The sequence below is a fragment of the Bombina bombina genome, chromosome 4 (genome assembly GCF_027579735.1).
Source record: "Bombina bombina isolate aBomBom1 chromosome 4, aBomBom1.pri, whole genome shotgun sequence".
NCBI classification, from domain to species: Eukaryota; Metazoa; Chordata; class Amphibia; order Anura; family Bombinatoridae; genus Bombina; species Bombina bombina.
In genome coordinates, this window is record NC_069502.1 from 607637806 (window position 1) to 607709894 (window position 72089).

The window sequence follows — 72089 nt, forward strand, 5'->3', positions numbered from 1 at the left end:
TCTTGAACGTATTTTTAAAGGGTTCAGGATCTTCCGTGGCTGACTTAGACTTCGTATTCAAAGCTTAATGTCCAAAACACATCAGGGACAATCTTTGCCTCAGTGTGGTAGTGGTGTTCTTCTTAGGAATAAAGGTGTATAATATAACAAAGGAGAGCTGTAACTCTATCATCAACGCGTTTCTCCCTCTTGCAGGGCTTTTTCAAGATGAGTCTGCTGTGGTCACAGCCTTCCTTTATACAACAAACCAAATTTCTTATTGGTCAGGCTTGAATCAATTAATAGAGCATATGATTTCTATGCAAATGAAGTAGTATTGGCAACATTGTGGGCAACTTTGTATAGTCCTCATCAATACTGTAAGAAGTGACAGTTTACATATAAAGGTGATTAGCTTAGTTTAGCCCTCATTAGTGCTATAACAAGTGAAAGCATAAATCAAAAAGTACAGAAAATAATAAGTAAGCTAGTTTCCACAGACAGAGTAACATTGTTTCTCAATATTGTATAACAGCTAACGGCATTCAAAGAATTCATGAGTGTTTGCCGGACCTTAAGTAATAATTAAAATATACAGATTTATCTAACGTGTATTACTAGAAGCAGGAAACTGTAAGTGGATACTATTAACGGACTTTATCCGCTGGGGTGTATGTCTTAAACATTAATGTATATACAAATGGCATGATGTTATCAATCATATGGGCAACTTTATATAGCCATCGTTATTACTAAAAATGACGGTTTATACCAAAAAACATATATTTGTAAGTGGGTGTAGTTTTAATGAATAGAATAACATTGCTTCTTAATGTTACATAGCAACTACCAACCTTAAAAGAGTCGTGATGCGTTTACCAAACATGTGAGGGTTAAAGTGGTGCAGATTTACCTAGCATACAATACTAGAAATAGTGATACAAATAAATAGTGGATAGCGGATCTTATCCGCTACAATGTCTTAACTAAATCGAAAAAAAAGAATAAAGAATATATGAAGATAGTTTCAGTGAGTGATTTGTTAATCTAGTTCAAACGGTGAGATGTCTAACTCTGAGTTTAGACCAGCTGGGTATAGTGTATCATACTTGTATATGTATTCAGCTTCTTTAATGCGTAGAACTTTGTCTATATCCCCTCCAGTTACATTTTACATGTTTTATTCCCCAATATTTCAGGTCCTTTGTTCTCCCATTATGGACCTCTTTAAAGTGTTTATAGAGTCTAGTGTCTTCTCTTTTTTTCTCTATACAGAGGAGGTGCTCCCTAATTCTGTCTTTTATCATCCTTTTGGTTTCCCCAAAATATATTAAATTGCAGGTACACTGTAGTATATATATAACCCCTTTGGTTGTACATCTGATAAGGTCTTTTATTGAAAAAATTTCTCCTGTTAGTGGGATTTCTAAGGAGACTTTCTTACAGCTATGTTGGCAGGTCTTACATGTGTTACAGCTATGTTGGCAGGCCTTACATGTGTAAGTAAAATTGGTTTCCCATTAATGGACTAGATTACAAGTGGAGTGCAACCGATAGCGCAGTTGTGTTATCCTTATCATGACGCAGTGCTAGGAATATCACACAATCTGGTTTCACAAGTGAATGGTAAAAAAGGTTTACCAGAAAATCTTAATGTAGCCAGCATTTTTTTTTAGCACAGTCTATACTTTAAATGGATAGCACAAGGTGCACTTGATCTGAATTAAAGTGTTAACGCTTAAATATATTGATAACGAGACTTACGGTGGGCAGCCCTTTAAGATGGCTGCAAGTCTTTACAGCAAAGAGAAAAAAACTATTTACTTTTTACACTGCAGCGAGCATCTGAAGCTATATGTGTCTCCCTTGACAAGCAAAGTGTACAGGAACTTAATGTAGACAGGAGAAAAATAATCTCTTCTACCCCAGAATGCAAGTTAACCTCTAAAGGAGGACTCTGTCTCAGCGAAGTTCAAGATGGAGAGTTAAGGCCCAAGATCCAGAAGCCTTCTATACCTAAGAACCTGAATCATGACAACCAGTGTGATTTACATAGTTAAAGAGCTATCAGAGTTGCTGATTACGGCACTGGATAACTTTATTCAGAAATAGGAATTACTGCAACTGGAAATAAGGTTGGTGGTAAAGTAGAGCAATATGGAAGCTTCTACAATAACAAGGTTGTCAACATCTGGTACTACACAACTCACTTCTGACCATGATTATATTAATGAGAAACTAGACTCCACTACTTTATCTGTTTCCCGCTACTCAATTTCCTGCAGTGTAGGGGATAATGTATGGAGACCATGCTGGATTGTTTTGTACTGGCATCAAATTATCATTGTAACTGTTGCTGTCTCAGTAATGGCGCAGCAAGTATATGAAAAGCATAAAGCTCATTTTGGAAAGTGACATTTTAAGGGAATGCATGAGGGGAAGCAAGGGGAGCATGCTGCAGGATTTACATCAATCTATGTTTCTCGTGCCGACCAACAGTTCATTTGGACTCACAGTGGAATGGCAGAAGAGTTTCCAGGATAGAAAACAGGAATAGAGATGGAATATGATGGTTAGAATATAAACCCTATGAACCACTATTTCCTATAGGAGGCGCTGATGATAACCATAACAAAGCTAATCAGTAATAAACTAAATGGATATAGATATGTACATATGTGGTTATATACAATATTACCAAATAAAAATGAAATGTGGAATAGATACCACAGGAAGAAATAGAACCAGTCCTTAGGTACAAAAAAGTCCAATGGAAGTCCTCAAAGTCTGGAAAACGTGGCAGGCTGCACTCCGACTTCACCCAATCAGATGATTGAACTCTACAGCAAAAAACAAAAAGGACAGAGGCGCCACATGTGCAGATCAATCAACAACCATATGATCCAATCATAGAGATACAGGGTACTCACAAGTAGGGCGGCACTCAGATGTGCCAGTAGAAGCAGGCTGGTATTAAGCAGCGAACCAGCTGGCTGGTACAAGGCCGTCCTCACCACGATCAAATGCCATACGATACAGCTATGTCGCTGAAACTGTGATGGAAGGAAATATGGAGAGAAGGGCAGTCTTGCCCCTGGGTAGCTGGAAGAGAGTCTTAACACCAACTAAACCGAATATATGTGTATAAAAACATATATATATTTATTAAAAGCATACAAACAAATTAAAATATATACCCAAGGTATATAACATCAATATCGGCAAGGTGTAAGATATCTCCCCTGTGATATACAAGGAATATAATAGCAACGCGTTTCTCGGGGGGCTCCCCGTTTCCTCAGGCTTGTTCTAGAGTTTCCAGGATGGAACAGATCTGGTTTACTGCTAGCTAGTTCAAAGTACCATATCATCCCATCTGTCGGCCGGTGGAAGCCTTGTCAGGCCTGTTAAACTACCCCATAACATAAGCGGATAGACGCTTTATTGCCTCATATATCCTTAATAAAATGATCTGATCATTGAGGAATGACTTGTGGTTATCCCTGTTTTTTCTGTTCTATAAGGTGGATTTTGTAAAAGGGTTTTTGTTTGTTTTTCCTATTATTGACAGTGTGCTTTTGTGTTAAAAATGTATGTACACCAGTGACGTGCAGTGAGGTCAGAGGCTGGTGAGGCACTAGATATGATACGCCGAAGAAACACATGTACAGAGTGCCACAAGTACCCCCAACAGGGCAGGTTTAAATGATAGCTGAACCAGTGCATAGGTGACATAATCAGGTGATGGGTGAGAGCAAGTTAGTAACCACTGAGTTACTGATCAGCTGATTACTTCACCTGTGCACTGATTTATCTATAATGAAAACTTGGTCTGTTGGGGGTACTTGAGGACCATTGTTGAGAAACACTGCACTAAAGCACCAGCTCATCGGAAATGTATTGATTACCTGGAGAATAAAGCACACATACTCTGCTCACTGACACCCACACACACTCTGCTCACATTCACACAATTCTGTGGCACAGTGCCAGTTACTAAGCAATTGCAATGATACACAATCTCTTCTCTACTCACTACTGTATTGTAAAAATAGAAATAATTTACCATACAAGTTTTACACAAAGGACAAGTTATAAATACTGCCAACACAGCTGCTGCAATATGGTGTTCAAGAAATGCATGTGCACATCCCACTTAGGTATGCTCTTCAACAAAGGACACCAAAGGATACCAAAAGAATGAAGTACATAATAATAAAAGTAAAATATAAAGTTTATTTTTTTGTGTGCAATTTCTATCTGAATGATGGAAATGTAATCATGACTTTCATGTTCCTTTCAAAAACTAATTTGATTTGCTGACATGGGGCCAGTAACAGCTGATGCTAATTCTCAAAATATAAATAACTAGAAAAGTCTATTAAAATAGCATGCTCTACCTCAATCATGAAAGTTTAATTTTAAATGTCTCCCTTTGACTATGTGTTTAACCAGTTACTTTACAGTGGCATTATTTATAAAAACATTTAACTGCAATAATTACATATATGTTTTAAATGACTAATTATCTCCTTTTTATTAATATAAACTTGTATAAAAGCAGCACATATTAAAAACACAATGCAACAGCTTTCAATTGATTTGTGAATTACAAGTTAACAGCAGTCTTTAAATAAATGGAGACACAGAGAAAAATAAAAATAGATACTGCATCCTCTGACTGAACAGACATAACATATATGGAGTTTGTACCTAATTAAATCAAATAACCATGAAAAAGGGAGGCTTAGCAATATTCAATGTCAAAAACTTTAATTTAAATAATGTGGACACTGCACACTTAACTTCAAACTCTGGGTTTTACATTATGGATTTAAATTTGAATTGACCCTTTGACTTCCTGTCAGTATTGGGTTATGATCACTTACTGTCCCCCCCTGTTAATGAGCTGCATCTGAACACAATTTGTGAATCACAAGAGATGTAGAATACTACTTTACTCTTCTGCTTGGTGTCATCTGTTCTTAGGTTACCTCAGCTTCCAGTTGTGTCACATGACCCTGCTCACTGCATCCTCCTTCTGATTAATCTATATATCCTTCAATTGCTAGGAGGCATCAAGAGGGGTGCCTCCTATTGGTCCCAATTTTTGCTGCTAATATATTGCAGAACACAGGTGGCGCTGACCCATGTTCTGCAATGGAGAGAAGCGTTCCAGTACCTGCCTCTCCAGAGCATTACATGGGGGAAAATATTTTTTTTTAACTTTTTTTTTGTTTTAATTAAAATTTAATTAAGCTTTGGCCACATATGGCAGGGTAGGCACTGCCTCCCCTGCCTCCTATGAGTGCACGTCCCTGATGTACACTACTGTGAAGTGGTAACGATGTTTAATTTCATAAATCAAATCTGCATACCGTTTAGTCTCTGCATATAAATCATCATATCAGATTCCCTAAGTTAAGGTATATTTTAATGTTTAGTAGCAATGCTAATATGTTTTTATATTCTAATCCTAATTGGCACTGCAGGTAATATAATTAGCGACACATAACTGCCTTTTCTCTTAGTGTCACAATTATCACAGGCAGAGTGAGCTGCTTGGTATACATCTAGGTATTACCCTGTTTCATATGAATGGCCACTTTACCTTAATTTCAGTGTTTATGGGTCATTTGGAGATAGTCCTTTACCTATTTAGGGCAAATTTTCCGGTTTGCGGGCATGCTATAAATAACCAGCCATTACAAGTGGCTAGTTATTGCTACCATGAGCTTACTACTGGGTACCTTTAGGAGGCCCCAAAAAATATTTGCACCGGGGCCCTCTGTTGAGTAGGTCCGCTACTGATTATGGAGGCTTAATTTTGATTTAATCTACCTCCTACTTCTTTAAAGGGATACTGAACCCAATTTTTTTCTTTTGTGATTCAGATAGAGCATGCAATTTTAAGCAACTTTCTAATTTACTCCTATTATCAATTTTTCTTCGTTCTCTTGCTATCTTTATTTGAAAAATAAAGTCCAGACCCTGGACAGCACTTGTTTATTGGTGGATTAATTTATCTACCAATCAGCAAAAACAACCCAGGTTGTTCTTAAAAAATGGGCCGGCATCTAAACTTACATTCTTGCTTTTCAAATAAAAATACCAAGAGAATGAAGAACATTTGATAATAGGAGTAAATTAGAAAGTTGCTTAAAATTGCATGCTCTATCTGAATCACAAAAGAAAAAAAATTGGGTTCAGTGTCCCTTTAAGGATTTTGCTAGTGATTCTCAGCTGTTGGTTCAGTTCATAAAATTTTACAATTAGTAGGAAATAAATAGGGTTCCTACTTTTCTTAATTGTATAGCCCTCTGGGCTAAGAAGGGCGCAAAGGTGTATATGTATGTGTGTGTATTTGTGTGTGTGTATATATATATATATATATATATATATATACACATCACACACACACATATATATATATATATATATATATATATATCACATAAATGGACTGCACTCTCAAACTGGACTGGATACATATCCTTTGATGCTGCAAACTCAAAGCCCCGGCTGCTCATCAGCATATGTTAAACTTTTAGGAACATAGCAAGAATAGTTTGTCTGCAGTACTGTTTACATTTTATGGTGGGGTCATTCACATAAGAGTCCAGACTTTAGCAATATGAAGTCAGATGTTTTAAGACATGTCAGTGAACATTTTAGGCAGCATACACATGCCAGGTCTATGGTATTTTCTGAGTACACTGAAGGATAGATTACCTTATCATGCATAAAGCCTGCTTCAATTGCATCAACATTTTCAAAATGGCATAAATAATTACTGGAAGGCAGTTGCCAACAAAGGACTACACAGAGGTACAAGAGGGCTTTTTCACAGCTCTGTACTTTCCATGATAAAAACAGCATACTCCCTAAATCCAGGGCTATCCATGTGAAAGGCACTCAGGCAGCATAATTACTACTGTGATGTTTTACAACTTTCCGGCTACAATACAAACTTTGTTATTTTATTTATTTTTGTTGCACATAATTTGAAGTTGAAAAAGAATATGACATGTCACGTTTGGGCATATTAGGTCTGCTTTACTGTAACAGAAAAAAAATGTTTTCTAAAATCTATACACGTGTCTTGCTCCCACAAGCTAACATTCTATCAGTTCCACTATGTTGATTATATATTTGCTTAAATATACTTCTTCCAAATGACCTAATGACTTTGGCTTGGTTTCCCAGTTTTGTTTTAAACCAGTGGCAAAAAGAAAAAACAAAACATGTAATTACCATAAACTATTATCTAGGTAAATAAAAAATATCTGCTTATAATATATTCCTGATTACTATGTTCCCATAAAAAACAAGCAGCAGTCGTGTGCCTCTTATATCAATGCCCCCTTCTCTCACAGCACAGAACAAAGTCACATTCAGCACCATATTTCAGAAACAGAAAACTGCCAGCACAGAAGACATTGCAAATGCATCACTTCCACTACCAAACAATTGCGTTAGTTGAACTGACGAAGTGGAGTGTGGAGATTGTGCTGTAATAGGAATATAAAGATGGAAAATATTATTAATGATAATAATGTACAGCAGTAATGTGTGTGCCATAGTTTTGTGGCCCTAGGAAAAAGTGTAACCAAAATGTATGTTTTGGAGTGACCAAAAATCAGAAAAACCCCAAGGGATGAACAGCAGACAGAAAGAACCCTGCAACCCTAATTAAATCTACTATATAATTATATTATTTGTTTGTTTAGAAGCTATAAATTTATATGTGGCCCTTAAATGTTTAATTTTACATAGGAAAAAAACTTGTGCAAATGTATTATTTATTTTGTCCCCTTCAGAAAGTTTTGTGCTTTCTAATTAGTGATGTCGCGAACAGTTCGCCGAAGAACAGTTCCCGGCGATCTTAGCTTGTTCGTGTTCGCCGCGGCGGGCGAATATATGCAATGTTCGATCCGCCCCCTATTCGTCATCATTGAATAAACTTTGACCCTGTATCTCACAGTCTGCAGACACATTTCAGCCAATCAGCAGCAGACACTCCCTCCCAGACCCTCCCAGCTCCTGGGCAGCAGCCATTTTAGATTCATTCGGATCCTGCATTCTTAGTGAGAGGAGTGATAGTGCTGCTTCTGGTGATTTTATAGGGAAATAGATAGCTAGGCTAGTGTATTCAGTGTCCACTACAGTCCTGAAGGACTCATCTGATCTCTGCTGTAAGGAAAGCACCCCAAAAAGCCCTTTTTAGGGCTAGAACTTCAGTCGTTTTTGTTTTTTTTTGTAATCTAATTGCATTTGCCTGCCTGTCAGCCTGTGTGTGAGGCTCACAGCATATACTGTGCCTACTTGCTCACTGCCACCACTCATATCTGGTGTAACATTAGTGTAAATTTAAAAAAAAAAATCTTTTGCATCAGTTTGCTAGTGTAATCTAATTTCAGTTGCCAGCAGGCCTGTGTGTCAGGCGCACAGCATATACTGTGCCTAATTGCTCTGTTTTCCACCACTCATATCTGGTGTAAAATTAGTGTAAATTTTTTTAAAAAAAAACTTTTACATCAGTCTGCTAGTGTAATCTAATTTCAGTTGCCAGGCCAGCCTGCCACTGCCAGCCTCAGTGCCACCACTCATATCTGGTGTAACATTAGTGTACATTTTTAAAAAAAAAACTTTTATATCAGTCTGCTAGTGTTATTTAATTTTAGTTGCCAGGCCAGCCTGCCACTAGTCCCAGCCTGTGTGTCAGCCTCCCAGCATATACTGTGCCTACTTCCATCCTCAGTGCCACCACTCATATCTGTTGTAACATCAGTGTAAAAAAAAAAATAATTTTTTTTTTTACATCAGTCTTCTAGTGTTATTTAATTTTACTTGCCAGGCCAGCCTGCCACTAGTGCCAGCCTGTGTGTCAGGCTCCCAGCATATACTGTGCCTACTTCCATCCTCAGTGCCACCACTCATATCTGTTGTAACATTAGTGTAAATTTTTTTTTAAAAAACTTTTACATCAGTCTGCTAGTGTTATTTAATTTTAGTTGCCAGGCCAGCCTGCCACTAGTGCCAGCCTGTGTGTCAGGCTCACAGCATATACTGTGCCTACTTCCTCAGTGCCACCACTCATATCTGTTGTAACATTAGTGTAATTTTTTTTAAAAAAAAAACTTTTACATCAGTCTGCTAGTGTTATTTAATTTTAATTGCCAGGCCAGCCTGCCACTAGTGCCAGCCTGTGTGTCAGGCTCACAGCATATACTGTGCCTACTTCCTCAGTGCCACCACTCATATCTGTTGTAACATAAGTGTAATTTTTTTTTTACATTTTTTTTTTAATCAGTCTGCTAGTGTTATTTAATTTTAGTTGCCAGGCCAGCCTGCCACTAGTGCCTGCCTGTGTGTCAGGCTCACAGCATATACTGTGCCTACTTCCTCAGTTCCACCACTCATGCCTGTTGTAACATTAGTGTAATTTTTAAAAAAAAAAAACTTTTACATCAATCTGCTAGTGTTATTTAATTTTAGTTGCCAGGCCAACCTGCCACTGCCAGCCTGTGTATCAGGCTCACAGCATATACTGTGCCTACTTCCTCAGTGCCACCACTCATATCTGTTGTAACATTAGTGTAAATTTTTTAAAAAAAAACTTTTACATCAGTCTGCTAGTGTTATTTAATTGCAGTTGCCTGCCTGCCAGCATGTGTGCCAGGCCCACTTGCCAACTAGTGTCACCAATCATATTTGTTATAACAGTAGTGTAAATATTTAAAAAAAAAAACTTTTTTGACTGTGAAACATCAGTCTGCTAGTGTAATCTAATTGAAGTTGCCTGCCTGCCAGCGTGTGTGTCAGGCCCACTTGCCAAGTTAGTGGCACCACTCATATTTGTTGTAACAGTAGTGTAAATATTTAAAAAAAAAACTTTTTTGACTGTAAAACATCAGTCAGCTAGTGTAATCTAATTGCAGTTGCCTGCCTGCCAGCGTGTGTGCCAGGCCCACTTGCCAACTAGTGCCACCAATCATATTTGTTATAACAGTAGTGTAAATATTTTTTTAAAAAACTTTTTTGACTGTGAAACATCAGTCTGCTAGTGTAATCTAATTGCAGTTGCCTGCCTGCCAGCGTGTGTGCCAGGCCCACTTGCCAAGTTAGTGGCACCACTTATATTTGTTGTAACAGTAGTTTAAATATTTAAAAAATAAACATTTTTGACTGTGAAACATCAGTCTGCTTTTTTGTGTCAGGCTCACAGCGTATACTGTGCCCACTTGCCCAGTGGCACCACTCATATTTTGTTTAATAGTAGTGTAAGTCTACATTTAAAAAAAAAAATGACAGGCAGAGGCAGGCCACCCCGCAGGTGCCGTCGTGGTCATGGTGCTGTGATTCCCTTTGACCCTACAATAATGCACAGTGTTCAGAGGCCACGTGCCATGAACGCGAAAAGTTCTGAGGAGGACCTAGTTGACTTGCTAACACAGGACACCCAATCTTCTACAGCTTCCGCTCATAACCTTGACCCACCATCCACCTCCAGCTTAGCTTCGGGCACCTCTCAAGTGACCAGTGCCACTCGCCCGCCTGCCGCCACCACCAACACTAGCACCATAGCCGCTTCACTTGATCTGTCAGAGGAGTTATTGACACATCAGTTGGAAGAAATGAGTGATGCGCAACCATCATTGACAGAGGATGTAGATAACAGTGATATGTCTCAGTCAGCAGCATTACAGACATGGACGTACGGTGTGATGATGATGGTGATGTTGTACCCGCTGCTGCTTCCTTTGTTGATTTTTCAGATACAAGTGAAGCAGTTGATGATGATGCGTCCGTGGATGTCACGTGTGTGCCCGCTAGAAGAGAAGAAGAAGAGGGGGAAAGTTCAGATGGGGAGACAGAGAGGAGGAGGAGGAGATGAGTTGGAAGCAGAGGGAGGTCGTCGCAAGGAGATAGTGGCACAGTCAGACAGCATGCATCGGCACCCGGGGTCAGCCAGACAGCACTCCAATCAACGCATGCTGTTGCCACCACCAGAATGCCGTCATCGCAGAGCTCATCAAATGTATATTGCATCTATTGATCGATGTAATTCGTATCTATCAAATGTATATTGCATCTATTCATCTATGTAATTCGTATCTATCAAATGTATATTGCATCTATTGATCTATGTAATTTGTATATATCAAATGTATATTGCATCTATTGATCTATGTAATTCGTATCTATCAAATGTATATTGCATCTTTTGATCTATGTAATTCGTATCTATCAAATGTATATTGCATCTATTGATCTATGTAATTCGTATCTAACAAATGTATATTGCATCTATTGATCTATGTAATTCGTATCTATCAAATGTATATTGCATCTATTGATCTATGTAATCTATGTATCTATCTATCAAATCTATCTATCTCGTGGCCGGACTGTTTTGTGACAGCCACTTGTGTTTCGGCCAAATTTGAAGTAGGAGGACCGACCAAGCATCTTTTTCCATCTCCCGGTTCCTAAAATCCATGCCATATACACCTCCCCCGATAGGGGGAGTAACAGGTATTAAACTGCTAAGAATAGTACTACTTAACACACCACTCATATCTGGTGGCACAATAGATTGCATGCGCAGTGCCCCAAATTTGAAGCAGGAGGACCGACCAAGCATCTTTTTCCATCTCCCGGTTCCGAAAATCCATGCCATATACACGTCCCCTGGTGCTGCAACTGCCTCTGGGAACCTTACCATGGGTCCCAGAGGCACGTCTTGTAATTCTCTGTCTGGGAAATTATCTATCTATCAAATCTATCTATTTATCTATCAAATCTATCTAACTATCAATCGTATCTATCAAATATATATTGCATCTATTGATCTATGTAATTCGTATATATGAAATGTATATTGCATCTATTGATCTATGTAAATCGTATCTATCAAATGTAAATTGCATCTATTGATCTATGTAATTTGTATCTATCAAATGTATATTGCATCTATTGATCTATGTAATTCGTATCTATCAAATGTATATTGCATCTTTTGATCTATGTAATTCGTATCTATCAAATGTATATTGCATCTTTTGATCTATGTAATTCGTATCTATCAAATGTATATTGCATCTATTGATCTATGTAATTCGTATCTATCAAATGTATATTGCATCTATTGATCTATGTAATTCATATCTATCAAATGTATATTGCATCTATTGATCTATGTAATCTATGTATCTATCTATCAAATCTATCTATCTCGTGGCCGGACTGTTTTGTGACAGCCATTTGTGTTTCGGCCAAATTTGAAGTAGGAGGACCGACCAAGCATCTTTTTCCATCTCCCGGTTCCTAAAATCCATGCCATATACAACTCCCCCGATAGGGGGTGTAACAGGTATTAAACTGCTAAGAATAGTACTACTTAACACACCACTCATATCTGGTGGCACAATAGATTGCAGATGCAGTGCCCCAAATTTGAAGCAGGAGGACCAACCAAGCATCTTTTTCCATCTCCCGGTTCCGAAAATCCATGCCATATACACGTCCCCTGGCGCCGCAACTGCCTCTGGGAACCTTACCATGGGTCCCAGACCGCACGTCTTGTAATTCTCTGTCTGGGAAATTATATATCTATCAAATCTATCTATTTATCTATCAAATCTATCTAAGTATCAATCGTATCTATCAAATGTATATTGCATCTAATGATCTATGTAATTCATATATATCAAATGTATATTGCATCTATTGATCTATGTAAATCGTATCCATCAAATGTATATTGCATCTATTGATCTATGTAATTCGTATCTATCAAATGTATATTGCATCTATTGATCTATGTAATTCATATCTATCAAATGTATATTGCATATTTTGATCTATGTAATTCGTATCTATCAAATGTATATTTATCTATCAAATGTATATTGCATCTATTGATCTATGTAATTCGTATCTATCAAATGTATATTGCATCTATTGATCTATGTAATTTGTAGCTATCATATGTATTTTGCATCTATTGATCTATGTAATCTATGTATCTATCTATCAAATCTATCTATCTCGTGGTTGTGCAAATGGACTGTTTGCGGTTGTTTGCGGTGTGTTACACGGAGAGTTTGGTCTGTCACTGTGAAGCGGGCGTAACCCTTACACTACCTGATCGATACAACATCATACCTGATGTTTTAAAGCACGTTATTCCAAACAATTTAGGAATGTTAGGTGATTTAGGCCCTTTATGGCTTAAAACCAGACTCTGCATCAACTATGTAATTTTCCATGGGAGTTTTGCCATGGATCCCCCTCCGGCATGCCACAGTCCAGGTGTTAGTCCCCTTGAAACAACTTTTCCATCACTATTGTGGCCAGAAAGAGTCCCTGTTGGTTTTAAAGTTCGCATGCCTATTGAAATCAATGGCGGTTCGCCCGGTTCGCGAACAGTAGTGGAAGTTTGAGTCCGCCATTCGCGAACCGAAATTTTTAGGTTTGCGACATCACTATTTCTAATTCCTACTAGAACAGGAAGTGTAGAGTCCAGACTTCAGAACATTACTATTCCACACAGCCATTGATTGCCCACTATATTAACTCATTTATATTTGTTGCTAATTGACCTTAGCAGATAAAATAAGGGAGACCTGGGGAACAACATGGCAGAGACCATTGCATTATTTTGATTAAAACGTTACACTAATGCAAGGTAGCCATTTCAAAATGGTGTACCTTGCATTCCTATTGGCTGATTTGATTCTTCAAATTAAAATCAGCCAATAGGATGAGAGCTACTGAAATCCTATTGACCATTTTAAAACGGCTACCTTGCATTCAGCTTCAGTGTACGGCGGTGACCATATGAAGAGGACACTCTGCGCAGGATGGGATCCACTTCCAGGATAGCTGCACTCCGCGGGGATGAAGATAGAAGACGTCCCCGAGATGGATGAAGGTGTCGCCGACTGGATGAAGACTTCTCGCCGCTTGGATGAAGATGGATGTCCGGACTTCAGGAACCGTGAGTAGATATTCTGGTATTCTGGGGTTAGTGTTAGTTTTTTTTTTTTTTTAAATTGGGTGTTTTTTTTTTTTTTAGATTAGGGATGGGCACTTGGAAAAGAGCTGAATACCCTTTTAAAGGGCAGTAAAAAAAGAGCTGAATGCCCTTTTAAAGGCAATTCCCATACAAATGCCCCTTTAGGGGCAATGTGTAGTTTAGGATTTTTTAGAGTTAGGTTTTTTATTTTGGGGGGTTGGTTGGGTGGTGGGTTTTACTGTTGGGTGGACTTTCTATTTTTTTACAGCTAAAAGAGCTGTTTAACTTAGGGCAATGCCGTACAAAATGAACTTTTAAGGGCTATTGGTAGTTTATTGTAGGTAAGGGGGTGTTTTTATTTTGGGGGGCTTTTTTATTTTTATAGGGCTATTAGATTAGGTGTAATTGTTTTTATTTTTGATCATTTCCTTTATTATTTTTTTGTAAGCTTAGTGTTTTTTATTTTTCGGAATTTAGTGTTTATTATTTTTTGTAATTTTAGATTTTTTATTTATTTTCGTAGTGTTAGGTTTTTTATATTTGTAATTTAGGTTTTTAATTGGTAGTATTTTTTATTTTATTAGAATAGTAATGTTAGTTTAATTTATAGTTTAATGTTAGGTTTATTTTTATTTCACAGGTAAGTTTTTATTTTTTTAAATATAGTTATATTGTAATTTTAATTTAAAGTTAGGGGGATGTTAGGTTTAGGGGTTAATAGTTTAATTTAGTGTTTTGCGATATGGAGGGGCCGGCGGTCTAGAGGTTAATAGGTTTAGTTTAGTAGTTACGATGTGGGGGGCTGGAGGTTTAGGGGTTAATACTTTATTATAGTGTTTTGGCGATGTGGGGGCTGGCAGTTTAGGGGTTAATAGGTTTATTTAGGTGTCAGCTATGTCAGGGAGCGGCAGATTAGGGGAAATACATTTTATTAGTGTTGCGATGTTGGGGAGTTGCGGTTTAGGGGTTAATATATTTAAATAGTGTTGGCGATGTGGGTGGGTGGCAGATTAGGGGTTAATAACTTTATTTAATACAATTTCAACAAAAACAAATGAGGTGCACAGGCAGCCGGTGGTAAGTTCAAATTTCTTTTATTGCAATTAAAAATCTTTGTCCCAACAGGGGTATAGGATTCTCAAGCTGTGCAGTAGTTGGAGATAGCTTCACTTCAGTGACTGTCTGCTGACATGTTTCGGCAATTAAGCCGTAATCGTAGCTTTATTTAATAGTCACAATGTGGGTGGGCGGCAGATTAGGGGTTAATACATTTTAAATAGTGTTTGCGATGTGGGAGGGTGGAGGTTTAGGGGTTAATAGGTAGTTTATGGTTGTTAGTATTCTTTGTAACACTTTAGTTATGAGTTTTATGAAAAATTTGTGTTACAAAAAATCCATAACTACTGGATGGTTCATGTCGGTATAGGCTGTAACGCAAGCATTTTGTCCGGACCGCACAACCTGTAATACCGGTGCTATGGAAATCCCACACAAAAACGTCATTTTTTGAGTGTGGAATGGACGTTGAGTTACAGGCTAAAATGCTTGCGGTATAGCTATACCGACACGACTCCTAATATGCGTTACTGGCCATTACGCTGGAATGGTCATTTTTTCAGAGTTAAAAGCCAGACCACAACACTTGTAATCTAGCTCAAAAGGGAGGAGTTATTACCGGTGGCTTCCACTCTCTCCTTTCAATTATTGATATGTATATATATATGTGTGTATATGTATATATTTTGTAAAATAAATATATATACCTATTTATCTATATGAATGTATACTGGTTGGACCAGTAGCATGAGTGTACTGGGCTCTCTGGCAGATAGGAACTGGACTGAGGGCAAACAAGCTGATCACTTTAGGGCAATGCCCTACAAAATGCCCTTCTTAGGGCAACTTTTACTGTAGTTTTTTAAAATATAGGTTTTCCTGGGGGTTACTTTGTTTTTAGTATAGGTGTTTTTAAATCGAAAGGGCTGTTTACTTAAACTAGGGCACTGCCGACAAATGCTCTTTTAAAGGCAATTTTTATATTAGGTTTTAGTGTTAGTATGGGGGGGGTTTGGGGTGGGCTTTTTATTTTAAGGGACTTAAGTTTTTAAATTTTTTGTAACTTAGGAGGTGTTAGTTTAGGAGTCTTGGGGGGGTTAGCTGTTAGAGAGTTAAGTAGTGTAGGGGAAGTTTGTGATGGGGGTTTAGGGGTTAAAAGGTTAGGCTGATTTGGTTAATATATTATAGCAGATCAGGGGCTTAGTGTAGCGGCATTAGGATGCGTTGGGGGTAAGAGTATGTAGAGGGTTATTAGTTTAGAGGAGCATTATATGTATATACAATGGTTAAATTATATGCAATTTCCTGTATAATGCATATTATTTTAAGTATTGTATAGATTTTAAAGAGCTGTTTGTTTTTATTTCTTCTGTGTTCTTTTTTTTTATTTGAACCTTTATGTTATAAAAGTCAGTAGCCACAACGTTAAATTTTTTCATAACAGCATTTGTTTATTTTCGCAAAGTTAAAGATTATGCAGTTATGTAATACTATAAAGTTGTCTTTTATAACATAATTATATTTACATAATTATATTTAGAAAAATAAATATTAATGTTTAAAAAAAAAGAACATTAAAAAAAAAACTGTTTAAAATCTATACAATACTTAAAATAATATGCATTATACAAGAAATTGCATGTAATTTAAACATTATATATTCATGTATCAACAAAGCTTTTATAGTTAAAATAGGAAGTTTGTCTTGTCTTTATTAGTAAGGTAGATCACAGACACGACCTAGAGCTAGGCGTTCTTTTCATTTCACTATCAGCCAACAAGCGCTGTATCTTATAACAGAAGGAAAAATTAGGGCACAGATATAAAGGGACATGAAAACCAATTTTTTTCTTTCATGATTCAAAGAGAGCATGCAATTTTAAACAACTTTACAATTTACTCCTATTATGTAATATGTTTCATTCTCTTGGTATAGTTTGTTGGAAAGCAAACCTAGATAGGCTCAGGAGCTGCTGATTGGTGGCTGCATATACATTCCTTATGTTATTGGCTAACCTTGTGCTTTGCTGTTTCTTCAAGAAAGGATACCAAAGGACGAAACAAATTTTATAACAGAAGTAAATTGGAAAGTTGTTTAAAATTGTATTCTCATTGGATGTTTGTTTTGATGGTACAGCAATGTGCAGCAGTACTCAGTTTCTCATTTGGATTTCTATCTCATCTAGCTATCCTCATACGGACTACTGTATGCCATATAAATGTCTTTTTTAGTTTGTGTATTGATAGTACATATGGCAGGAGCAATAAGACATTTTAATATGTTTACTATATTACACCAATTGAATATTGTAACTAGTATGATTAAGAGGTATAGATTTTTTAACGGTTTTCTATACTGCGGTCCCTGACATTACTTGCAGGAGGGCCCTAAATAATTTTATAGGAAATAAAATTGCCCTTATAATTTAGTTTAAGCCTTTTATATCCTATTTTAATAATAAAAATACTAAGTCCAACCTTGTTAACTCAGCTCAACTTTTAATAGTTTGGTAATTATCCTTACCCTGTTAGTTGTTTACTGATTGTACTTATAAATATAATTTCCTTCATTTTTATATTCTAAGGAGATCTCTATAGATTTATACCGAGCCGATATATTCAGTTGTTTGGGTATCTGTTGTTGTTACCTAAAAGTTGTGTTATTTCTATTCTATATGTTATCTGCTATCATTATTGGTAACTGTAGGACTGTCATCCCTAGTTTCTCTATAGTTTTGTCCACATTATCAGTATATACTATTTGTTCCTGTTAAGCCTCTCTCCTCCCTTTCCCGCCGGTACTTACTGCCTGCGGGTCATATCCCTACTCCTTTTTCCCGCATCGTCTATAGGTGACACTCCCCTAGGAGAGGGGCTTATCCAGAGGTCCCCTATGCTCCAAACATTCTAATATCCCCCTCTCCACATAATATTGCAGAGTGACTGTTGGGGCCCATTACTTCCCATATTTAAGTTTTAGAACTCTCCCGGCTGCATATTTTACACATTTGCTATGAGACTTCTCTTTCATCTATCTGTTCTCATGAGTTTACTTGTTATATTATTATCAGTACCTTGCTTCCCCTGTTTAGTTCTATAGCTCATAGTAATTTTAGTCACACTCGACGCATAAGCCCACTCTTATATCCATCCAATAAGGCTTTCCATACCTGCTCCCATGCCCTATTTAGCTCCGCCCCCCCTAATTCCCCTCCCCACTCCACTTTGAGCGGCTCTTGCCCGCTGCGTCCCTTTATCCCCCTCCCCGCTAAATTGGCCCATAAGTGGCCAAACACAAGCCAATCCATGTTTATCTTACTTTGCTAGTTTATATTATGCTATAAACGCTTTTCAGGATAATGTGGAGAATATACTCTATTTCCCCCTCCCTCTACCCCCATAAAACCAACCCTTCCTTGCTTTGATATTTTCTAAATTAATAACTTATGGTGTATTTTTCCATCACAAGGTTGGGTCACTTCTAGTCTACATAACATATAAAAAATAAAAATTGAGGTCTTGATCTGGATAGTCCAAACTCTTTACTATTACCCTTAATAAACGGGATTTATATGCCCCTTTTGTTTAGATTTATTGCCTAGTAAACCTCCATGCTCCTTCATAACACTAACCAGCTATAGCTTCTCCATTCTTTCACCACTCACCATAGAGTGCTACTCTTTAAATTTTTGAATCTATACAATGTTGGCATATCTAGTGTTGTTTACCTGGAAAGATCATGGTATTAGTATTGTACTATTCTCCTTTCTTATTATTGTTGGACGTTTCATTATTGTTATATTTGTTTATGACTTCAATAAAAAACTATTTAAAACTAAAAAAAAAATAAAAAAAAAAATTGTATTCTCTATCTGAATGATAAAAGAAAAAAATTGGGTTTTATGTCCCTTTAACTTCCAGCCTTCAGATCATTTCACAGGATTCAGAGGGATTTTCCCTTGATCGATAGAAACTGTGGCATTAATGCGTAAATCACTCACCCTGGAGGCAAGTGGCGGGTTTATCCGCTCTCACGCCACTCTAGCCTCATACAGGGATCATGGGAGCCTTAAAGGAAATGAGCCTCCTTCACCATCCAGAGCTTATCCCGTTCAAAAAACAGCTTTTAATTCGTATTACTTTATAAATTCTCCAATGACCAGAAAGTAGTCCTGACCAGACACTACTGTATAAAACTGCAAGATCCTGCAAACCAAGGTATTATTAAAGACACATTTTACGCACAAAGTTTAAACAATATTTTTGGCCTTAAAAAACTGTTGGAGAGGAACACGTCTTAACAAGCATCACAAGTAACAGGACCAAAACATGATCCCCCACCCCAATACCACCATAATACCACAAAATGAGACCCTCCACCATATGGAGCCCCTGTCCCCTACCCAATGGACCCCTCCACCAAGCTGATAGCAGTTATCTTCTTGGATCTTTCAAACCCTTGTAGCCACTTCATTTTCTGAATTCATATTATGATGAAAAGGGATTAGCAGCACTGTTTGATTATCTCTGCAATACCCTTTAATAAATTATTAAGCAATACATGTATTAAAGGGACATAAAACCCACATTTCTTTCATGTAATTGGCAAGAGTCCATGAGCTAGTGACATATGGGATATACAATCCTACCAGGAGGGGCAAAGTTTCACAAACCTCAAAATGCCTATAAATACACCCCTCACCACACCCACAATTCAGTTTTACAAACTTTGCCTCCTATGGAGGTGGTGAAGTAAGTTTGTGCTAAGATTTCTACGCTGATATGCGCTTCTCAGCATTGTTGAAGCCCGATTCCTCTCAGAGTACAGCGAATGTCAGAGGGACGTGAAGGGAGTATAACCTATTGAATACGATGATTTCTCTAATGGGGATCTTTTTCATGGGTTCTCTGTTATCGGTCGTAGAGATTCATCTCCTACCTCCCTTTTCAGATCGACGATATACTCTCAATCTACCATTACCTCTACTAATAACTGTTTTAGTACTGGTTTGGCTATCTGCTATATGTGGATGGGTGTCTTTTGGTAAGTATGTTTTCATTACTTAAGACACTCTCAGCTATGGTTTGGCACTTTATGCAAATTATATAAAGTTCTAAATATATGTATTGTACTTATATTTGCCTTGAGTCTGGTTCATGTATTTCCTTCTGCAGACTGTCAGTTTCATATTTGTGAATATAAACACTTTAAGAAATTTATTTCTTACCTGGGGTTTAGTCTTTTTTCAATTTGACTACTTTTTGCAATTGCGGGTGTTAGGCCTGCGGGTGCGTCAAATGTTAGACTTTATTTATTTATTACTTTTTTGGCGTGGAAAAATACGTTTTTGACGCAACTTCATCATTTCCGGTGTCATATGTGACGCCGAGACCTTTCACACTGCAGCGTCATTAGTGACGCAAGTGTGTCATTTCTGGTCATTTTTTGGCACCAAAAAAGTTTACGTTACGTTGTGCGTCATACTTGGCGCCAAATTTTTTTCATTATTTCAATACCCCATTGTTGTTTGCCTCCTGCTTTCTTTTCTATCAAGAGGCCTATGCTTTTGCATTTTTTCCCATTCCTGAAACTGTCATTTAAGGAAATAGATAATTTTGCTTTATATGTTGTTTTTTTCTCTTACATTGAGCAAGATGTCCCAATCTGATTCTGCCTCTGAAGTTTCTGCTGGAACATTGCTGCCTGACATCGGTTCTACCAAAGCTAAGTGCATTTGTTGTAAAATTGTAGAAATTATTCCACCGAATGTCATTTGTAATAGTTGTCATGATAAACTTTTACATGCAGATAGTGTTTCTATCAGTAATAGTACATTGCCAGTTGCAGTTCCTTCAACTTCTAATGTGCATGATATACCTGTAAATTTTAAAGAATTTGTTTCTGATTCTATTATGAACGCTTTGTCTGCATTTCCACCTTCTAATAAATGTAAAAGGTCTTTTAAAACTTCTCATTTAGCTGATGAAATTTCAAATGACCAACAACATAATAATTCATCCTTTTCTGATGAGGATCTATCTGAAACAGAAGATCCTTCCTCAGATATTGACACTGACAAATCTACTTATTTATTTAAAATAGAGTATATGCGTTCTTTATTAAAAGAAGAGTTAATTACTTTGGATATTGAGGTAACCAGTCCTATTGACGTTCAGTATAATAAACGTTTAAATGCTGTTTTTAAACCTCCTGTGTTTTCCCCAGGTGTTTTTCCCATTCCTGAGGCTATTTCTGATATGATTTCTAGGGAATGGAATAAGCCAGGTACTTCCTTTATTCCTTATTCAAGGTTTAAGAGATTGTATCCTTTACCAGCAAAATCTATAGAGTTTTGGGAAAAGATCCCCAAAGTTGATGGGGCTATTTCTACTCTTGCTAAACGTACCACTATTCCTATGGAAGACAGCACTTCCTTTAAGGATCCTTTATATAGGAAGCTTGAATCTTATCTAAGGAAGGCCTATTTATATTCAGGTCATCTTCTCAGACGTGCTATTTCTTTGGGTGATGTTGCGGCTGCATCAACTTTCTGGTTGGAAAATTTAGCGCAACATGAATTGGATTTTGACATATCTAGCATTGTTCGCTTACTGCAACATGCTAATCATTTTATTTGTGATGCCATTTTTGATATTATCAAAATTGATGTTAGATCCATGTCTTTAGCGGTATTAGCTAGAAGAGCTTTGTGGCTTAAATCTTGGAATGCTGATATGACATCTAAATCTAGATTACTATCTCTTTCTTTCCAAGGTAATAATTTATTTGGTTCTCAGTTGGATTCTATTATTTCAACTATCACTGGAGGAAAAGGAGATTTTTTGCCTCAGGATAAAAAACCTAAGGGTAAATCTAAGGCTTCTAACCGTTTTCGTTCCTTTTGTCTCTCAAGGGTATCGAATAGGATTCAAAGTAAGACCTCCTGTGAGAAGATTTTTTTCTCTTGTGCATCCCTGTAAATCCAGTAAAAGCTCAGGCTTTTCAGACCTGGAATCTTCAGGGGTAATCATGCCAGTTCCTCCTCAGGAACAAGGTTTGGGGTTTTATTCAAACATATTCATTGTACCAAAGAAAGAAAATTTGTTCAGACCAGTTCTGGATCTGAAAATTTTGTATCGTTATGTAAGAGTACCAACTTTCAAGATGGTGACTATAAGGACTATTCTTCCTTTTGTTCAGCAAGGACATTATATGTCCACAATAGACTTGCAGGATGCATACCTTCATATTTCGATTCATCCAGAACACTATCAGTTTCTGAGATTCTCTTTTCTAGACAAGCATTACCAATTTGTTGCTCTTCCATTTGGCCTAGCAACAGCTCCAAGAATCTTTTCAAAGGTTCTGGGTGCCCTACTATCTGTAATCAGAGAACAGGGTATGTCGGTGTTTCCTTATTTGGACGATACCTTGGTACTAGCTCAGTCTTTACATACTGCAGAATCTCACACGAATCAACTACTGTTGTTTCTTCGGAAACATGGTTGGAAGATCAATTTACCAAAAAGTTTCTTGATTCCTCAGACAAGGGTCACCTTTTTAGGCTTCCAGATAGATTCAGTGTCCATGACTCTGTCTCTAACAGACAAGAGACGTTTAAAATTGGTCGCAGCATGCCGGCTCCTTCAGTCTCAGTCATTCCCTTTAGTGGCTATGTGCATGGACGTTTTAGGTCTCATGACTGCAGCATCGGACGCATCCCCTTTGCTCGTTTTCACATGAGACCTCTACAGCTTTGTATGCTGAATCAATGGTGCAGGGATTATACAAAGATATCACAATTAATATCCTTGAATCCCAATGTACGACACTCTCTGACATGGTGGATAGATCACCATTGTTTGGTTCAAGGGGCTTCTTTTGTTCGCCCAACCTAGACTGTGATCACAACAGATGTGAGTCTTTCAGGTTGGGGAGCTGTTTGGGGATCTCTGAAAGGCACAAGGGGTTTGGAAATCTCAAGAGGCGAGATTACCAATAATTATTTTAGAACTCTGTGCAATTCTCAGGGCTCTTCAGTTCTGGCCTCTGCTAAAGAGAGAACTGTTCATTTGTTTTCAGACAGACAATATCACAACTATGGCTTATGTCAATCATCAGGGTGGGACTCACAGTCCCCAAGCTATGAAAGAAGTATCTCGGATACTTGCCTGGGCGGAATCCAGCTCCTGTCTAATCTCTGCGGTGCATATCCCAGGCATAGACAATTGGGAGGCGGATTATCTCAGCCGCCAGACTTTACATCCAGGGGAGTGGTCTCTCCATCCAGATGTGTTTTCTCAGATTGTTCAGATGTGGGGGCTTCCAGAGATAGATCTCATGGCCTCTCATCTAAACAAGAAATTTCCCAGATACCTGTCCAGGTCCAGGGATGTTCAGGTGGAAGCAGTGGATGCGCTGACACTTCCTTGGTGTTATCAACCTGCTTACATCTTCCCGCCTCTAGTTCTCCTTTCAAGAGTGATCTCCAAAATCATCATGGAACAGTCTTTTGTGTTGCTGGTGGCTCCAGCATGGCCACACAGGTTTTGGTATGCGGATCTGGTTCGGATGTCCAGTTGCCCGCCTTGGCCACTTCCGTTACGGCCGGACCTACTATCTCAAGGTCCGTTTTTCCATCAGGATCTCAAATCATTAAATTTGAAGGTATGGAAATTGAACGCTTAGTTCTAAGTCATAGAGGTTTCTCTGACTCAGTGATTAATACTATGTTACAAGCTCGTAAATCTGTCTCTAGAAAGATTTATTATAGAGTTTGGAAGACTTACATTTCATGGTGTTCTTCTCATAAATTCTCCTGGCATTCTTTTAGAATTCCTAGAATTTTACAGTTCCTTCAGGATGGTTTGGATAAGGGTTTGTCTGCAAGTTCCTTGAAAGGACAAATCTCCGCTATTTCTGTTTTATTTCACAGAAAGATTGCTATACTTCCTGATATTCACTGTTTTGTACAGGCTTTAGTTCGTATGAAGCCTGTCATTAAATCAATTTCTCCTCCTTGGAGTCTTAATTTGGTTCTGAAAGCTTTACAGGCTCCTCCATTTGAGCCTATGCATTCTTTGGACATTAAACAACTTTCCTGGAAAGTGTTGTTCCTTTTTGCTATTTCTTCTGCTAGAAGAGTTTCTGAGTTATCTGCTCTTTCTTGTGAGTCTCCTTTTCTGATTTTTCATCAGGATAAGGCAGTTTTGCGGATTTCTTTTCAATTTTTACCCAAGGTTGTGAATTCTAACAACATTAGTAGAGAAATTGTTGTCCCTTCCTTGTGTCCTAATCCTAAGAATTCTTTGGAGAGATCCTTACATTCTTTGGATGTGGTAAGAGCTTTGAAATATTATGTGGAAGCTAGTAAAGATTTCAGGAAGACTTCCAGTCTATTTGTTTTATTTTCTGGTCCTAGGAAAGGTCAGAAGGCTTCTGCTATTTCCTTGGCTTCTTGGTTGAAATTTTTGATTCTTCAAGCTTATTTGGAGTCGGGTCAGGCCCCGCCTCAGAGAATTACAGCTCATTCTACTAGATCAGTCTCCACTTCATGGGCTTTTAAGAATGAAGCTTCAGTTGATCAGATTTGCAAAGCGGCGACTTGGTCTTCTTTGCATACATTTACTAAATTCTACCGTTTTGATGTATTTGCTTCTTCGGAAGCAGTTTTTGGTAGAAAAGTTCTTCAGGCAGCTGTTTCAGTTTGATTCTTCTGCTTTTTTATTTAAGTTTTATTCTTTTAAAAATTAAAATAAACTTATTTTTTTGGATTGTGGATTAATTTTTTCAGCGAAATATGGCTGTTTTTATTTTTATTCCCTCCCTCTCTAGTGACTCTTGAGTGGAAGACTCCACATCTTGGGTATTGATATCCCATATGTCACTAGCTCATGAACTAACTCTTGCCAATTACAAAAAATAAAAACATAATTTATGTAAGAACTTACCTGATAAATTCATTTCTTTCATATTGGCAAGAGTCCATGAGGCCCACTCGTTTTATGGTGGTTATGATTTTTTGTATAAAGCACAATTATTTCCAAATTTCCTTTGTTGATGCTTTCTACTCCTTTCTTTATCACCCCACGGCTTGGCTATTAGTTAAACTGAATTGTGGGTGTGGTGCGGGGTGTATTTATAGGCATTTTGAGGTTTGGGAAACTTTGCCCCTCCTGGTAGGATTGTATATCCCATATGTCACTAGCCCATGGACTCTTGCCAATATGAAAGAAATGAATTTATCAGGTAAGTTGTTACATAAATTATGTTTTTTTCTTTCATGGTTCAGAAAGAACATCTTTCTAATTTACCTCTATTATCTAATTTGCTTCATTCTCTTGATATTCTTTGCTGAAAAGCATATCTAGATAGGCTTAGTAGCTGCTGATTGGGTGCTGCACATAGATACCTTGTGTGATTGGCTCACACATGTGCATTGCTATTTCTTCAACAAAGGATATCTAAAGCATGAAGCAAATTAGACAATAGAAGTAACTTGGAATGTTGTTTAAAATTGTATTCTCTACCTGAATCATGAAAGAAAGATTTTGTGCTTAGTGTCCCTTTAATGCTGGGACACACAACAATTTTCATTCAGAGAATTAACAAGTCAAATTAAGGAGATGGTGCAACTAATCTGATTGATAATATAATAAAGGGACACTAAGAAATTCTTGCTTTTGTGCAATAATTGTTCTTTGCCCTATGCTCCCTAGAGAGGTCAAAAAGCATAGTCTGTAACCCAGGTTTATATAATGCTGCTATTTGATTTGCTGCATTTGCCAGTTACAGAATTAGCTTTTTGACCTCCTTAGGCAGCGTAGAACAAGCACAATTTTTACACAAAAGGAAGATGGATTTTAAGTAAACAAGGAAAATTACAAACATTGGCAGCAACATAGGGAAAATAATTAACAGTACAACCTTTTGTGGAGTACACTGGTGAAAGAAACACTGACAGCGGATGAGGGATCTTATGTTACAAAGAAAAATTGATAGAAAGAAATTAACCAAGGCCCTCAATTTCCACAGTATAAACTAATCTTCTTTTTCATTAAAGAATAAGAAATACAGTTATTAACAACAGCTTTTTCTTTTGCCTTGTTTAGCAGCCCTGTTTTATTTACACTGACAAATAATCTATTTTTGTGTAACATACTAAATTTATTTTAATTACTTAATAAAGAAAATGGAAAATCAATGAAAGCTACTAACTTGGATCTGAAAGAAGACACAGATTTATAAAAAGGAAATAATATAGTATTACGTGATAATTTTATCAGTTTAGATAATTTAATTGATCTGTTGACTAACAATAGCTCAATTCCCTTCCTACACATGTGGTGAAAAATAGATTTTTTTAACTCTGGTGCAATAAACCAGCATATCGTTTGGAAGAAAAGAAGGATGTACAAATCAAAGGAACATGATAGTAAAAATTAATATTTTGTGATTCAAATATAGTAAACTATTTAAAAAAATGAACCTATAGTGGCCTAGATTAAAAGTAGAGCGCTAATTTACTGTGCGCCTGCAAATGGGCAAATTTGCCGCTTGCATGCGCAAGATAAGTAACCAGCCATTACCGCAAGCTTGCGGTAGCAATTAGCGCTCAAATTTAGTGTAGTGTGCCCTTTAAAATAAAAAAATGTGGGGGCGGAGCTAACAGTTGGAGAGAGCGGCCATGTTTCAGCAGAGCTCCGTCAAAAATGCTAAATTAATATACATTTTCCCATAGCTTTGGTACTTCAAAGCACCTCACTCTCTACATCATTTGATCTGCTCAGTGCAACTTGTCCACTGAGACCAAGAATTGCCAACCATGCGGCTGAGAGGACCGGTTGCAGATAGAGGAAGGCCGCGCCACCTGACCAGCCCAACATTGAGGCCACGAGCCATATCCTGGCTGCGTGATAATCTATCTTAGCTATGGAGAATCTAGAAGTTATTTTCCGGGTCCTGATGGCAGATTACGAGAGGAGATTCTCTGAAAGGATTGACAAGATCATTAATGCATCACAATCGAGAGATAGCCGTGCCTGCAATCCACTACATAGCATGGCGGTGACTGAAAGAACACCAGATGCGAGTGATGCCACAGATCAGCAAGCAATGTCAATACCTACCTTGTTGTCCCCGCAGTTTCTCTCTGGGTCCGGATTGGAGGAGGGGGTAAATACAGAGTGAGAGCTGCAGAAAACTGAACCAAATTCCCCCACCTCAGTCACCCACCAAGGGGATTCGGACTCCCTTAATTCTCCCAAAAATGTAGATGGAGAGACTGGTTTCCCCCCACTCTGGTGGGAACGCGACCCAACTCTATATGGAGCAGTGGAGTAGTGACCGAGCGATTGCCGTCTCCCATGAATGTGACGCTGGTGTCCTGAATGTTCTGCTAACGACTTCCAGCCCGAGGTCCACCCTACCTGTTTTTGTATGTGAGGCCATGGTATTCTGGAGTAGAAGAGAATGGTAAATGCTGGACACAGTTTTACTATGCGGAATGCATAGCTCACCTCTTCTGCGTGTCTAGAACTTGGGACAGAATGGCGGACTTGTCTTTTAGATTTGAGATATTCGTCTATCTCTCTCCTCTGTTTAACTGCATGATAGTTCTGTGCCTCCTGCCTTATTAACCTTGGAGTATTTGATAAATGATATTAATCAGTATATGGGTCATGGTACACCATCTCAGTTTAGATGAGAGTTCATATTATAAGTTATGTCATAAATATTTAGCCTGCTTGTTTAGGTGAATGATTGCCGCATTGGAGTGTTATACTTTGTACAACAATTAGAATAATGATGTACACATACATATCACACACCACAATTTAATAACTCATATGAGTGTTCCCCATTGTGGTGTTATGTATGAGTAGCCTGTAACTTACTGCCTGTCTTCTGGATTAAAAAGGAGAATTGCAAAACCAACTATTTTAGAGTAAATTACATTTTACTGTTATTGCCCTGGGCCTGGGGCTAGATCCAGAGAGAAGCAGCTAGTATCAATAGACCCTGCTAGTTTTTTGGTCTGACTGCTTACTAATATTTAGGCTATGCTTCCCATATTGGTTTTGGCTAAGGTGTAGGGGTCTCAAGAAGTACAAGGTTATACTAGATATTAATCATGAGCAATGCTTGAGTCCTAGTATGCCTTTATGCATTACTAACAGTAAGGTCAATGGTACCTATAGGGGGTGTGAATGTATTCTCCTTCACATGTTTCGCTTGTGTATGTATTTAACTCTGAACGTCAGGCATTTTGTACCTGGCTATCTATTTATACTCCCTATGTTTGATTGTAGGCATAAAGTTATATATTTCTCACACTACGCACAGGGAATATCCCTACATAGATGGTGGTAGGCCACATGCTATACCAGTATTCCCCCCCTCAAATTTCACTCATTGTGGATAGGGGTGACTTGAGTTAGGAAGTCTCTGCCCATCCTTAATATATATATATATAATGGCCCTATTATATAACTTCTTATCATAGACCTGTAATCGCTCCATAATGGGTGAGCACAATAGTTCTTATAGAGCTTTTCCAGCCTGTTGAAGGTGCTTCTCCCAGAAGTCCACATTTTTTACTCTTTCCAGTGCCACCCAGATGTGGAGTATATATATTTGTGACTTTATTTTATTAGAGGTCTAATAGTGGCCTGTACAGTCTTCCTCCTACCAAGTTTTATTAAAGTGACTGGAAGTCCCTAAGTGGCTTTGTAATATGCGGAGGATGCACGTCATTTTATAGCTATTAAAACAAGAAAAAACGAGGTATTATCTTTTATGTTCTATTTTGTGTATGACAGGCATTGCTACTTAAATTTTAAGGGCTCTAGCCCTGCACTGTTTCTAGAGGGGTCTACTTCAATTTTGTGTAATATAGCATTCCCCAAATGTTGGGTTTGCTTGATCCTGCACTACACCAGGATGTGTGGCCTGGGCCTATGAATGGATGCTCCCATAGAAATAAGCCAATTTCACAAGATAAAAGAGGTAAATTTGATGGGCTCAGGGCACGTCCTGAGCATTTTGTATATAAAATTGTTACAAACATGGTTGCTACCAGGCAGTGTTAAGGATGTGTGCACTCACCTAAGCCTACCTCAGTACTTAAACCAGTACATAATTTCTGTCCAATCAATGATAGGATGCTAGCATGCAGTTTTTCAGACATTGATCATTAAAGGGACACAAATCAGCTTTTTTTTTTTACAATATTTGTCTACAGTTGTGCAATAAATTAACGCCTTTACTGTGCAGGACAACTTGTCATTCTCTGCACTGTTGCCTAGAGTGCAAATGGTGGTAATGTGTCATCCTTGAATTACTTCTGTAAATCCTCATTACTATAGTGAAAAAATGAGGATGGGCCAAAGTCCCTACTCATTCGTTTATCACTGCTAGCAATCCTAGCACCCCAAATATGTTTTACAAGCTACCCCTCTTTTGAAAGAGGATGGTCACGTTTAGGTGGCTATTAGATGATCACAGTGGCAACAGTGAAGCCCTCCACACAATTCATAGTGAAACATGAGACCTCTTATTTGAAAGCAGCAGGAACACCACTAGAAATTTTGGTGGCCCTTACTAAACCATTGATCAGGCCCCCCTCAATTTACCTGTGCAATTTTTTGTCAAGTGACGAATTGTATGCACACTTTATTCAAGTGTAGTCAAGCTACATAAAATGTTGTAAAAGTAGTAACACATATGCACTGAAATACACACACCCAGAGACACACACTTAGACACACTCACACAATAACATTCACACCCACAGAAACACACAGAGACCCCCTTACACAGACAACCACAGAAACACTTACACACACAAACACACACGCACCTACAGCAACACACAGAGACCCACTCACACAGACAACCACAGAAACACTTACACACACACACACACACACATGCACCTACAGCAACACACAGAGACCCACTCACACAGACAACCACAGAAACACTTACACACACACACACACATGCACCTACAGCAACACACAGAGACCCACTCACACAGATAACCACAGAAACACTTACACACACACACACATGCAACTACAGCAACACACAGAGACCCACTCACACAGACAACCACAGAAACACTTACATACACACACATACATACACCCACAGAAAACATAGACTATCCACTCCTGTTTGCACTGACCTGACAAGTAATGAGTTAGGGCTACATTTTCTGTAAAAATTGGAGAATTACAAGAATAATAGTTCTAACTATATTTTTGGCAAAGAAGATTCCAGCTAGATTATGCAAACAGTATGCAGTTGCTTAAAGGGAGGCCCTGAACTGCCTAAACACAGGTTGAGTGCTGGGTTGGTGATTTCCAGATACTGGACACACATAGGCACAACAGGCACTCACAGGAAAACACACCCACCCACAGAAAACATAGACACACACTCATAGAAACATACACAAAGACACATACACACACAAAGACTCACACACACAAACACACTCACGAACACCCACACAAGCACTCTCTATCTCACACAATGACACATACTCAAATACACTCTTCAATAGACATTCATAAATATAGTCTTCAGTGAACAAAATTAATAGTTATGCATCAGGAGAGACAATTATACAAGCATAGAACATCCATCAAATCTTGATTTAGGGACATTAGGGAAAGCAACGACAGTATTACATAAAGCTCAAAGCTACCCAGGATAAAATATTAGTTACTATATTGAGTAACTATAATTGTGAGAATGATTTATCACCTATTATAGACAAACTGTTAGATATGACATATAAACTAGTATAAAAATGTGATGCCTCTATTAATATGGTACTGCTTGTCACCTGTGGACTTATAATTATACAGGAGAGCCAAGCTAATCCAAACCCTTCTTTATAGAGCCTGGCCACGCTAATATGAGGCTTAGTGTGGTGGACCCCAGGGCCTTCACTAAAGGACCTTTTCCTTTAACGCAGGCCCTGGGCTCTGTGAAGAAGGGTTGGGATTAGCGTGGATCTCCAGCGTGCTAGAGGTAAGTATTTAACCCTTTGCAGCTAATTTCAAATAAAAAGTATGCTGACAAATCTCATCAGTATTTCTTTGTTTTCTTTAAAGGGACAGTCTACACCAGAACTTTGTTGTTTAAAAAGAAAGATAATCCCTTTATTACCCATTCCCCAGTTTTGCATATCCAACACAGTTATAATAATACACGTTTTACCTCTGTAATTATCTTGTATCTAAGCTTCTGCTGACTGCCCCCTTATTTCAGTTCTTTTGACAGACATGCAGTTTAGCCAATCAGTGCTCACTCCTAGGTCACTTTACGTGCAAGAGCTCAATGTTATCTATATGAAACATGTGAACTAATGCCCTCTAGTGGTCAAAATGTATTCAGATTAGAGGCAGTCTTCAAGGTCTAAGGAATTAGCATATGAACCTCCTAGTTTTAGCTTTCAACTAAGAATACCAAGAGAACAAAGCAAAATTGGTGATAAAAGTAAATTGGGAAGTTGTTTAAAATTGCATGCCCTATTTAAATCATGAAAGTTTTTTTTGGACTTGACTGTCCCTTTAAATTAGTTAATGCATTTGTGAAAACAAAACGAATATTTGTGTTTTCATTACGAATTTGCAATCGTAATGAAACAAATGCAAAGGGATAATAGCTAATACAAATATATTTAAAAGTTATTTTACTGCACGTAATTAAACATTTTTTATATTACAATCTCAAAGTTTTTAATTTTCCTATAAAGACCTAGCAGTGAGATAAACTTCAGATATAAAAGCCAGTTTGTCTAGGATGGAAAGAATTTGCTAGGGTTTTTATCTCCCTTTTCTAAAGACCCAACAATAGTTTGTTTTTTATAGCAATAAATACATAAATGGTTATTAACGTCAAAAAATAAACAAGAAAATGCACCTGCTGTAAATTTATAAAGAATGACATATGCTTATTAAAATGTTAAGTAATGAGAGGTTGAAGACTTAATTACTCGTGTAACTCCATATGATTTTACATCCAGCTGCTGTTTGGCCCATACAGGATGAATAAAGAGTAAACTGAAATGAGATTAAATAAACATTTGAATACAAGTAAAAATAAAAAAATTATTGTTTGGCTAGTCATGTAGTACAAATACATAATGATGATACATCTACTCTCCCTATACAAGAGGTTGAATGTATTCCATTTGTAAGAGACAGGATTATTTTACCAGACATACGATTCTAGGTAAATATTAGATATGTATAAATAATACTTTGTATAATACTTTGTTTAAATACATTGCAACTTAGTGGTTATTTAATTTATTTCATTGTTGATGATGTATTCTTATATGTAATCTTGATTTATATACTGATCATTTATTTCTTTATATATATTTGTTTCATTTATTGATTTTTGAAAATATTTTTGCAGTTTAAATAAATACATGACTCTAGGTTTATTATTATTGTTGACGTAAGATTTATTAAAGGGACATGAAACCCAAAATGTTCCTTTCATGATTTAGGTAGAACATACAATTTTAAACAGTTCTTTGCTGCCCCTAAGCTTACCTAGATAAACCTTTCAGCAAAGGATAACAAGAGAAGGAAGTAAATGAAATAATAGAAGTAAATTGGAAAGTTGTTTAACTGGTATGCTCTGTCTAACCATGAATATGACTTTACTGTATTTTAAGTGATTAACACTTTTTTATCTGTAATACCAGTTCCTATATTCTATGCTGTTGTTTCTATGCATTGACAATGCACTTATGATATCGTCACACTGGGCATACGAGCATGATTTGACCATTTATTCATACACCAAAAACAAAAAAAAAGGATTAAATAAGTGTTGATACCTTTTAATATTGTTTGGGCTAACAATGCATTTTAAAAAAAATCTTCTCTTCTTCAGGACTAAAGCAATACTGATCAATAGGATGAAATTAACAGATTTATTGTTGTCTTCTTCCATCGTCTTTCATGTTTTCAGGAGCAAATTGACAATAGATTATTATTGACATACCCGTATTGTTCCGAGTATAGGCCGCTCCTGAATATAAGCCGCACCCTTAAAGTTTGGTGCCATTTTTAAGAAATAACCCTCACAGGCTGCCTCCTCTTAACCCACTCCTTCCCTCAAACAGTGCCCACTACTCACACTATTACCACTACCCCTATCTTACATAAGCCTCCCCTCAGCCTTTCTGACCACCTTCACACACAGACCCCTCTTTAATCTCTTAGCCTTAGCCCTGGCAGATGCCCTAAGTCTCCTTAACCTCCTCCCTCATACACACAGCCCCCTCATAAACCTCACAGGCTGCTTCCTCTTAACCCACTCCTTCCCTCAAGCAGTGTCCACTACTCACACTATTACCACTACCCCTACCTTACATAAGCCTCCTCTCAGCCTTTCTCACCAACCATAGCCCCCTATTTCTTCACACAACCCCCTCCTCATCAATCCTGACTCACCCTCCTTTAACAGCAGCTCTTACTCTCATCTTAAACCCCTCTCACTCCCATTCAGAGCACATTGGTGTGCCATGTTGTTTCTGGGGGATATACCGGTACAAGTTTAAGAATTTTCACACAAAAGTACCGTAGTAAAATGAGTGACTATCAGTCAAGTCTCCTCCTCGGATCACACTTCTCTTACAAGTACGGTCCTCACTTCTCTTACCAGTACGGTCCTCCCTGCTTCTGAACAGGGCAAGTCTCATTCCGGGATCACGTGATCAGCTACGGGGTCTGGCGGCATATTAGGAAATACCAGTACTATAGGGGCAAAAGTCTAAAAACTCTGTGCTCACACAAAATGTCCAGGAATCCCAGGCTGTGCCTGGACCCCTCCCTGCAACATCAGCGCTTCAGCCCAACCCCCACCCGGACCTTTAACTGTAAGATACCGAGTATAGGCCGCACCCCTGATTTAGAGACTTACATCAGGGGGAAAAAGTGCGGCCTATACTCAGAACAATACGGTATATATGAGTGTATGAATATACTTTATTTTATTATGTATTATTTATAAAAATACATTTATCTATAATGTTTTCATTTATAATACATTATTATACATTACTCACAACTTGTAATTTGAGCAATGTTTAGCCAGGCCACTATGAAAATATAAACATGTACTCTGGTAATTCTTTTTTACCATGGACTTGTAATACCAGCTTGTGCACTATACTGAGCTCAGGCTTATGATATTGATAGTGGGACAAGCACTATCAATAATGCTTTAAAGACCCAGACTTTATCTTCCCTCAGACTGTAACACATCAGAATATCAGCTTGGGCTTCTAACTGACAAAAACACTCTACAGGAAAGTACTACAGCAATGAAACCTTGCAATTACACAAAAGATAAAACAAAAAAATGTGTATAATATGCACCAAACCAAGGATATAATGTGCAGAAGACCCCTGAACATGATATCCTTGGTTTGGTGCATATTATACATATTTACTGTTCAGGAAAGAGTTTATAACAAGTCATAATACACCAGTCTTACAAAAGTACAAAACACACTTTAATTACAAAAAAGGAATAATTTAATATAGTGTATCATAAACTCTCTCTAACTTGTCATTTGTATAAACAGTTACACTTTAAGGCCGGGTCTGCAATAACATATATTTTTTATGCTTTGTTTTTGAAGTTATTTTTGGTAGGGGGTAGCCTAGCTTGGTTTTTGTTTATCCCATTCTCCATACCACCTAGTGGATTTTTACTGTACAGGAAAGTCCTAAGAAATATGAATATTTTACTTTCAACTGGCATTTTTAATGAACTTTTTTTTTTTTTTTTTTTGCTGCATTAGCAATTCTAAAGCTAAATATATAAGTCAAATAGCCCTACATCCCTGTGATAGTTCTTTAAACTAATCATAACAAATGGGTTGAAACCTTGTAAGCCCTTGTAGAAGTGTAATATTCCTGGTGACAACACCTTAAAAACCACCTATTTTAAAAGATGTTTCTTCCCCTGAGTATCTATTTGCTATCTCTTTTCCATATATATAAATTTAGAAAGAGTGCATGGGGAAGTGAGATATTGTAAAGGGGTGTAGAGTCTTGGGCTCCATTTTTTTAAAGGTTTAACTTTTAATTAGTTATTTTAGATGCATTTTTCTCATTTTTCAAAGTTAGGGCTTGTTTCCATTCAGCTGTAATTAGGTTTGTGTGAGGTCGCAAAAGGACAAATTTGCTGTTGGTAGCAATTTCGTGTATTGACAGCTTCCAATTGCGCGGTGTCCAGTTGCCAACAATGCAAGTGTTTAACTTTAGAAAAAGTTATATAATATATATATTGATGGCCCATGTATAGGAATAGCTGCAGTTATGTTCTTATTTATAAAAATATATTCAAGCTCATATCTTCAAAATTCCATCTATGCCTAGGGCAGCAATAAATATTACATATAGCAATAAATTTAAATATTGAGTAAAAAATAAAATAACAACATACAACATAACTCCTACAACATAAACAACATAACTCCTGTGTCTTTCATTCTAGAGGCAATTACAGGAAAGGAGCAGGTATTAAACATAACTTTTATAGTATTACCATAGCAACAAAATTGTTAAGGTGCATTTTTCAAGAAATCCGACGTGGGATGGAAGCGTTCACTGAACGTTAACTTACAGATCCACGAAAAGAGCAACAGCATGCAATACGCAAAATATTTCAATGGAAACCTGGTACTAACATGGAGCCGCAAACTACTTTTAGCTGACGACCACTTTGTTAACTCATAGCTCCATTTTTAACAGCTCAATAGAAATTAGCCCATATTAAGTTAGCTCATGGATAAGTAACTGGATAGCAGACAGGGAGCAACAAGTAGTAGTAAATGGATCATACACATATTGAAGAAAAAAAAAATAATAAGAGGGGTCCCCCAAAGATCAGTACTGGGCCCTGCTCTTTTTAATATTTTTATTAATGATAGCAAAGATCAAATAGCAACAGCTCTATTTTTGCAGCGATACAAAGTTGTGTAAGGTGATTAGGTAAATGTAGGAGGTAATTGCTTAGTAAGGGGATATAAAAAATTGGAAGAATGGTCTGGGAGTCTCAAAATGCTGCTCATCTCGTCACAGTCGAATTCTAATCGTCAAGGTTCGATTTCAATGATCTCCACAATTGCTTTGCGTGTAGCAATTATCAATACGCCAGGTTTCTAAGCTATCAAGCAGTCAACTTGATTGTTCACGTGTTGAACGTCACCGTGGTCATAACTAGATATCCGCGACCTTAGAATTCGCAAGTACCATAGAAAGCAATGGGGAATAAAAAACTACCACAAAGTAAACAATGGGAGTATCAGTTATAAAAAGGCAATGATCAACCTTGGTTTTTCATACCCTTCTTGAACCTATGCCCATTATCCGATCATAAATCAAAAATTAACTATAGAAATGATAATTTATCAATTAATAATTTATTTTAATACTCCTTCAATATTGCTCAAAATTAGTGTACAGTACTGCAACAATTTCAGAATGCTACATTTTATAAATAGAGTGCAAATTCCATTGTATATTACTTTTTTGGTGCCATTTAATATTTTAAAGGTGAAAACAAATACATTTTACATACCCTACAGATAATATTAACAAAAAAACTATAATTACCATTAAAAATATTTATTAAATGAAGAGGGGAGTTTAACGTGTCTACTACAGTCAAAACATAAAAAGGTGTCTGCTATTACATAGAAATTTGGATCACGTGGTTAAAATTCGCTTAATTTAGAATGTAAGCTTGATCGCGCCATTGATGTACCCAAAGTTATCAGTAGTCCACTGTAACTCGCAATGGATTTGATGAGAATGAAAAAAGGGTAACTGTTAATAACTTTGGACGGCAAATGTTCAATCACTAGTCAATGGTAATGGCAGACAAACTTAAATTGCGCAAAGTCAACAAGTTGACACTTTGATAAATGGAGCCCTTTATCTCTATTAAACATTTACCTCTTATTGTGATTATGATCAGCTTGTGGTGCCACTTCTTAATATGAACACATTTGTACTCCATTTGTTCTTGTCTAACCACTATTCTGTTAGTTAGAGCAGCCTCACAATAATGCAGATCTGAGATCTACTTATTAGGTATACTATAGTTTCTTCATGAAATCATACATGGCATGTTGGTGATATTACATTAATGACACCAATGATCACATGATCTGTAATCACCAATGATATCAAACATTCTATTTTGTAAATGTGATGCTTATGTGAATATGTGTGTCTATGTGTCTTTAAATGAAGTCTAAAGGAGTAAAAAAAAAAAAAAATCTACCATCTCAGCACCTTTCACTGTTTTCAGCCAATAACTAATAACTAAAGGAAACCTGGAAGTATGTAGGTTTTGTATTGTGGCACTTTGCTTTTGGTGTATACGTAACTATACACACTGCATATACATTAACAGTTCCATTAATGCCCTTTATTATCAGTGGAATCTCAAAATAATGATGTTGCAATGTTCTATATTATTGTAGCAACAGAATTACAATGCTTCAGTGTTTTGTTTTGTTTTTCCCTAAGTCAAGAAAACACTTATATGCTTGAGGTAACATGATGAATGACATATAGGTCAATGCTAATCTAAGTTTATGCGGCCAGAAGACTGTTGACCACAGTGTCAAGCCAATGCCAGTTGTGGGTGGAGAGTATGGTTAAGGATTAGGGTTAAGGTTAGAACATGCAAGTGGTTAACAGAAGTTTGACCTTCCTCCTTGCAAGGCTGGATTGGACTACCAGAACACCAGGAGATTTCTCGGTGGGCTGCCAGGCTGCAGCAGTTGCGGATGGTCAGCTACAATGTAAGGGAGTGGTGCTGCTGGTGATGCAATTCACCTCTCTTTTCTCATCTGAGCTTTACATTTTAAAGTTAAAAATTATTTCCCTGTAAGTTTTATTTTCTAGACCATGTACCATTTAATAGCTCCCCTCTGAGTAGTTTCTAGTGTCTAGTCAAGTTACACTGTGAGACAGAGGGACACATTGTTTTGTGTGTCTTCTGCAAATCACACTCTGGATAATAATTTCCAAACTGTCAGAGAGTCATGGATGAAATTGGGTTGTGGGTTGCCTATATAACAATAATATCACATTTTTATTTCTTACACACAAATATAATTTAATTCTGATAAAAAATATTGGGCGAAGGAGTATATCAATAATCCCCTTGAAAAAAAGAAGCCGGTGCATTCTGTAGACTCAACAGAAATAGGGCTGGCCTTCAAATTTTTCCAGTGCTGCTTTCTATTCCCAGTCCGGCTCTGCGCTCCTGACAGTAATGACATCTTAGTCATGCCTTTGCTGGCAATATTGCTGGGGCCACATTATGTCCATTGCTACATTATAGCTGTGATATTTTGCAGCCATGTTATTGCCATAAGGGGACATTCCTGGCAAGTACCATTCATAATGTAACATATATATACATTTTCTGTATGACAATATGGATATGACAGTATCTTGGTGCTACATGGTGCAGATCAATACATACTGGTGGAAGAGAGAAATCCTGTTAGTGTTTTTGCTTAATGTTTGTTTGACTTAATGAATGGCACCTTCATGTTAGACATTTACAATTCTATTTTAATAACTATATCAATACTATTTTAATATAGTGTTACTGTTGAATGGGTATAAGGATACATAATGCTAGGATGGTATTGTTATGCTGCATATGTTTGTGCTAGATGTAAATGTGCAGGTTTGGTAAGGTAGTGAGTTGTTGTCTGTCCATGTGGGTTTGACTCTAAGAACAGTGTCAGAGCTAGAATTTAAAGGGCCACTAAAGTCAAAATTAAAGTTTCATCAGATAAAGCATGCAATGTATAAAAATAAATGTGCATTATGAAAATGTGCACATTCTGGGCCAGATTACAAGAGGAGTGCAATTTAACATTCCCGCTCGCGCACAAACTCCCCTGGGAGTAAATTTTTTGCTTGCAAAAAGCTGAAGTTAGAATATTGCACGTGTGATAATGTATTCCCCCACTGAAGTCAACGGAGCAAATTAAGTGGGGGAAAAACTAACACCCTTATTTCATTGGAAGCCTGCTAATAAGACCAACTTTCAATTAAAGCATGCCATTCAAAATGTCAAAGATCACATAATTTGACAGACATAAATTCCAAGTTTGACATTTTTGGGTCTAAACGTCGACAATATGTGAGAAGAAGAGTTGGAGAGAGATGGAAGAAGGAGTGCCTGCAGCCTTCATTGAAACATGGTTGAGGGTCTGTCCTGGTTTGGGGCTGTATTTCTGCCAGTGGTGTCTGCGATATTGTCTGAATTGATGGGATCATGAATGCTGAAAAGTACAGACAGGTTTTAATTCATCATGCCTCTCCTTCTGGAAAGCACCTGATTGGGAATGGTTTTATTTTTCAGCATGATAACGCTCCCAAACACACTGCTATGCAGTGACATCATATTTAGAGAGAAAAACAGCTAATAAAACACTGATAGTCATGGAATGGCCTCCACAGAGTCCAGACCTAAATATTATAAAGGCAGTATGGGATCACCTGGACAGAGAGAAAAATAAAAGACAACATAAATCTAAAGAAGAACTCTGGGAAGTACTGAAAAAAGCCTGGTATAATATTCCAGAAGATTACTTCAGAAAACTTCAGGACAGTCTCCCCAAAAGAGTTCAAGATGTGCTTAGTGCCAAGGGAGGTCACACTAAATACTGACGTTTGTGGGAAGAAGCTATTTTGTTCTGAAAATTGTGGTTTTTTATATTTTGTGTACATATTTCCTGTATTTTCTGTTTGTGTCTTAATAAAGAAACCGAAAAATAAATATAGATTGTCATTAAAACTTTGGGAAAAAAACATGTATAATGGTGGCAAAAGACTTTTGCACAGTACTGTATGTCTGTAAATACATAAATAAACGTATAAATACATCTGTACACATATATAAATATATAAGACACGGAAGGAGACTGCACTCCAAGACCGGACCAGGTACATATCCAATGACTCTGCAACATCCCAGCACTGGGTGCTTAAATAGCACTCCCAAAAAGCTGTGCTGTCACCAGAGTCACAGGCAGTTAACCCCAGTCCGGAATGGGTGCTAGAAACATAGGGGGATTACAAACAAATAATAATACAACACATATATATATATACACACATACATATTTAGACATGTACGGTATATGTATGCATCTCTATGTTAAAGCCCTTTGCCAGCTTTTTTCCCCCCACATATATAAATATATAAGACACGGAAGGAGACTGCACTCCAAGACCGGACCGGGTACATATCCAATGACTCTGCAACATCCCAGGGGGATTACAAACAAATAATAATACAACACATAGAGATACCCAGGTATCTCTATGTGTTTTATAAATATATATATATATATATATATATATATATACACATCTTTAGACATGTACAGTATATGTATGTATCTCTATGTTAAAGCCCTTTGTCAGCTTTTTTCCCCCCACATATATAAATATATAAGACACGGAAGGAGACTGCACTCCAAGACTGGACCGGGTACATATCCAATGACTCTGCAACATCCCAGGGGGATTAAAAACAAATAATAATACAACACATACAGATACCTAGGTATCTCTATGTGTTATTTACATATATATATATATATATATATATATATATACACATACATCTTTAGACATGTACAGTATATGCATGTATCTCTATGTTAAAGCCCTTTGCCAGCTTTTTTTTTTTCTAACACCTGAGACCTAATATCTTTGAGCCCTTATAACTTTTTTTTAAATAATTTTATTAGATAGTGTTATTATGAGTGTAACTGTACTTTTTAATGTATTTTTTATGTGTTTTGTGACACTTTCTTGTTTTGTGAAACAGTTAACCAGAGCTCTCAGAACGCGGTAATCATTCTAGCATAAATTGCGATTGAGTTCATGTGTTGGCATTTACTTTCAACTTGTAATACGAGCACTAATCCCAAAAAGTGCAAACACCCGCAGTATAACCGTTTCTGTTTGCGCTTTAGTGCCAAGGGAGGTCACACTGTTTATGTGCACACTTTCTTAGGTCACAGCTCCTAATGACCATGTGTAAAAGTGCAAATTTTATACTATATGGATTTTGTGATTGGTTGATGGCTGTCACATGATACAGGGGGAGGGAAAATTGGATTAACTTTGACAAAAAATATTCTACTGCAGTTGTTCTTTAAAGGGACACTGAACCCAATTTTTTTCTTTCATGATTCAGTTAGAACATGCAATTTTAAGCAACTTTCTAATTTACTCCTATTATCAATTTTTCTTCATTCTCTTGCTATCTTTATTTGAAAACGAAGGTATCTAAGCTTTTTTTATTGGTTCAGAACTCTGGACAGCACTTTTTTATTGGTGGAAGAATTTATCCACCAATAAGCAAGAACAAACCAGGTTGTTCACCAAAAATGGGCCGGCATCTAAACTTACATTCTTGCATTTCAAATAAAGATACCAAGAGAATGAAGAAAATTTGATAATAGGAGTAAATTAGAAAGTTGCTTAAAATTTCATGTTCTATCTGAATCACAAAAGAAAAAAATTGGGTTCAGTGTCCCTTTAAGCTCAATACAAGAGAATCAAAAAGTTTTTAATACACTACTGTGTAAGGATTGAGGTTTATAGGATGCAGTACCGCCTGAAATGTTAGTACATCATAATAAAATTTAGATATAGAGTGAAATATGTTCATACCTTTTACCGCATTTGAGAAATGATGTTCTTCCCCTAAACTTCTGAAACACACTCATTCTATTACTTTTTTCACTTTGTGGCATATTTCTACAGTTTTTGTTACTTACTACATAGAGAGATGGAATAGTGAATTAAACACAAATATTTTAAAATATCATTGAATCTTCTGTATCTAGCAAGCTACTAGAGTTTTAATATGAAAATACTACAGAGGTAATATTTGACACCAATCAGAAAAATAATTTAAAAAAATCCGCACAGTTACAAATGTTGGAGATGTGGTGGCTTTCAAGGCAATATGTTTCATATATGGTGACTTTGCCCTAAGATAGTGGCAAAAAAACTCTTTAATTACTTGAGTACTAGTATGTAATCCCTTCATGAAGAAAGAAAGAAAGAAAGAAAGAAAGAAAGAAAGAAAGAAAGAAAGAAAGAAAGAAAGAAAGAAAGAAAGAAAGAAAGACTATTTTATAGATTTGCCAGTCTCTATTAAAAGGCATAAATCAAGATTTTATTAAAGCGTATTTTTATTATTTCATATTTATTTTTTAATTTGTTTAAATTAAACACAAAATATTTCTGCATTATTGCAAGGCTTCATATTTCCTGGCACATTTGGTAACACAGTCATTTCAACAGAACCCCAAAATAATCAAACCCAATGACCCTATTGGTTACAATATTACACTTACATGTCAATTCTTAAGCACCTTCATTGTCACTCTGCGGAGCGATGGATTGCCATTGTCACTGGCAGTGAAGGGCTTAAGGCACTCTAATTAGCAGTAAGAGCAAAATAACCCACTGTGACAAAAAGGTGATGTAAACATATACAGTTACTGGTGTATTAAGTCCTGTTCTAAGGTGTCAATCTGACACAGAGACACAGATGTTACATAATACATTATTATGTGTTACTGATAGTGTGGGGATCTATTCTTGTTAAAAAAAAAATCCGATTCACAAGTGGTTTTATTGTTTAAAAGAATGATTTGAAAGTCTTAAAAAGGTAACAGGTAAGAGGTGTTGGGCTTTATAATATTGTATGGAACATGTGTGGTTATTGACAAAAATCATAAGGTAACATAAAAGTCTAGTTTGCTTTATATGGTAGATGAAATAACACTGCATTATTTTGTATGCAGTTTTACAAAATGTGCATCTTCAAAGAAATTTATTTTCAATCAACTTCATGAACAAAGTACTTAATTTACAATTTTGTCATCTGCAAAAAACAAAATCTTAGTAAATCATATTAAACAAACTATTGTACTGAAATGATTACAAAATGTATGTTTGCACAATAATTTACTGGGGTCTCTGTAAAGTACATACAGTATGAGTGCCTAAAAGTGTATTTATTTAGAAATTGACTAGGTTACGCTTCCGCATGTAGTTGGCTGTATAATGCAGGATACATTTGGTCTCCTTTCATACAGGGGAATGAATGTGTGCATTGTACAGAGAACACCTGATCTCATTGTTAATTCTTCTGCAAGCTGATTCCTACAGTTTGCTTGGTGTACGTTATATGCTGCATGCATTTGATTAAGTAACAGAAGTAAGTCACTTTTAGACACTCAATGCCAATGGAAAGTTAATTTTAGAAAGAAATCATGGTTTTACTTAGCTAATATATTTATGTAGATTATTGATTATAAATGTATTTCTACAACTTATACCTCATGTCATATAAACATTGCTCTCTATATATCTGACTCGGTTAAGAGGACCACAACAGTCTCTGAGTCTTTTGTTTCTTCAAGATTCTTGATGGCTCCCAGTTATGCTGTCTCATCTGTCTTCTAGCTCATAATTTATGCCTTGGCATATGGGTTAGGTTTCACTGAGGGATAATGTCTCATCTACGTCCATTTACGAAATGTGACACTTGTTGGCTTGACACTGGAGCCCACCATCCACCTGTGTGTGTAGTAGGTGATTGCCTTGTCACGTCATTCAGCTTCTAGAGCATTAGTTTGTCAGTGCAAAGTCACTCAATAAAGGTGGTGCTAGCAGTGAATTGTTGGTATGAAATTTTAAATTTGCAGGGGAAAATCTGTATACTCTTCCATGTTGTGCATGATTATCTGGCCTGGTATAACAGACAAGAGCAGAAAAGAGGAGGGTGCTATAGGTGGATTTGAATGATGGTATCCTAGCACCAGAAATGTAATACATAGGCTGAGGCAATGCTGAGGAACAGAGCTGAAGAGACGTGCAAGGAGTCTGCTCGGCCATGAGCTGTAGTAGCGTTAATGTTCGTGGAAGTTGTAACAGATGAAAATCCACTGGTATTTGCTACAGTTGAGTTTTGCGTTGCCTCCGATGAATTGGTGGAACTGTGTACCTAAAGTAAACAAATGTAAGAAAAATTAATAGCAAACCAAATAACAAATGGGAGCCAAGGTATGACATAATAAGGCCAACACAAAACATTTTTCTTTCTGAAGTGGCTGTTTTTTGACAATGAAAACTATAATATTTCCAGTTTAAGAAATATGATTGGAGAAAATGTTTAAAAACAGTAAAACTAAACCAAAAATAAAACAACAACTTACATAGGAAAACTGGGAAATGGAGATAAAAAGTAAAAATCACTGACATCCAAGATACAAATTATTACTAAAGAATAATAAAAGACAACAATCAGACTAAATATACAAGTAAAATATTTAAGTGCAGAGGAAGACTAGGTTCAAATATGTAGTAATTAGATGGTTAGTTCGTGCCCGCTCAAACCATAAAGCAAAGTTTATGAAATTAACACTTTGAAAAAAGGGGGAGGAGAAAAAAAACAGATAAAGAGGGGTGCGACAAGGTTTTAAGTTATTAACATATTCTTATAAAATTCCAAATTTAGGGAAGAAAATCTGAATTATCTCTTTTTTAGTTCAATAATAATACTTCTCTCATTTAAAGGGACAGTCTAGTCCAAAATAATTTTAAACAACTTTCCAATTTACTTTTATCACCAATTTTACTTTGTTCTCTTGGTATTCTTAGTTGAAAGCTAAACCTAGGAGGTTCATATGCTAATTTCTTAAACCTTGAAGTCCGCCTCTAAGCTGAATGTGTTTTTACAGTTTTTCACCACTATAGGGTGTTAGTTTATGTGAGTCATATAGATAACACTCTCCTCACGCACGTGGAGTTACCTGGGAGTCAGTAATGATTGGCTAAAATGTAAGTCTGTCAAAGGAACTGAATAAAAGGGGCAGTCTGTAGAGGTTTAGATACAAGATAATCACAAAGGTAAAACGTGTATTAATATAACTGTGTTGGTTATGCAAAACTAGGGAATGGGTAATAAAGGCATTATCTATCTTTTAAAAAAATACAAATTCTGGTGTAGACTGTCCCTTTAAGTGTCTACATTACCAAATTTTCCCTTTCCAGGACAGAAGAACGCACTTCCCCTTTCCAGTAAATGTTTAGCACAGTTCAGCATTATTTTACAGCAAGTTTATATTTACAAGATAAAGGAGGAGGATAGATCATACATTTTTTTAAAGGGGGTATAGAGAGCTTTCCAGAACCTGTCCCATGATATAGATCACCAGGGTCGAAAAGGGCTTAATTAATGTACAGTTCCACCAGTTGTGACTATGTGAACTCTCCTCTCCCCACCCCCTCCTGCAATCTATGGAAAACATAAGGTAAATAAAGTGAAATCGGGTAGGGTTGAGGTGTCATCTGGTTCACAGTTTGATATTTGTTTCCATCATAGAGTCTGAAATGGAGGATTTTTTATTTATTTATTGGTAATGAATATATTCTTCCCAGTGTAGGAGGGAAAATGACTAATACGCACAGTCTGAGAGGATCTTATAGGAAATGGAGATATTATCTTTTAGTCTGTAACTGGAGCTTAGGGTTTCAAAAATAGTTTATGTTTTGATCATGATTCTCTGGGCAGGATGAGGATTAATAAAAAAAATGCAATTGAAAACACAAAAGTCAGGAAGCGAATGGGTAAGTTGAGAACAGAAAACAAGAGAACAAGAGAGTATTTACCATCTATACATAATGCTTTTGTGAGTTTGGGATAGAGATATGATTTGTTACTACAGAGCGGAATCAGTGGAGATGGGATAGAGGAAAGAGAGGAAAATGTACACATTTATGAAGAAGAGAGTCGCAAACCCCTAGAGTCTCTGCTATCAAAGAGCTGTATAATTCCAACCAGCCCTCCTCCAGGCCAACCTACAATGTATCCCTCAGCTTAAGATTCCAATGTAGAATGTGGGAAAGATGAACAGCAGAATAACATTGGAATAAAATTGCTACTCAGAATGTAGATAGTGTTTTGAATCTGTTTTTTTCCCTCCCCCAAAATATACTGATTTAATATTTCTGTAGCAAAAGAAGGTTTGGTCTAGACAGGAGGAGAGGGGCAGCCTGAAAGATATATAAGATTTTAGGTAATATGCTCATCTTTAAAGTGGTAATTATCCCAAGCCGTGAGGGACACGTATGGGACAACCAGGAGGCTAGGCAAAATTACACAAGGGTACGAAGGGGGACATCATTTAAGAGAAAAATTTCTGAAAGAGTATCAGCAAGGGCGATACCAAGATATATTTAACATAAGAAGGGTTAATGACACTGAAATTATTTTTAGCTAGTGACAAAGATAAAGCTTGCAGAAAGGGTGAAATATACTGTGAGTTGTATGAGATCAACAATACAAAGAGTAAATTTAATTTAATAGTAATAGAGGGGTTTAGAGAGAAGGGGAGAAGGTTTGGTTTGGTATATTTAGTTTTTTATTTCTCTTTCCAGGTCAATAGATATGGTGAGATGGGTTCCCTTCTGCACCCATATATAAGGTTGATTGCAGATTTGAACACATCTGTTTGCTTTATATATAATGAGAACTATAGAATATACATGATAAGATATTTTGAAGATTTAAGGTATAAAATAAGATATAAAGTTATTGAAGTATAAACATTTATTTACTTTTGTGTGGTTTAATTTATACATTTATATCTTGAAAATCTAAATGTGGCTGTTCTAAGAACTTTATTATTATTGTTGTCTTGACTATAATTACAACTGTTATTTTGATTTTTGTATCTCCTAATAGAAATCTATGACAATAAAAAACAATACAAAAGGTAAATAAGTGAATATTTAATTTGCTTCTGCAGTAACAGTGTGCACTCTATGGGCCATTTGAATACCTATGATCACAAAACCATGCATGGGAAACACAGCAGAAAAAAATAAATAGAAACTGGTGAAGAATGATGCTATTAAATCTCAAACAAAGATGATGCGTTCATTTTTTTCTAATTGATGTAAACCAATTGAGATGTGTAGGTTTGTAGCTTAGGGGTGTTAAAATCTAGTGTAAGATAGGCATCTATTTCACTAGGCGTGTTTTCTTACTTAAAGGGATAGGGAAATCAAAATTAAACTTGCTTGATTCAGATATAAGCATTTCATTTTAAGACACTTTTCAACTGACTTCTAATTTCAAATTAACTTTGTTCTTTTTGTATCCTTTGTTGAAAAAAATAATATGTACACACCCTACACTAATAGGAGCTAGCTGCTGATTGGTTCTACAAATATTTGTTTCTTGTCATTGGCTCACTAGATGTGATCAGTTGGCTCCCAGCAAAGAATACCAAGAGAATTAAACAAATTTGATAATAAAAGTAAATTGGGAGGCTGTTTAAAATGGTATGTTCTTTTTGAATCTTTAAATAAAAATGTTGGGATTTATGTCCCTTTAAGGAGTAGTAGCTAAATTAACTCATACTTCTTCTCCATTGGTCTGTACATATCCTTACTTATAGCTCTTCATAATCTACTCCAACCTAAATGTATTCCATCCCTTTCAATTGTAAACTTTTACATGAGCTGGGCCTTCACTGCCTTTTTGCCTGTCTGTTTACTAAATTGGTACATTTCTAGTTGCAATTTTCTAATGGGAAATATTTTTTTGCAGCCACACAAAAATATGCATTGCTATTTAATCCATTGTGCAGTGCAGTAAACTTAGAGCCTGTGAATGTATTATACATTTACATAGTTTTTGCATCTTATCCTGAAATCAATGTGAGCATTATACTACAGTATCAAAATTGTGCCATGTGACGCCCATCCTCCACTCCTGCACTGCTTGCCAATAAAATGATCCATACTAACCAAGATACGCCTGCTATCCTACGATGCTTTGCATGATCAAGGACCAAGCTATCTATAAAAAAAACTATTGGAGCCCTATCTTCCTCATTTTCGGTTAGCACATGCACCAAACAAAAATGTGCCACAAATTCACCAAAAATGTGTTTCACAAGATTTTAGCCATATAGGCATTGGTGGGGGGAAGGGCACATGTCTAAAGTCTTTCTCTTGGGATAAGCAGTAAAGGTGACCTTTTCTCAGTACTTGCACAATTTAGAAAGACATGTGACCCCTTATATGAAGAAGAGAAACTCCTCCATCAAATGAGGGATCAATAGACCCTTGTGATGTCAAGTAGATGGGGGTACTGAAAATGTCAACATAAATTAAATTCATAAACCCGAGCCCCCTAATATGAAAAAAGGGGTGATATGATCCTTCATATATCATAAAATGAATAGAAAAAACTATGAATATTTAGTCAGAAAGTTGATTTAAAGTAAAAGTTAAAAAAATAGAAGGATGTTGAAACAACTAAGGTATATTGTATATTTCTCTCTACAATAATATCATGTTCGGGACATTTTATTTTTTTCACCCATCCTACCACACCCACCCTGGTAACATTTTACTTTTTTGCTATGCTGTCTGCATAGTGCTGTATATTTTTTTTGTTCATCATTCATCCTGATAGCTCAATTAATAGACAGAAATATATATATAAAGAAAAACATATATATTTTATGAAGACACATTAAATACGTGGCATAATCTCTTAATATATTTCACATAAGCATTATTAAAATAAAGATCCAACTATTGCATAGAAATAGCTACAGTTTTCGTTTGCAATGTTTCAGTGGTTCTAAAGTAACCAAAGGTTAAATAAAAGTGATAAACTAAAATGTATTCCCCAGGGCTTGAAAAACCAAAGAGCCAGGGAGTAACTGGCTCATAACTTTTTGGGTTATTCTGGCCCCTAAAAGTATGTCTGGCTCCTAAATATTCTTACGGGCTCCTAAATTTTAATTACTTTTTAGTGCCTGACCATAATTCTAATTCTAAAAGGTGCCTCCAAAAGAGACGCTAATTAGGATTGGGCTGCGCCCACACATTACTTATTTTGCACTCATTTTGCAATATGTAGCCAGTACAGCTTGGAAAGGGTTAACTGGATTTGATATAAAAAACACCACTGATCTTTCACATAGGTTATACATAGAATCAATGTATATATGCACAGTATTACTGATTTTAAAAACATCCTATAAATAAATATTTTAGGGTAGAACTCACGAAGGGGGGGGCTACATGTTTTGGCCAAAAAGAACTCTGAAAGTTATAAGTCAACAAATGTTTGCATTTTTTAAAAACAAGATACATTAAATAATAAACCTCTTAATAAACATCTATAAAATAATATTTTCAGTAGATTCAAATCCCCAAAATATCACATTCCTGTTATATAGAACATGTGAATAATTTAGGAACTTCAGTTACGTGATCTTAAATGAGCAATATTCATCTCCCAGAAGTAATTCTAAGAGAGAGAATTGGGGTAAGTCTTTCATACATGTTTTTTTCTGGATCTGTACAAAAACACAAGTACATCAATGCACCATGCGGCCAGGCAGTTCAGTTACTGGCAATGTGCAAGGAAAAATAATGAGATATATTGTTACTTTTATACTTTGCTAATTCAAATATATATTTTTGTTTCAATTAGTAGCATTTCTTAAAATATTCTTTCTGGTCCTTAAAGTGGGAAATTACTACACTACATCCATCACAATATGTGAATAGGTTTGACATCCCTGTTTCATAAAAAAAATTACCATCTCAAATTTACTCTCATGGGAGATAACCAGAATCTTTAACATAATATTTTACATATTTTTTCAATGTTTGATTTCTTTTTCTTGGTTCAATTTACTGAAACAGTTTTTTGTTTTGCACTTGAGAGTTTAAATAAATGACACCATTGTGTTACTTAAAAGGGCACCTTTGTATGTTATTCTGTGGTGTTATTCATTAAACAGTACATACGTTATTCACTCTCTCTTCATTTACCTATATATATATATATATATATATATATATATATATATATATATATATATATATATATATATATGAAACAAAAAAAGCGTGTATGTCAAAGGGTTAAAAAACCTCTCTTTCAAAACACAGAACTGCGCTCTAAATAAACCTATTTTTTTAAAATACAATATAAATATCTGGATGATGCCAAAATCAAAACATTCAAATAATCAAATAATATTGATTCATTGAAAATATATAACAGAATGAAATATATAATGATAAGATAATAAATCACAATAAAAAGGATAAGTTGGTTGGATCCCACGTAATAGTGCAGATCAATTGTAGGTGTCGGCTGCTGTATCTTATTAATCCTCCGGAATCTCACGGAGTAAGGTAGAAATCTAAAAAAATGAGAAAGAAAGCGCACAAAGGCACCTACATAGTGCAAATCAATTTAATTTAAACAATAATACAGGGGTATATTAAAACTGCTCCCCGTAGGGTATCTACTCACAAGAGTCAACCTCAAACTTGTGAGGTATGTTTGAGCATGTAGTTTGAAAGTTCCGCTCAGAACCGCTTGCTATGAAAGTGCTTAATCAAAGAAGTCAGGACAAATCCAACCTGAATGCCGGGTGTCGCTGTCTGTAACTCGAGATCTGGACAAGTATTTCTCCCGGCCTCTTATTCCACTCACATCCCTTTTTGGTAGGAGTTTTTTTGGGATACAATCTTTCTTGAGCAAAATGGTCCGTGCAGATACAAACACAGCTGATCGCAAATAGTGCTGGCAGAATGGTGAACCGCTGAGGGTTCAGAATGGTGAACCGCTGAGGGCGATCAGCTGTGTTTGTATCTGCACGGACCATTTTGCTCAAGAAAGATTGTATCCCAAAAAAACTCCTACCAAAAAGGGATGTGAGTGGAATAAGAGGCCGGGAGAAATACTTGTCCAGATCTCGAGTTACAGACAGCGACACCCGGCATTCAGGTTGGATTTGTCCTGACTTCTTTGATTAAGCACTTTCATAGCAAGCGGTTCTGAGCGGAACTTTCAAACTACATGCTCAAACATACCTCACAAGTTTGAGGTTGACTCTTGTGAGTAGATACCCTACGGGGAGCAGTTTTAATATACCCCTGTATTATTGTTTAAATTAAATTGATTTGCACTATGTAGGTGCCTTTGTGCGCTTTCTTTCTCATTTTTTTAGATATATATATATATATATATATATATATATATATATATATATATATGTGTGTGTGTGTGTGTGTGTGTGTGTGTGTGTGTTATTCTGTGGTGCTATTCATTAAATAGTTGATAGTTATTCTCACTCTTTTCATCTATATATATATATATATATATATATATATATATAGAGAGAGAGAGAGAGAGAGAGAGAGAGAGAGAGAGAGATAGAGAGAGAGAGAGAGAGAGAGAGATATAGATATAGAGAGAGAGAGAGAGAGAGAGAGAGAGAGAGAGAGAGAGAGAGAGAGAGAGAGAGAGAGAGAGAGAGATAAATATATAAACATACACATACAATAAAGTAAAGGTATGTGAATTTATGCCTTGCACTATAATATTATTATTGATTATAGTGCTAAAACTTCACTGAAAGCGAATTCATATGAGTGTGTGTGGATGTGTGGAAGGGTGTGTGGGTGTTAGAACATATATAAAACATCAATATTACTGTTAAAATTGCTGAACACCATAAGTTGTTATTACAATGGTAGAAAGTCCCATTCAGCAAAACCCTGCATGCAAAATCTTATCTGTTCAAAAGAACACAGATTTAGTTTTCATCTTTTTTTTCCCCATTTTGTATTACTTAACAGTTTCATACAAGAAAACTAGGAATTGCATTTCTCTACCTATAACCCAAGGCAATCAGTAATTTGCCTTGTGACGCTTCAATATGGTCATGGAAATAAAATAAATAAATATATGGATATGTTTCTTTTTTAGGTTTAACGTAAACAAATAAAATTATAATTAAACTATATTTAATATTTTCACACTTGATCACACACTAGTATTGCTTCAAACACAGGTTGAAAATAACTGGGCATATGGAAAGCCCAGGGGTAATTACCACTTATACCAGTAACAACCCTCATAGGTATTATAATCAAATTAGACAAATATTTATTAAAGCAGCCAAACACCAGAGGAAATAAAAAAGAGAAAAAATAATATGAAGAGATAAAGAGTTTGGGAGACACTAAGTGGTAAAATAATAATGATAACAAAATAATACATAAATAATCCAATAAAGTTTTGATGCTTACCTGAGTGGGTAGCACAAAAGCCATTACAATGAAACCTAAACACAATGCAGTTATTTTACTCATGTTGTTCCCAGAGAGTTATTAGTTTCCTGATAGTTATTTATTAGCCACAATCTGTCTCGGGCTTCCTGCTGCTGTAGAAGTGATGCAAAAGAGATGCTGTTTTCAGTGCAACTGCTATGGATGAGCGAATTTACTTCTGGGCTTTTATGTGTTATGCTGTGTTCCTCCCACTCCCCACGCCCTCTTTGTTTGTGCCCTTGGCTTTTACAAATTACTTTTTGCTGTATTTACGCTTCCCTAGTTCTTTTTTTCTCTATATTATAATTAACCTTCTGAATGCTATTTTCAGATGAGGTCCGTTTAAAAAGCATTTTCAATTATATTTTAAACTGAAGGTATATTCTGTTTTCAGACTAGGCATATCAGTTACCTTTACATTTGCACTCAGTTTTCTATATTTCTCTAGATCACAAAATTTATAAAAAAAAATGCCAGTTCATTTTCTGAATTTGCTTGTTCAGCTTGTTTGATTTTAACCCAATGTGTATTTTGCTTCATATTTATTTAACAAAACTAGAGTTAGTTAGCTAAATTTGATATTTTAAATGAACCATTATTGCCTATAGTCACAAACAGATTATACAGTCCTGAAATAAATATTAAGTATTTAACTCTGTAGAATTTAGCTACCTCTCTACTTCATAGAACAAAATTTGAGATGGAATAATTTGTCTTCCTAGAGATTTTGATCAATATTGAGATAATCTGATTGTGGGGAGCAGTTTGGCATCTGGCAAATTATACACCCCAAATTTTTCAGTACCCTTGTCATAATGCAAACACATATTGAATAATATACCCCTTTCTATATATATTTTTCAGATGTGTTCAAGTAGTAGTTTACTATATTTGTTACTGCTGTCTAAAAAGATGTGGAAAATAACAAAATCTACCTAATTCTGCTTCTACTTCCTAGTGAGATTTACATAGATGCTATTTGTGTGGCAGGGTGTGGTTAGTATTAGTAATTCAGCCACTAGTATGCAAATAATGCAAAGGTTTGTATATGGTTATGCTGTGATTAACCCCTTGGATGACCATGAAGGTTGCATAGCCACCTTCCCTAGCAGCCAAGGGGTTGAAATGGATTTAAAAACAACAATTAGTCACATTTTTTTAGGGACCAGTTGTTCAATTGAAATGTTACAGTAAGTACATTGTTTAATACCATCTCATTGGTGTAAAATACAAACTGTATTGAAAATGTCAGCAATTATATTCTATACCTAAAGTCCTCTTTTGCTTTTTGTCACTTCAGCCTTTTTTTATTTTGAGATGACTAATTTGGTGATCTTGTCACTAGAAAATAAGTCAGAGGAAGAAAATAATATGCAAGATAACAAGACTAATATAATTAGTCCATGACTCAAAGCAATAAAATGACACTCTCAAGCATGGGCACAAATCTATCTTTTTTTATTCATTGTAGCATTTAGTAGGAACAAGTTTGTGTATGTTCTGTTAAATATAATGTGCATGAGATCAATGCTGCTATATTCTAATGGTTCATCATATGAAAGAACATAAATATTATGCTTGGAGCAAATTTAAAAGCTTCCTTTTAAATTTCCCATAAGAGGTTGTGAGGATAATAGTAGCCAAGCAAATACTCTTGAGGGCCTTAAAGAGACATTAAACCCATATTGTTTCTTTCATGATTAATACAGAACATACCATTTCAAATTTCTATTATCAATTTTTTTAAATTCTATTGGTATCCTATTTTGAAGAGACAGCAATGCACTACTGTACTAGTTGAATACATCAGGTGAACCAATGACATATATGTGAAGCCACAGATCAGCAGCTAGCTCCGAGTAGGCTTCTGAGCCTACCTGAGTATTCTTTTCAATAAAGAATAGCAAGTAAATGAAGCAAATTAGATACTAGAATTAAATTGGAAAGTTGTTTAAAATTGCATGCTCTATCTGAATTGTCAAAAACAAAATTTATGCTTACCTGATAAATTTATTTATTTCCGGATATGGTGAGTCCACAGAATCCTCAATTATTGTTGGGAATATCACTCCTGGCCAGCAGGAGGAGGCAAAGAGCACTTCCCTCCCACAAACCCCAGTCATTCGACCGAAGCAAAATGGAGAAAAAGGTAACACAAGGTGTAGAGGTGCCTGAAGTTTAGTAAAAAAAAACTGTCTTTAAAATACAGGGTGGGCCGTGGACTCACCATATCCAGAAACAAAATTTTTTTATCAGGTAAGCATAAATTTAGTTTTTTTTCCTAAGATATGGTGAGTCCACAGAGTCCTCAATTACTGTTGGGAACCAATACCCAAGCTAAAGGACACGGAGGACTAGGGAGAGACAAGACAGGTATACCTAAACAGAAGGCACCACCGCTTGAAGAACCTTTCTCCCAAAATAAGCCTCAGCCGAAGCAAAAGTATCAAATTTAGAAAATTTGGAAAAAGTATGCAAAGAGGACCAAGTTGCAGCCTTGCAAATCTGTTTCACAGAAGCTTTATTTTTGAAAGCCCAAGAAGAAGATACAGCCCTAGTGGAATGAGCCGTGATTCTCTCAGAAGGCTGCTGACCAGGAGTCTCATATGCCAAACTCATTATACTTCTCAACCAAAGAGAAAGAGAAGTAGCAGTAGTTTTCTGACCCTTACGTTTTCCAGAAAAACAAACAATGAAGAGGACTGGCAAAAATCCTTAGTCGCCTGCAAATAGAATTTAAGAGCACGTACAACATCCAGGTTGTGCAACAATTGTATGAGAAGAAGGATTAGGACAGAGAGAAGGAACAACAATTTCCTGATTTATATTTCTATCCGAAACAACCTTAGGTAGAAAAGCAAACTTAGTATGGAGAACTGCCTTATCTGCATGAAAAATGAGTTAGGCGAATCGCACTGCAAAGCTGAGAGTTCCAAGACTCTCCGAGCAGAAGAAATAGCAGTAAGAAACAAAACCTTCTAAGATAACAACTTAATATCTATGGAATGCAGAGGCTCACACGGAGCCTGCTGTAAAACTCTAAGAACAAGATTAAGGCTCCAAGGTGGAGCAACAGACTTAAACACAGGCCTAATTCTGACCAAGGCCTGACAAAAGGATTGCACATCTGGCACGTCCGTCAGATGCTTGCGCAGCAAAATAGATAGGGCAGAAATCTGACCTTTCAAAGTACTAACAGACAAACCATTCTCCAGACCTTCCTGGAGAAAAGACAAAATTCTTGGAATCCTGGCTCTACTCCATGACTAGCCCTTAGATTCACACCAATAAATATATTTACGCCATATCTTATAGTAAATCTTTCTAGTAACAGGCTTACGAGCCTGAATCATGGCCTTAATGGCCGTCTCAGAAAAAACACACTTAGATAGAATTAAGCGTTCGATCTCCAAGCAGTCAGCTTCAGAGAAACGAGATTTGGATGAAGGAAAGGACCTTAAAGTAGAAGGTCCTTCCTCAGGGGTAGTCTCCACAGTAGCAGAGACAACATCTCCACTAGGTCTGCATACCAGATCCTGTGAGGCCACGCTGGAGCTAATAGAATCCCCAACGCTCTCTCCTGATACGAGCAAAGACTCATGGAAGGAAAGCAAACGGAGGAAATAAGAATGCCATCCTGAAGTTCCAAGAAACTGTCAGAGCATCTATCAGGAAGTCCTGAGGATTCCTTGACCTTGAACCATATTTTGGAAGCTTCTTGTTCTGTCGAGACGCCATCAGATCCAACTCTGGTACCCCCCATTTGATGGTTAACCTGGAGAACACCTCCTGATGGAGTTCCTTCTCCCCGGGATGAAAGGTCAGGAAATCCGCTTCCCAGTTGTCCACCCCAGGAATGTGGATGGCAGTTAGACAGTAATTGTGAGCCTCCGCCCACTGAATGATCCGAGCCACGTCCTTCATAGCTAAGGGACTCCAAGTCCCTCCCTGGTGGTTGATGTAAGCCACTGAGGTTATGTTGTCCAACTGAAACCTGATAAACTGGGCTAAAGACAGTTGAGGCCAAGCCATCAAGGCATTGAAGATCACTCTCAACTCCAATATGTTTATGGGGAGAGCAGATTCCTCCTGAGACCAAAGTCCCTGTGCCTTCAATGAGTCCCAGACTGCTCCCCAGCCCATCAGGCTGGCGTCAGTGGTCACAATCACCCATGAGGGTCTCCAGAAGCAAGTCCCCTGGGACAGATGTTCCTGAGACAACCACCACGGAAGAGAGTCTCTCGTCGACTGATCTAGAATTATCTTCTGAGACAGATCTGCATAATCCCCATTCCATTGACTGAGCATGCACAACTGCAGAGCTCTCAAATGGAATCGAGCAAAGGGGACGTTATCCATGGAAGCAACCATCAGACCAATTACCTCCTTACATTGACCCACTGATGGTCGAACAGCAGACTGAAGAGAGAGGCAAGCAGAAAGAATCTTGATCTTTCTGATCTCCGTCAGAAATATCTTCATTGATAGGGAATCTATAATGGTCCCCAAGAAGACCACTCTTGTAGCTGGAACCAAGGAACTCTTTTCCAAATTTACCTTCCATCCGTGGGAATGAAGAAAAGACAACAAGATCTCTGTGTGAGATTTTGCTAGTTGAAAAGATGGCGCCTGCACTAGAATGTCATCCAAGACTGAATTACTGCCAAAACAGCCCCCAGAACCTTTGAGAAAATTCTGGGAGCTGTAGCAAGACCGAATGGAAGAGCCACAAACTGAAAATGATTGTTCAGAAAAGCAAATCTCAGAAATTTGTGATGATCCCTGTGGATGGGAACATGAAGGTACGCATCCTTCAGGTCTATTGTCGTCATGAACTGACCCTCTTGTTCTAAAGGGAGAATGGACCGGATGGTCTGCATCTTGAAGGACAGTACTCTGAGAAATTTGTTTAGACACCGTGAGGCCTATTTATCATCGGTCTTGCAGACCTGATCCTACAGTGCGGATCAGGTCCGCAAGACCTCGCTGAATGCGGAGAGCAATACGCTCTCCGTATTCAGCATTGCACCAGCAGCCAATGGGCCGCCAGCAGGGAGGTGTCAACCCAATCGTACTCGGAGCAGGCTCAGAGCAGGCGGACAGGGTTATGGAGGCTCGCCAGAGACACGGGGTATCAAGCTCCATTCGGAGTTTGATAGATAGGCCCCTTTAGATCTAGAATCAATTGAAAAGTTCCCTCTTTTTTTGGGAACCACAAACAGATTGGAGCAGAACCCCAAACCTTATTCCTGAATTGCAACTGGAACAATCACTTCCAAATCAGAAAGATCCTGCACAAATTTCAAGAACGCCTCTCTTTATATTTGGTCTGCAGATAATCTTAAGAGGTGGAACCTGCCCCTGGGGGGGAAGGTCTTGAATTCTAACTTGTAACCTTGAGATACTATGTCCACGGCCCAAGGATCTGGAACATCTCGTATCCATGCTTGAGAAAACTGAAAAAGTCTGCCCCCCACTTGATCCGATCCCAGATCGGGGCAACCCCTTCATGCTGACTTAGACTCAGCTTTCTTAGATTGCTTCTCCTTGTTCCAAGACTGACTAAGTTTCCAGGAGGGTTTGGACTGTTCCTGCTTGGTAGAGGAGGGGGAAGACTTACCTCTGAAGTTACGAAAGGAATGAAAATTACTCTGATGTTCTTTCGGTCTATTTTTCTTATCTTGTGGCAGAAATGATCCTTTACCCCCGTGATATCAGAAATCATTTCTGCCAAACCAGGTCCAAACAAGGTCTTACCCTTGAAGGGAATCGCAAAAAGTTTAGACTTTTATGAAACATCCGCTGACCAGGATTTCAGCCATAATGCTCTACGGGCCAATATAGCGAAAAAACAGATATTTTGGCTCTTAACTTTATGACCTGCAAAGAAGATTCAGTAATAAAGGAATTGGCTAACTTAAGAGCCTTAATCCTATCCTAGATCTCCTCCAAGGGAGTCTCTGCCTAAAGAGACTCAAACAATGCATCAAACCAATAAGCTGCAGCACTTGTCACAGTAGCAATGCACACTGCAGGTTGCCATTGGAGACCTTGATGAATATACATCTTTTCAAGTAAGCCTCCAGCTTCTTGTCCATTGGGTCCTTGAAAGAGCAACTATCCTCTATAGGAACAACAGAAAAAGGAGAGAAGCGCCGTATGTGTGAATCAATCGACGACTGAAGGAGAGTGCCTTCACAGAATGTGAGTACACTGTACTATCTTTGTACTCTCCTTCAGTTGTCGATTGAATCACACATATGGCACCTCTCTCCTTTTTCTGTTGTTTTCAGAGCTGTTAACCACATATGGTGAAGATTGAGTGATGCCTCTTCATTTTTTGGACATCATTTACCCATCATTTCACATTATTCCTGACTACCTCATAATCACCAAGGACTGTGATCAAAACTGGTGACTACTATATCAAAAAACTTTAGATTTTGTTCTGGAGTATATTGATTTTTCTATATAGTGCCCCCTATAGAGTGTTAACCCTTTATATTATCCTCTATAGGAATAGTAGTTCTCTTAGCCAGAGTAGAAATCACCCCTTCCACCTTGGGCACCATCTGCCATGACTCCTTAATGGAGTCAGCCACCGTAAACATCTTTTTAAAAATCGGGGAAGGAGAAAAGGAAATCCCAGGTTTCTCCCATTCCCGAGTAATAATCTCCGTAGCATGGTCTGGCACAGGAAACACCTCTACAGAGGAGGGAACATCAAAGACTCTATTTAATTTACTAGATTTCTTAGGATTGACAACGACAGGAGTATCAGAGTCGTCCAGGGTAGCCAAAACCTCCTTTAACAAAACATGAAGTTGTTCAAGCTTAAACCTGAAGGATACAACTTCAGTATCAGAAGAAGGAATTATACTATCCGAATCTGAGATTTCACCCTCAGAGGCTACAGACGTATCTTCCTCTTCCGATTTATGAAAAAGAGAAACTTGGTTAGCCGGGACTGGATCAGAAACCTTACTATCTAATTCTTTAATTTTCCTCTTGCGTCTTCCTTGAAGCATGGGAATGGAAGCTAACACCTCAGATACTGCAGAGGATACCTGGACAGCAATTTATGCTTGCAATAAAACTCCTCCGGGAGATTGTGAGGAACCGCAAGGCACTGCATGTGACGCTGTTAAGGCTTGGGGTGTTTGAGGTGAAGGCTGCGGCATTGCCTGAGCAGAATCAACCTGAGAGAGTGGTGGCTCAGCATCAAAAAGCCTGTCTTTAAACATTAACATTCTCTAAATACAAGAGGAACAAAAAGGCAAAGGGGGCTCAACTTGGTTATTCATACAAAGCTTGCATGAAACAGAAGGCAATATCTCTAAGTCCATATTGCAAACAAAATAACAGAGAGAAAAAAATATATATATATTTTTTTTTATAAACAGTACCTTTAAGATAACAGTTACCAAAGTAATCAAAGACTTAACCCTGTTCCGTTAACTCTCAATGCAATTTATTACATTGAAAGGCCTTCCTTACTACAGAGGACTAAACAAACACACTCTACACCTCAGCGTTATTGCTGAGAAGCCAACCTGCCCTCACTGCAAACCAGAGAAGGAAAAAAAAGACTTTAAATTCCACTCCTTGATCACAGAAGCTCCTTAGTCTCTGCAGAGCAAAATGACAGTCCGTTGAAAGCTGCGTCTCTTTACACACAGAAAAACGTGCGCTTAAATACCGAAGTACCATCAAAGGAAAAGGATCTGCATCTTTTGTCAGAAGCGATCCCGATGGCCATTAAGGTTAACATTGATCGGAATGAAATCATCTGATTCTAACCAGTCACCTCTAAATTAACAAACACCCATCTGACTGTTAAGTTCACTTCATATCCGATACCTAGTGAAAATAACACACATTGAGCCTCTAATTTACACTCTCAATAAATGTCACCTACAGCGCTTGTCCCTGCCATAATAAACCTGATATTTACCTCAGGAATGTAACCCTATAATTAGTGCAGCTCCTTTCCGTTTTAGTGCCAATGATCCTTTCCCAAAAAAACAAAAAATGGCACTTACCTGCACCTCTGGCTGTCCGGCAGGAGGACAGCTCACCCGGCATGAGAGGAAGCCACTCCTCACAGAGACCTGTGAAAACAAGAAAGGACAGAGTAAACCTACTCTGGCTTTCTACATAAGGGCAGCAACCTGTTAAGAAATTGCAGTGAGGCCCACCTCACAAGTTCCTAACTGCTTGAAAGCTACCACTGCCCTACTGAAGAGACTGACGTGGAGTACAGCTAAACCCAATCTAGGAAGAAAGATCAGAGCAAACCTGTTCTGGCTTTCAAAATAATAAACTCTTGATTGAAGAAAATCTTCTCAGACACCAAAAAACTTCACATCCTCCTTGCACCAAAGGCAAAGAGAAAGACTGGGGATTGTGGGAGGGAAGTGATACTTAACAGCTTTGCTGTGGTGCTCTTTGACTTCTCCTGCTGGCCAAGAGTGATATTCCCAACAGTAATTGAGGACTCTGTGGACTCACCATTTCTTAGGAAAGAAATAAACATTTTGGGTTTTATGTCCCTTTAAGCCAGCAGGGGTGTTGTTAGGCTGACAAAAACACAAGGACCCATGGATAAATTCACTGATAGCTCCTACCACACATCTTGCTATAGCCATCACCATCACTGCAACCCAGGTCTCACCTTAACCCCCACTTGAAGGGACAAGGTGTGAGTATGTTTTGGCCAAAATGTGGTACTCAAAGCCTCTTCTATCATATAAATATGTGAGTACATTATCATGTGTCTTGTCTGTGCAGATGTTACATAATGTTGTCCTTTGTTAATGCCAATATAACAGTCATTTTACATCACTTACATAATAGCTAGAGGTGCATGTACCTCATAAGTGGAGAAAATAAACTCTGTCCATTAAAATGTAAAGTCTAAACTGTGTGTTTTGTTTTTGGTAGAGAGAGTAGTGCAGGGGGTGAAAAAAGTACAATTCCCACAGAGTAATAATATCAGTGGCTACATATGCACCAGGAAACAGCAGCATGTTGTAGTCATAATCTGCACATCATTTTATCAATGGATGTTACTAACATGTAGCATTAGGGTTGACACCCAGAGTCATTTAAAGGGATATGAAACCAATGATCCAGATAGCACATACAAATTATAAACAACTTTACAATTTAATTCTGTTATCTAATTTGCTTCAATCTCTTGATATGATTTGTTGATGGAGCAGTAATGAACTATTAGAAGCTAGCTGAAAGCCAATGACAAAAGGCATATATGTGCAGCCACCAATCATCTGCTTCTGAGCATACCTAGGTATACTTTTCACAAAGGATTAAAAGAGAATGAAACAAATTGGTTAATAGAAATAAATTGTAAAGTTATTTAAAACTGCACGCTCTATATGTATCATGAGAAAAAAAAAATTATGTTCCTTTAAGCCAGGGCTGGCATTTAGCAGGTACTATAAGTAACTTACCAGTTTAAAAAAAAAAAAGGAGGAGTAATGTGTTATGGGTAGTGGGATCAGAGAAGCAACAACTGCATTTGGACACTGAGTATATTTCACTACAGCAATACTGGCTATAGAAACATCTATGTAAACAAGAGACAGTATAAGAAATCAACCTTCTAGTGGGGTGAGGGGTATACAAGGAGGGTTTTCTCCCCTCTTGCTCTTGTAGATGCCCCAGGTATGTAGGTTCCATATATAGTGATCTCTTTAATGGACAAATGTATGTTTTTTCTGTGTAAATACAGTATGTTTGGTTTTATATCTATTGGCCCAGTTGTACTGTTAGACCTCTTTGAGCAGTGTGATAAGAAAATCAATTTTTTACTTTTTGTTTTTAAATGCCTTTGCAATTGAACCTGTCAGGTAGGTGATTTTTGTTATCAGTTATCAGTCTCACACACTCAGTTCACAATTTAAAGGGACAGTCTAGTATAAATTAAACTTTCATTATTCAGATTGGACTTTTAATTTTAATCAACTTTCCAATTTACTTTTATCATCAAATTTGCTTTTTTCTCTTGGTATTCTTAGTTTAAACTAAACATAGGTAGGCTCATATGCTAATTTCTAAGCCTTTGAGGGCTGCCTCTTATCACATGCTTTTTAAATCTCTTTTCAACACAAAGAGACAAAAAGTACACGTGGACCATATAGATTACACTGTGTTCAGGCACAGGGGGTTATTTAAGATTTAGCACAAAACAATGCTAAATTTAAGACTATAGATAATAAACAGTCACAGTCATGTGATCAGGGGGCTGTCAGAAGGTTCCTAGATACAAGGTAATCACAGAGGTAAAAAGTGTATTAATATAACTGGGTTGGTTATGCAAAACTGGGGAATGGGTAATAAAGGGATTATCTATCTTTTAAAACAATAACAATTCTATGGTAGACTGTCCCTTTAACAAAGACAGTCATTTCCTTGATTATAGAAACACTCAAATCATGCTATAAAACATGTTCAGATACAAAAACTAAGGTTGAGATTGTTCTTTCATGATTGCAATTAAACGGCCAGATTACGAGTTTTGCGTTATGAGCGGCTCGGTACTAACTTGCAAGTTATTTCCACCGCTCACCTCCCTATAGCGCTGCTATTACAGGTTTGCAAAAACACGGCGTTAGCAGGCAATATGGCAGCGTTGAGCTCCATACTGCACACAAATACCAGCGCTGCTTTGAGCTGGCTTTACGTGCTAGTGCACGATTTACCCATAGACATCAATGGGGAGAGCCGGTTAAAAAAAAGCCTAACACCTGCAATAAAGGAGCGTAAAGCTCCGTAACGCAGCCCCGTTGATTCCTATGGGGAAAGAAAAGTTATGTTTACACCCTAACATAAACCCTGAGTCTAAACACCCCTAATCTGCTGCCCCGACATCACTGACACCTACATTACACATATTAACCCCTAATCTGCTGCCCCTGACATTGCCAACACCTACCTACAGTTATTAACCACTAATCTGCCACCCCTGACATCGCCGCCACCTACATTACACTTATTAACCCCTAATCTGCAGCCCCAATGTCGCCGCCACCTACCTACACTTATTAACCCCTAATCTGCTGCCCCCAATGTCGTTGCTACCTACATTACACTTATTAACCCCTAATCTGCCGTCCCCAATGTTGTTGCTACCTACCTACACTTATTAACCCCTAATCTGCCGCCCCCAACGTCGCTGCCACTATACTAAAGTTATTAACCCCTAAACCTAACCCTAAGTCTAACCTTAACCCTAATGTAACCCTAACCCTAACACTACTAACTTTAACATAATTAAAATAAATCTAAATAAAAATTACAATTAATACCTAAATCATTCCTATTTAAAATAAATAAATACTTACCTGTAAAATAAACCCTAAGATAGCTACAATATAACTAATAGTTACATTGTAGCTATCTTAGGTTTTGTTTTTATTTCACAGCTAAGTTTGTATTTATTTTAACTAGGTAGACTAGTTAGTAAATAGTTATTAACTATTTAGTAACTACCTAGTTAAAATAAATACAAATTTACCTGTAAAATAAAACCTAACCTGTGTTACACTAAAACCTACCATTACACTAAAATTAAATAAATTACATTAACTAAATACAATTAACTAAATTACAAAAAAAATAAACACTAAATTACACAAAATAAAAAAAAAAAGATCAAATATTTAAACTAATTACACCTAATCTAATAGCCCTATCAATATAAAAATGCCCCCCCAAAATAAATAAAAAAAACCTAGCCTAAACTAAACTGCCAATAGCCCTTAAAAGGGCTTTTTGTGGGGCATTGCCCCAAAGAAATCCGCTCTTTTACCTGTAAAAAAAAATACAAACAACCCCCAACAATAAAACCCACCACCCACACAACCAAACCCCCCAAATAAAAACCTATCTAAAAAATCTAAGCTCCCCATTGCCCTGAAAAGGGCATTAGGATGGGCATTGCCCTTAAAAGGGCATTTAGCTCTTTTTCTTTGCCCAAACCCTAAGCTAAAAATAAAACCCACCCAATAAACCCTTAAAAAACCTAACACTAACCCCCGAAGATCCACTTACAGTTTTTGAAGACTGGACATCCATCCTCATCAAGCCAGGAGAAGTCTTCATCCAAGCAAGCAGATGTCCTCAACGAAGCCGGGAGAAGTCTTCATCCAAGCGGCAAGAAGTGGTCCTCAAGACAGGCAGAAGTCTTCATCCAGACGGCATCTTCTATCTTCATCCTTCCGACATGAGCGGCCCCATCTTCAAGACATCCGGCACGGAGCATCCTCTTCTGTTGATGGCTACTGAAGAATGAAGGTTCCTTTAAGGGACGTCATCCAAGATGGCGTCCCTTGAATTCCGATTGGCTGATAGAATTCTATCAGCCAATCGGAAGTAAAGGTGAAAAAATCCTAGTGGCTGATGTTAGGGTTAGATTTAGGGTTAGGTTTAGGATTAGGTTTAGGGGTGACGTTGGGGGCGGCAGATTAGGGGTTAATAATATTTAACTACTGTTTGCAATGCGGGAGTGAGGCGGTTTAGGGGTTAATATTATTTTGGCTGCGATGTCCGGAGCGACAGATTAGGGGTTAATAAATTTATTTTAGTGTTTGTGATGCAGGAGGGCCTCGGTTTAGGGGTTAATAGGTAGTTTATGGGTGCTAGTGTACTTTGTAACACTTTAGTTATTAGTTTTATGCTACATATTTGTAACGTAAAACCCATAACTACTGACTTTAGATGGCGGAACGAATCTTGACGGTATAGGGTGCACCCCTTTTTGTCCTCCCAGGCAAAATTCGTAATACCGGCACTATGCAAGTCCCATTGAAAAAGGACTTCTTAAAGGTGCGGTAGTTACGTTGTGTTATGGCCAAAAAAGTGTGCAGTACACCTATAGACTCGTAATAGCAGCGGTGGTGAAAAAGCAGCGTTATGAGGCTTTTTCACTCATAACGCAAAACTCGTAATCTAGCCGATTGTTTCTTGTTTTAGCATGTTAAATATAAAATGATAGGAAATGTTTCATCGTGCAAAAGTTATGCATTCAGTTTGTTGGAATATCAAAAAACAGCAATCAAACATGCACATGATTAGTAACACTTTAAAGGGATATTAAACACTTTGAGACAATATAAAATGATAAATCGTATTTATAAATAAAACTCTGAAATATACTTTCATTATTTATTTTGTCTCCTTTTCCTGTAATTCCATCATGAAATTGTGAGCTTTTCAGATCCTGTTAGATATGGAAGTATAGAACACTGTTATCTTCCACACAGCCATTGGCTGCCCTTTAAAGGGACAGTCTACACCTTAGTCATCTTAAAGTCTTACCTTACATTAAACTGCAAATAGCCTCCTGCACCCCTTTCTATATCATGCAGCAGGAACAGTAAAAAAAAGTTATTTTAAAATAAATATTGTTTCTGGCCAGTTTGAAATGGCTGCCAAGCTCAGCCCACTGATGATATCACAATCTGGGCTGCGTCTAGGCACTCTGCTAAATAGCTAAATAGACAGTCTGTTGAATCCAACTAGTGAGCCTTTTGTGATTGGATGCCATTTGCAGCCCTGATCATGATGTCCTCAGTGGGCTGAGCTTGGCAGCCATTTCAAAGTGTCCAGAAAAAATATTAATTTTAAAATAACTTTTTTACCATTCCTGCTGCATGATAGAAATGGTGCAGGACATTGGCAGCTTAATCGAAGGTAAGACTTTAAGATGACCAAGGCGTAGACTGTCCCTTTAAGGGACAAAAGTCAATTTTTTTTCCTTTAACACTTATGTTTACTATCCAGAAATAGAAAGTTGTGTTAATGTACTTTTTATTAATATCAACACCTTTTACCTTTACTTATGAACAACAATTACTACCCTGGTCAGCAGCTTTTTATTTTTCTTCTTGAAGAAGCAGAGCACTACAGCCATTCAGACGCTCTTGGTATTCTTAGTTTAAAGCTAAACCTAGGTAGGCTCATATGCTAAGAGTAAGCACTGATTAGCTAAAATGCAAGTTTGTCAAAATAACTAAAATAAGGGGGCAGTTTGCAGAGGCTTAGATACAAGGTAATCACAGAGGTACAAAGTGTATTATTATAAGTGTGTTGGTTTTGCAAAACTGGGGAATGGGTAATAAAGGGATTATCTATCTTTTTAAACAACAAAAATTCTGGTGTTGACTGTCCCTTTAAAACAGCCTCTGTAGTGAGAGGTTTCATAATGTGGTGGGTATTGTAGCACATGGAGACCTGCCATTTCTAAAGTTGTACAGATTTTTGTTAATATAAATATGTATCATTGTTATGACTGTGCAAAGCATGTGTTTGCTTGTCATGTGACATCACAGATGCTAAGATGAAGACATATGTGTATAAATACCAGCTGCGGCCTGATACATAGTAAACCACGTGCACTTTAAACATTTTCGTTTCAGCAACAATAACTTTTAAAATAATAATTTTTGCATATAGGATAAATGCATTGAATTGTATTTGAAATGTACTGCATATGAGATTCACAGTTGCTCGTGTTTTTCTATAATTGCTTTATACCCATGGAACACAAGGCTAGTAACTCTTCTAGGTGTGTAAAAGTGCTTTTCATTAATTTACTGAAATCAGTGATTAGAATAACTGGACAAAGCATGCAATTCTCACTAATATACTCTAAGAAAAATGACTTAATTTAAAATAATATTCCTGGGTGATTTTTCTATTTTAATATTAGTGGAAATTTTCAGCCTGGCCCTGGATCATAATGATGAGTAACCATGCACTATAACTTTATATAAAAACCAGAAAGGAAAATATGACTCCACAGATAAAAATATACAGTGGTATGTCTAAATTATAAACACATCACCTTGATCTAACTGGAATATCATCAATAAGATATTATACAGAAAATATTTAGCCTTACCTAGAAATACAAACAGGATCAGGCCCTGCACAATGGGTGCATTTACCAGTTAGAAAATGATAACAAATACCTTTTATGTAATCCACGACCTTAAAAATACTTGGCAAACTCAGTTCTATAATACAAAATCATATAATGACAGTTCTAGTGTCCGATTCTATGCAGCTATTATATACAGGAATGCTTGTTGCAATTCAATCAGGGACAAAATAATAATTTATTAAGCACAATGTTGTCATGATAAAACATTAATAATATTTAGCAGTTTAGTTATGCTTATGCAGATATCTCTCTCTCTCTCTCTCTCTCTCTCTCTCTCTCTCTCTATATATATATATATATATTTATTTATTTATTTTTTCTGTATATACAGTATATTAATTATATTATCACTTTATTACTTAGTGATAATATTTAGGACAGTAATTATAATATATATATATTGCATTGACAAACATTGCAAGTTTGGGTTAGTAGTTCAAGTTCAGTTGTACTGTTAGCTCAAGTTTAAAACAACAAAAGGTAAAATAAGACCTGTGCGAGTTTATAAGAACAAATATAGATCAATCAGCAGGATAATACTGTTTTCCCTAAACATAAAATTCAACCACAAACACTAATATCAAAAGCACACATCTAAAAAAAACTTCTTTAAAATAAAGAAATGAAAAGAGTTGCATGAAATATACAATAATAACATCAGCACAAAATAATGCATAAATCCTAAAAATGACAATTCTCAAATGGATGTATCCTAGAGATGTAACTAATCCAGTGTTGACGATATTTCCATACAAGGGCCCCTCTGTACGACTTCATACCTCATTTTCAAAGTGATTTTATTGATTGCATTCTAATGAAACTGATTCAAATGATCTTCTTTTTTTATATGTATATTTATAAAGATCTAAGGCAAAGTTTTTTTTTCCAATTTGTGCAGCAGGAATTCATTGTGGTGCTGGAAAAGATAAAATATAATTAGTGTGATATTTATAGTAAATTTAAAGTGATAGTAAACGTTCCCCTTTGTATAATCAGGTCCAGAATGTTAGCAGTATTTTAGATGGAGTTTAATTCATCACTTGCAATGAAAATGCGCTTTAACTTACTTTTTAATGTAGCGCTGGTCATTCACTTCAAAACAACTTTTTTCTGTGAGCCGACGGTTTGAACTGTTTTCCAATCGGCGCTCTAGCCATAGGGCACTCAGACATTTTTTCGTAGCTAGAGTATTAATTTGAGAATAGTTCAAACCGTTAGCTCACAAGAAAACATTACTTTGAAATGGTCAGCCGGAGCACAGCGTATTTGAATTTTTAGCGCTACTTTAAAAAGTAAGTTAAAGCACATCTTTTATTACTAGTGATGAATTAAACATCATCTAAAATATTGCTAAATTTCCAGATCTGTTTATACAAAGGGGAACGTTTACCATCACTTTAAGTGTATATTAATATAATTCTTAAGGGTTTAGAGTGTTCAGGAAATCAAAATTCTAGAAGATATTTTTAGCTACAACATGGATTTACATCTCTGAACATCAGATGAGTATTCATAGTTGAAGATTCGCCTGACAACAGCATTTTGTGCTGGTTGATTGTGTGTGACTAGTCATGTGTGAGTAAAATCATCAAGAGAAGGGTGTTGCAGGGTTCTTTTTTGTGATTCACCAGTACAGGCACTGCAAAATTTTCCACTCATACATGAGATACATCTTTAAAATTTAGCTGTACTGTGGATTATAAACAAAACAATCTTTCTGAAAGTTTCTCTCTTGTAAAATATATATAGTGTAGTACTGTCATCTGGTGGCTCATACAGGGTAGTGAATTAATTCAATAGGCTTTACACCACATATGTTTTGATAATGTTGAGTTTCAATCAGCATATTAGGTGTAATAGCCATCCTACATTTGTTTATAAAATAAACCAAGTATGCCTATGTAATGCAACCTCTTAACAACTGCTATGCTTTTACAATCTTCAAAGCAGTATGCATTGGTATTGGTGCATTCATAACAATGTATACAGAGCACTTCTGGGGATAAGCAAGCAGGATATTTGCCCAGATTTGATACTTTTCTATACAATAATTATATGGTTCTTACTTTTATGAAATGGAGGATTTTAATCTCATGCTTTTATCTCAACTCAAATGAGTGTATATATATATATATATATATATATATATAAACTTTCATGAAGAGAAGAGGCACTCACAGGACTTAGTTAACACAAAATGTATTAATAATTCATCAATTCAGTCAGTCAACGTTTCAGTCCTCGCAGGGACCTTTGTCAAGACTGTTTCAACACAAAAGATACAAAGTTAGAAGAAAACACAGTTAGTTCCACTAAGAGTAAAACTCCACATTAAACAAGACTAGCAACCATAAGACACTTGTAGAGAAAAGAAAAGAAAAACCACTATGTAAGAAAAGTGAAAATTTGATATATAGAAAGTATTTGGACAAAATGGAATGAAATAGCATGAGCCGTGCGAGGGTATCCCCATATCTGCTTGTAGAGTATACTTAATGAGGTTCAAAGCCTTTCAAACAGAAGTTGCACATATACATGTTATACAAGTTAACAAAAAACATGTCAATTCATGAATATAGGTACAAAATTCATGTACATTAACAATTGTGAAAACAAGAACAAGGTCCTATTGCACACACAGCGCCTAGCGTATTGCAACTGGTTCTATATATACAAAGTGAGTAGTATGAGCAATATTATAGATCAGATCTTAAAGTAGACACATAAATAAATAAATACTAAAATAATATAAAGCCAAAGAAGACAAAAAGTAAAAAAATAAATAAAGTCTAGAAGAAAATCAAAGGGACTTAAGGGACTAAAGTAGATTAAAAAGGCTCCTATCCTCACCAATGGTGTCCATACATATCCATAAATTTATATACAGTAGTGTAGGCATAAACATGGGTGTAAAACACCTGGTTCAGAGATACGTTTAAGGTAATGTGTAATAATGAACATATAGCCAAGCTCCCCATGTAGTTAAGTGTGTTTACTAATAGATTAACATGTATACTTAGTAGATCAAAGTAAGCGTAACAGCTCTAGACACTAGCAAATAGGTGTATGTTGACAGTAAATTGGATAACATCCGTGTAAAGCAATATGTCAAGATACTTGTGTACACCGAAGTGCATAGAATGTCAGGGGGACTGACAGTGTTACCTTGTAAATGAGTTGCAGGATCACAGTGTTATCACAATCCGATAGTCAAGCATGTCGGTTTTACTTACCTCAGTAAGAGGGTGTATATTGTACTCAGCGGTGAGCAGACTATGGTCTGCACCGCCCTTAAATACTGTATAGGTGGCATGGCGTCGACGTGTATGACGTCATCGGCCGTGCGTACGGATCACGGTAGTAAAGTGGGGTAGTCACGGTAGTGAAGTGGGGTAGTCACTATCCCTAACAAACTTCATATTGAAAATACTAGGAGTGTTTAACAGAATGCTGCTATAAGTAATGGGATAAGCAGGCTGTGGAGAGAATCTATATTGCGCTCTACATGCATAAAGTGCAACGGGTCAGAACTGTTTATGACCATAGAGAGGAATATCATAGCTCTTGTTGATATAGATCGCTTGGGCTGGCAGGCTGGAACAATGATTGCTCACTAGAAAAAATAGGCATACAGGAGTGAGAATATGTACATATCAGTAGGAACAACAACTGTTTCTCAGTGTCTAAGTGCTGACGCTTGCAAGAGCACAACATATGCTATATAACAATGTATACAAAACGTATCAAAGGAAAAAATAAACATGTATGAAACAGGGGTAGACAGGAGTCTATTAAATGTGTACTGTAGGTGCTGTGTGGGTGTGTGTAGATTCATCACATAAGCAAGTAAGCATTATGATGGTTGTGCGTGACTATTAGATGCAACATATAGAAAAAAACATACATAGATTGGACTACATAATTGCATTTAGTTCGGTAGGGAATAGGTGGGTATAGAGGTAATATAAATGACCCGGGAGTAGAGCATAGTTTACAATATGGGAATATTATTCTGTACTGATTGAAAAACCTGACTTACATATCAGGTAGTATTGCAAGAGCCCCAACATTAGACCTACAGTATTTCCTCAGTACTATGTTACTACCATGTAAATAATAGTAGTTGTTAGTAGAACAGAGCATAGTCAATACTGGTATTGAGCCCCCTGGGTAATAGTGTTTCCAGTCAGTGAATCCACCTTGCTTCCCTCTTTAGCAATTCAAGGTTTCTGTCACCCCCTCTTCTCAATGGCGGTATCCAATCAATAAGAATTGTTCTTATCATAGCTACTGTTTGGCCGTGTTTTATAAAATGGCGTGCCACAGGTTGGTCACTTTTTTTGTCTTTTATGTCCTTCCTAATTGCACTGCGATGATTCGGTAGTCGTTCATGGAAGGACGTGCTCATCTTGCCCACATAGTATAGGCCACATGGACAAATGATCAAATAGACAACATATTCCGTTGTACAGGTTAGTCTGTGTTGTATCTGTATTGACTTTCCATTGTGCGGGTGGTGAAACTTTGCACCTGTTATAAAGGAGTTACAAGTGATGCAATAGCCACAGCTGTAGCAACCTTTCTTAGGTGTTGGTAGCCAGAGACCTTGTTTCATATCCGGCTCAAAGGTTGTCCTGACCAGTATGTCACGAAGATTGTTGGTTCTATTATAGACCATTCTTGGTGGTGGCTTGTAGAAACGGAGGGTTGGATCTTGATTTAGAATGAACCAATTTTTCTCTATGGTTTGTCGAGTGAATCTGCTTGTTGGGTTAAACGTAACCA

At 36.9% G+C, this 72089-nt stretch overlaps 1 long non-coding RNA gene across 1 annotated transcript; it reads right to left on the minus strand.

Annotated features, from left to right (window-relative positions):
* Nucleotides 1-42339: 42339 nt before the first annotated feature.
* LOC128655502 (uncharacterized) lies at nt 42340-52484 on the minus strand. Its single transcript, XR_008401828.1, has 2 exons — nt 52316-52484; nt 42340-44180 (listed from the first exon to the last, which is right to left on the minus strand). It is a non-coding gene; the product is annotated as an uncharacterized LOC128655502 (long non-coding RNA).
* Nucleotides 52485-72089: the final 19605 nt, after the last annotated feature.